We start from the raw sequence: 61,444 nt of genomic DNA on the forward strand, positions 1-61,444 counted from the left end.
CACGAGGAGTTGCTCACAGAACTCTTTTAATCTGCACAAAGGAGCTGCAGCTGCAGCAGCCCCAGACCTGGAGAAGGGCTGAGCAATTAAAGAGATCCCAGTGCAAACACAGCCCTGCATCCCTGGCACCCAGCATCCCATAATGAGCTCCTTCCAACAGCTGCAAAAGGAGCAACCACTGCAGCCTTGGGATCCTCACAGGATCCAGGAAAAATGGGGAATGAACAACCCCTGCAGCCTCATCCCTGGGATTCTCACAGGATCCAGGAAAAATGGATCAGCCTCATCCCTGGGTTCTGCACAGGATCCAGGAGAAATGGGAAATGAACAATCCCTGCAGCCTCATCCCTGGGATCCTCACAGGATCCAGGAAAATCAGGAATTAACCCCTGCAGCCTCATCCCTGGGATTCTCACAGGATCCAGGAAAATCAGGAATTAACCCCTGCAACCTCATCCCTGGGATTCTCACAGGATCCAGCCCTGGAGCTGCTGTGGCTGGGAGAGATTTCATCCCTGGGAGTCAGAGCTGGCACAAAATGAACCAGGGGAGTGTGGCTGATGTGGAGTGCTGGGAAGAGCTGTGGGAAAGATCCACATCCCTGTCCCAGGGTTAGAAATCATTCCTTTTCCCAGGGCTGAGTTCAGGGAATCATGGAATGCTTTGGGTTGGGAGGGACCTTCAAGATCCACCTGGATGGGCAGGGACACCTCCCACTGTCCCAGGTGCTCCAAGCCCAGGGTCCAGCCTGGCCTTGGGCACTGCCAGGGATCCAGGGGCAGCCCCAGCTGCTCTGGGAATCCCATCCCAAAATCCCATCCAGCCCTGCCCCCTGGCAGTGGGAGCCATTCCCTGTGTCCTGCCCCTCCTCAGATTCCCTACAGGAAACATGCTGGGATAACCAGGTGGGATTAGAAGAGCCTGGAGTATTTCCATGGCATCAGGAGAGGGGATCCTGTTCCATCAGGATCCATCACACTGCAGGGATCTGGCCCGGAGGGGAGAAGGGACATGAGGGGAGAGCTGAGCTGAGGCTGCAGCACTTCTGCAGGTCACAGCAACCAGGTGATTCTGCTCTCAGCTGCTGAATTTGCTCAGATCCCAGGGTTTGGGACTCACTGCAGGCTGGAATGGGGAGTTTCTGGAATGGGAATGTTTCTGGGAAGTGACTGGTGGCAGGGAATGCTGCCAGGGAAAGGGTCACGCTGAAGCCTTCAGTTTTAGCTTTTGTGTTTTCCAGACTCTGCACTGCCTCAGTGTGTGACTCTGAACTCCACACAGAGTGCCAGCAGCTCTCCTCACAGCCCAGGCACACACAACAATCCTTTTCCAGCCCCACAACCAAGGACACGGCTGCAGCTCCAGCCCCAAAAGTGCAAACAGCAGGGAATGGAGGAGAGCAACCTGGGAGGGTGGGGCTGCAGCACCTGGAGCTGGGATTGGGCACTGAACCCCAATGTGGAAATGGACCAAAACTTGTAAAAGTGTGAAAACTCATGACTCAGAGTCCATCTGGGGTGTAGCCCTGGCTGGGCTCTTGTGCTGCCCAAGGTGTGACTTTTGAGGCCTTTTCATAAATCCCTGCTTTATTCCTTTATCCTTTCCAGCCTCTGTTCCAGGTGGCCTCTGGGGAGCAGAGAGCAGCAAATAAACCAGCTCAGGGAGGCAGCTCTGCCTCTGCTGGGCTTTTTACGACCAAATCTCGTGCCAGCTGGGATGGGTTCTATTGCTCAGACACAGAATTCAGCTTTGTTTCAAGCCACACACAGAATATTACAAATATTTTAGTAATCTCAACCTCTGCACTGCAGTTGCTCACATATTTTAGAAGTATTTAAAACTGCTTTGAAGGTAAAGTCTATTCACACTAAAAACACCATGAGCAGTGTCGTTAGCATAGTGATTAAATAATTTACAGTGGCCATTTATTAATCACTTGTCAGCATTCTGATTAACGGAGATGCTGTGGTTGGTTTTAGGGCAGCCATTCCAGGCTGGAATGCTCCACTTGTCACAAACCAGCCAGGTGGATTTCCTTTAACACAATCCCTGCATCAAATACAAAATTCTGCAAATTCTCCTGCTGCTGGAACTTCATCTTCTCAAAATCCTCTCTGTGATTAATGCTGGGAAAGATCTCCCAAATCCGTGCTTTCACTGAAACCTCCCTTTGACAATTCCAAAGGTTTGCTGGTTGTTTTTTTTTTTTTTTTTTTTTCCCTTTTATCTGCTTCTTCTGCTAAAACCAAGAGTCCTTTTTAAGCGTGACCCGGCCCAAAGCAGGGCAGGGCAGGGCCAAGGAGCTGCCACGGAGCCTTGGGAAGGGGAAGAGCCCTGGAGCATCCCTGTGCCCGCTGCATCCCTGGAACGGCCGCTCCGGGACGCCTCTCGCTGCCGTCCCTCGCTCCGCCCGTTTCCAGCCGCCGGGAGGAGGCCGCAGCTTTATTTTACTGCCATCTACTGGGAAAAAAAAAAAAAAAAAAGAATTTTCGTTCTCAAAGCGCCGAGGAGCGGGACGCGCCCGCAGCCCCGCGGGGGCCGGGCCTGTCCCCGCCTCGCACTCCCCAGGACCGGGGGCGCAGAGCGGGGCTGCGCGTTGATTCTCCCGCGATTCCCGCGCTGATTTCCCCGCGATTCCCGCGCTGATTCCCCCGCGATTCCCGCGCTGATTCCCCCGCGATTCCCGAATTCCCGGAACCTCCCCGGCTCCCGGGATCCGCCCGCAGCCGCGGCCCCGCGGTCGCCACGGCAACGGCGGCGCGCGCGGGGGAGCCCCGCCCCCTCCCCCGCGGCGGGCCGGCCAATGGGAACGGCCGGGGGAGGTCACGTGCGCGGGCGGGGCGGCGCGCGGCGCGGTGAGGAGGGGCCGCGCGGGGCCCGGGGCGCGCAGAGCGCAGCGGCCGCCGCCATGTTCGGGGGGCTCCGGAGGTGCTTCGAGGACGATCCCTTCTTCAGGTGAGCGGCGGGACGCGGCGGTGAGGCGGAGGGGGACCGGCCGAGAGCGGGGCTGAGGCGGCGGTGGGCTCCGACGGGCCGGTCCGGGGCTGTAGAGGGGAGGGAGGGGCGGGTGTGTGGGACCGACCGTTGGCTGAGGCAGCTCCGGGGGTCGGTGCGGGTGGGAGGACCCGGGGGGCCGGTGCCGATTAAAGGAGTCGGTGCAGGTGTCAGGCTCGAGGGAGCTTAAAGGGGTCGGGGCGGGTTAAAGGTGTTGGTGCAGGTGTCAGAACCAGAGCGGGTTAAAGGGCTCGGGGCAGGTTAAAGGGATCGGGGCGGGTTAAAGGTGTTGGTGCAGGTGTCAGAACCAGGGCTGGTTAAAGGGATCGGGACAGGTGGAAGGACTGGGATCGGGGGGGGGGGATTAAAGGGGTCGGGGCAGGTGTCAGGACCGGAGCGGGTTAAAGGTGTTGGTGCAGGTGTCAGGACCAAGGCGGGTTCCAGGGGTCGGTGCCGATTAAAAGGATCGGTGCGGGTTCCAGGGGTCGGTGCCGGTGGAAGGACCGGGACCGGGGTGGTTTAAGGGGTCGGGGCGGGTGTCAGGACCAGGGCGGGTTCCAGGGGTCGGTGCAGGAGGAAGGAGAGGGGCCAGTGCCGCTGTCGGGGCCGTTTCACCGCCCGTGTCCCCCCCGAGCCCCCCTAAAGCCGTTGTAGCGGTTAAACGTCCTCAGCGAGGCTCAATAGCGGAGTTTGCCTCCCCTCTCGGCAGGGAAGGGTTTAATCCACATTTCACACAGAGGAGCTCTTCGCCTCCTTGGCTGGAGATTCTGGAGTTTGTTTGCTCTTCAGTTTCCTAAGTACAGGTTCTGAGCAGTGCAGCTCATCCGGATCTGTGTGCGTGTTTAATGAATCACTTAGCCGCAGGCTGCCTCTGAACTCCTCTCAATGCCAGCACTACTTAGGGCACCAGGTGTCCTTCAATTAAAGCTTTGCCACGTGTGTGTGAGAGCACTGATGGCAAATTGTCTCCCTGTGCTCATTTCCCGAAGGGACCGTGGTGCTTTTCCCCAGCAGATTGGGTTTTGTTCTTACTCCTGTGAGGCACAGGTTGTCCAGAGAAGCCGTGGCTGCCACATCTCTGGAATTGTTCAAGGTTGGACGGGGCTTGGAGCAGCCTGGGGTGGTGGAAGGTGTCCCTGGAACCTTTTAGGGTCCTTTCCAACCCAAACCATTCTGCGATTCTGTTTCCCTACCATGAGCACAGTGGTGGTTCCTGTCTGTGTATTCAAGTCTGAGCCCAGTTTATTCCCTGTGGGAATCTTCTTTTGTCACTGGAATCTAAATGTAAGGAGTGAGTGATGTGAGTGCTTCTCTCCTCAGCCAGAGCTGCTGAATTACCTGCTCTGGCCCCTTTTCATGTCTTCGGTCAGAAACTGTGATTTGTAGTGGATGAAAATGGGATCAGAGCATGCTGAGGAGCCTCGATAATTATTTTAAATCTTTGAAAAAACTCTCAGGAATTTAATTAGCAGCCAAGATAAGGGGTGGGTGAGGAAGGGAACAGCAGGCCCTGTGATGTGGTTTGTTGTCTGGATCTCCTGGTTACTGGGAGCTCTGGCTGAGGCTGCTTAAAGGAGAATCTCCTGCTGAGCTGCAGCACATTCCAGGAGAATTCCCAAAGCTGTGCCACATAGATTAGCACTCTTGGTTTCTAGGAATATTCCTGCTGTTATAAGAACTTGTGAGTTCTGTGCAGGAAACTTCCCTATGCAGCTCCACTGCATGAAATTAAAGTAATAATAGAAATTAGGTCCTGTTTGAGATAACATTTGCTTATTTATTAATGTATTCCTTGTTATTGTCGCCACTGGTGTAGGGAAAAAGGGATTGCAGGAGGTGGAGGCAGGGAGTGTGTGTGAAAGATGAGCTGGAAATGGAGACTCATTTTCTCAGCACTGTCCTGTCAGGCTGCTTTGCATACAGTGAAGGAAATGAGCTGATTACCTCAGATAAGATTAGCTTCCAAAATAGAGTCATAATGGGCTCCAGCTGCCTCATAAGGAGAGAGTTTGGTGCTGAACTGGAAATAGTGCTGGGTTGGAGCCCCTGTGGGAGCAGCTGTCCCAGGGAAGCAGCAGTCACTCACCCAAAGGTGCTGGCTCCATCCCTGAGGCCCTGCCCAGGTGCAGGAGTTGTGTTTGCCCTGCCAACTGCACGCTCTGCATTTAATTCTCTTGAGTTTGTTGTGCCAGGTGCTCTCTCCAGAGGGAATCTGCAGCCTTACATAACTTCCTGAGTAGGGAAAACAAATCTAATATCCATCTAACAGCTAATAAAAAGAAACACCTCTAATACAAAGTACAGTTTACAAAAGTAATAAATGGGATTTTTTGTTCTAGGACTGATTTTTCATGCACTGAAGTAAGCAGTAACGTTATACTTGCATGTTTAATGTCAGGTTAATACATATTAGACAAAAATCTGTTACTGCAGAGTGCTGGAAGAATAAATGTATAAATTGTTTGTCTCCATGCAGAATTTAATTTAAAAAATAATTTAGTGTTCAACACGTGAAGGGCACAGATTTGGAGTGCAAAGCCCTGTGAACTCCTCACTTTCTCCTCACCACTTCTATGCTATAACAAAAATCACGTCCTTCTCATCAAAAGTATCTTCCCCCCCAAAAAAGGTCATATTTAAGTCAGTAATTGTTAAATTAGAGTATTTTACACCTGCTGCCATCCCATAAAATCTGTGCTTGGAGCAAGGATCTTAAAATCCTGCAGGAGCCCTTGTCCAGTACATCCCTGTTTGTCAGGGTGAGCTCCTCCTCTTGGCATTCTGGCTTGAGTTTCAGTCATTGGAACCATCAAGGTTTAGTTCCTTGGAAACTTTGTTTTCCACATGGATTTCTGTTCCCTTTCCATTGGTTTTACCCTATCTATCTGGTTTTACCCTATTCCAGGTCATACCAAAATTGGGGTGTTTCTTTTGAGGCTTGACAGCATTAATTCTTTTTATTAATGATACCCTAAAACTGGGAATTGGGAGCCTTTCCTTCTGTTCCTAAGGCTGCCATTCCTCAGTTTGTGTCTGATTTCCCTGTCCCTGGTACTAAGGAGCTCTTTGTGTGTGATAACCAAACCTCTTTGGGGTTTGGGATCTGCTGGAATTGTGCCCGTGTGATTTCCCTGCCCTTGGCTCATGGCAGCCCTTTTTCCATCTGTTCTTCATCCTGGGCTGGGTGAGCTCCTTATCACCCCAGGCTGGAGCCAAGGCTGGGAGCAGGGCTGCTCCATGGCATCACTGAAACACTTCAAAAGTCTCTTCTGGGCTGAGTTTAAGTCTGGGCATAACTTAAAGGGATATTTTTATGTTAAAAAAAAATCGTATTTCAAAATGAATCCAACCTCGTGTTTGTCTTTTTCACTTGAAAGAGAAAAAAAAGAAACGTTAAGTGTGACTTTGGCACAAGATCAAAGCAGCCACGTGATGTGGGAACTGTTTTTTTTGTGGGGCTGGAGATAAGAGGTGGGGAGCAGCAAAGCTGGGCAGGAGATAACTGGGCAGGGAAAAGTCAGGAGCAGCCTGGAGCTTTTCCTCCTGAGATGTCCCAGAAAAGGCTGTGCTGTCCTGGAGGGTGTGAGGAGTGCCAGGAATTGAGGGGAAGGAGGATGAGGTGTATTAAACCTAAATAAACATACCTGGGAAGTGAGTGTTCACAGTAGTAAAGTGGTTTTCAGTGGGGTAGCAAAGAGGAAGATGAGATGGAAGGAGGAAATGAAGCAGGGTCGTTTGTGTGGGAGGTGTTCATTTGCAGCCTGGCCCTCAGGCAGCAGCACTGCTCATACCCTGTACTTCTGAAAAATTCCTGCTTTGCTCCTCTTTTGGCCTTAATTAGGAATATCAGGGCTTGTCCAACTTGGAGAGCTAGGGAAGTTTTCCTTGGAAGCCAAGCTTTGGGAATACCAGTGGAGGAGGGGGAAAATAAAGAGGAAAACAAAAAAAACCAGTGAGAATCTCCTTCCTGGGAGCAGGATTTGTGGAGAGGGAAGGCACAGGTGCAGCAGTGGGTGACTATAGGAGATAGAACTGGCCTGAATTTAGAGCATAATGGGTGTTTTTAAACATGTGGGACAGGGAGAAGGAAAAGGAGGATGGGAGCTGCCAGCAGGATAAATTTGAGGGATGAGGAGGCATCCAGTGGGACACGAGTTCGGTGAATAGGACTGTGCTAAGCTTTGGAAGATGAAGGGGGAAAATTTAAAATAAATTACTTTAATGTCAGGTGTTGGAGGTGGAAATAGTGAGATATAAAATATGGGTCAGTTTATGGTTCTGGCAGGTATTAAACACAGGCTGGAGTGAAAGGTGTAACCAAGGATGGATATTTTGGAGAAGATGAGGAAAGAGGAAAAGGAATAGGCACACACAGGAGGGCAGCTGAGAGAAAATAGATCTCAAACACCCAACCTGAGAGATGGGAAGGGAAAAGAAAATCAGAAGTTATTAGGAATGGGAGATTGCCCAGTTGGGTCCTAATAAAGTAAAAAAAAAATGGATAAACCCCCCTATGGAATATTAAAAACCAGAGTTTGAGCTGTCCTGGAGCCATTGTCCCTCAGCTGGAATAACCCAGTGCGTCTCTGGCACGCAGGGATCCCTTTGCTGCCCACCATGAGCACATGAGGCAGATGATGAGGAGCTTCTCCGAGCCTTTTGGGCGGGATCCGTTCCTGAGCCTCCCGGAGGGAGGGGAGAGACCGGCGGAGAGGAGAGCGGGCGGCAGAGCCCAGCAGGACTCGCAGGTGGCCACGAGGGGCACCCGCAGGGTAAGTGGCTCTGAGCTCCAGGGGCTGCTCCTGGGACGGGCATTTCCTGGGAAACAGCCTGGCTCTGCTCTTGGGGCCTCCTTCAGCTCTTCCAGCACTCGGGAAAACGGCAGGGTTCCTCTCTTGGTTCCTCGTTCTGCTTCTGTGAGGATGAACAGCAGCTTTAAGGAAGAGCAGGAGGCTGGCAATGACCCTGAAGGTGTAAGGGGCCTTCACACATAGCTTGAAGGGCTGTAAGGGGAACGTTTTCCTACAGATGTAACACACAGAGATGTTCAGGGATGTCTCGTATAGGTCAAGGGAAGAAAGAGGGCTAAACCCATTTTTGGTTCAATTTAATTTAAGACTTTATGGCACAAGTGAGCCAGAAGCCTCATGTATCCCTTAAGGAGATGTGACCACATTCATTAAGTCCTGATATTAAATAATGGTACTGAACCTGCAATTATATTGAAACCAGTAAATTCAGTTCAGGGGAAGGAGTATACTTCATTTAAATGGCTCACTTGGTGGGTTCTTTGTACACCTAAGTAAGAAACAGACAAAATTCTTGTTGAAAAGCTCTTTGGATTATGCTGTCACAGCACATTCCTTATCTCTGCTAAACATCTGTCAGGTTTTACTGATCACTGAACAGACAACATTTAATGAACCAACTGATCACTTACCCAGTGCTTGCTTTCATAAATATAATACATGAAATGTTTCTGTTAGAGAAAAGTGTCCCACGTTCTCTGCACATGTGTTTCCTTTTTATGTTAACTTGACTTTAAAAGCTGCCTGGATGTGGCTGCCCTATCCCTGGAAGTGTTCAAGGCCAGGTTCTTTCCAGGTCCCTTCCAGCCCAACTCATTCCATAATTCCATGATATATTTGTGCCTTCCCTGTGCACTTCAGTCCCTTGTGTGCAGCTATTTCAGTTTGATTTCCACAAGCCTGGCTTTCACCACCTCAGGAATATCCATCCATGGATTTTAAACCCTTTGCAGCTGAATAAACACTTCATGCTCTGAATTTGGGCTGATTGTTAATATTCTCTCAGATACAAACCTGTAAGAATTAAAGCTCAGGGAAATTGGTGTGAAATTCAGTATTTCTATGTGTTACCAAGTGAAACTGAATGTCTGTGTTTAATTGGAGTGTTTTTTCAGCTCTGGGCATGCAGGGCCATGATATCTAACCCTTATCTAGAGCTGTATTTATAGAGGATAAACGTTGGGAGCTGGTTCCTTTCCCTGCAGATATTCAGCAGCTGCCTCCCTGTTGCTTTCATGCTTCCCACTGGATTTTCAGAGACCGTTGGAGAAAAGGCAGGTGACAGGGGCTGGTGGCCAGGGCTGGAACAGAGCCTGTCACCTGCAGCTCCAGAGGGGAACTGGCACATTCCTTCCCCTGCTCATCCAGTTCCTGGCAAATATAGAAACTGCATCTAATTAGGGCATCAGCTTCCCTCTGCTGATCCTTGGGCCTTGCATCAGTGGTGCCTAAAGCCAGATCAGAGCTTTTCCTTTAGAGAAAGAACCTGTAAAGCTCAGGGGTTGTGTCCCTGTTCCTGCAGAGAGGGACAAATGTGAGGCCCAGACCCTTTATCTGTGCCTGCAGCAAAACTTACAGGTACAGGAGTAAAAGAATTCCACAGCTGCCAAAGCCTTCCCAGGGTCTTCTGATGTTCCTCCTGTTCCACTGAAGAGCTGTCAGATGTCACACCAGACTCAGCACTGATTTTTTTTTTGCCTTCTCATCTCAAACTGCTGCTCCACCAAGGACTGAAACCCTTCAAATTACATCTTTATGTAGGAAAAGGTGGAGCTTTGCTACCATGTCAAAATATACTTCATTCAAATTACTGACACTGATTAGTAGTGTTGCAATTCTGTGTTTAATTAAATTGCAGCAGGCCTAAAACTGCTTTAAAAGGAACCGAAATAGTTGGGACAACTCAAGGAGTGCCACTGCAGGATTCAAATTTAAAACTGCTTTTCCTTTCTTCAGCAGGCTTGTAGTTCAGTTTTTAGGGAAGGAGGAATGAGCTAAAACATATTAAGAGATGCTGTTAATTGGATTTTTTGGGATATCTGATTATCCTGTATATCAGGCAAATGTTTAACAGGTTTTAGTGGCTTTTTAGTGTTACAAAACAGAGCTTATAAGCTTTGTATGCCTAATAACTCTTACTGGTGAGGACTTGATATTGAGAGAAAAAAAATATTATTATTTACAGCTCTGCCTAATCTGTCCTGACAGAAACCTGAAGAGTTCCTAAAGCTACTCCAGAATTGGAAAATTCCTTCTTTTCCCATTGAAGTTCCTGCCAAGGGTTTGGTCCTTCTGGCACCCCGTGTGTCTGCAGGCCTTATCTGACTCTCCAGTCTGGGTTTCCTGGAAACACCCCTGGGTTTCCCAGGATCTCACTGCCCTGCCTTGCAGGAATCCTCATTATCCGTGGGATGATTTGTTGATTTGTTGATTTTAATCAGCTTTCAGTGCTGCCTTGACTGGAATGGAGCATTGCAGGGTGGGGCCTGCAGTGTGAAATCAGCACAAAGCTTCTTGTGGGGCTCAAATGTTTGCCAACCTCCAAGTGCTTTTCACACCCACTTATCAATATTTATTAGATGTGGTGGCAGTTAGCACTTTCTAATATCATCAGTGTAAATATAATATTTCCACATACCCAGGGATTAATTAATTACCAAGGCCCTCCTGAGTGATTTTGATTAGATGGGAAATGTTTCATGTAATCTGCTGCATATAAAAGTAATTTCTGCTGTTCCTGATAATAATTCCAGATGTTGCTCCTTTTCTTCCAGGCCACCAGCTTCTCCCTCATGCCCTTTGCAGGTTTTGGGAGAGGGGTTAGTATCCCTGGAGTAGCTCCTGTGTAAGCTGTGTGTAACCAAAGCATGGCAGAGGCTGAGCTCTGTGCTTGCATCCTGCTTTTGGTGCTGTTTGCAGTTTGGGAATAAGAAAGTCCAGGGGGAAATCCTTCCTGGGGCAGTAACCTCTGGATGTGGATGGGGTAATCCCTGGGGAAACTGCAAACTTTGAGTGCTGCTGGAGAATGCTCTTGTGGGGGTGGCACAAACCCACTGCTGCCAGTAGTGGGAGATGGGATTGGAGTGGTTTCCAGCTGTGGTTTGGGGTCTGGAATATCCTGTAAAATATCCAGCATCTGCCCATAGTTCTTTCCCAGAGGATTCCAATTTTTTATACTCAGAAAATAAGTTGAAGATTTTCTGTCCTTTAATTTTGCTTCATTTTGGGCTTTAATGCAGCTTTAAGTTTGCAATGCTGAAATACATAACTCTGGAAATTATTTTCTTGAAATTTAAACCCTGAAGGGTCACACAGGACTTTCAGAGCAGAAGCTGGTGATGTTTATGAACACATTTGTGAAGGAATTGGATATTTGAATATCCAAGGAACATTTCTGTTAAATAAACTCATTTTGTGGTCAGTTTGACATGCGAGTGACAAATCTTCCACTTTCATCTTCCCAATATTTCCATCTTTATCCAGCTCCCTCAACTGCCTTTTGAAAAGATGCATTTTGGCTTGTCTGTGTGTGAAGTGCAGTCTGAGAAGCTTTTTGAGTTAAAAATGCATGTGAAAACTAGCTCCAGGACTGGGAGAGTTGAGACTGTTTTAACTGGAGTCTTTTTTCCCCCATTTTTTTAGTGGGATGCAGATTTTGGGGATCCATTTTCTGCAATGGACAGGATGATGTCAAACATGAGGAACAGCATGCTGGAAATGCACAGGAAATTTGTGAGTTCTTTTGGAAATCATTCTGAAATTTATCACACTGGAGAGTGCCAGTTATTTCAAATATTCCTCAGAAAATAATGCCAAGAAAAATGGGACTAATCTCAAGGAGATAGTAAGAATTGAGGGATTTTTTTCCAGATTATATTGTGTTTATAATTTTTATTTCTTCTTTGTAGATAAGACTGAAGTTTTATGTGGTGCCAGGAGGGTTAATTTTGTGAAGGGGTATTTTCCATAATAAAATAATAAGGAATAACTCTTCCATTCATGAACTTGCCTTGCTTTGTAGGATGACCTGTCCATCCAGCCTGAGGGACACAGTTTCAGCTCCTCCTCCATGATGACCTATTCCAAAGTGGGGGATGAACCTCCCAAAGTTTTCCAAGCCTCGGCCCAGACCCGCACGGCTCCGGGAGGGGTGAGTGATGCTGGGATCCAGCACACAGGAGCTGGGCACTGCCCAGGATTCAGCTGCAGCCACACCAAAGCAGTGTCTGCAGCTTCTTTTCCTGCAGACAGTTACTCTGGAATTCACAGAATCCTGCCATCACTGAGGTTGGATTGAGTCCAAACTGTGCCCAATCCCCACCTCGTCACTGAGTGCCACCTCCAGGCATTCCTTGGGCACCCCAAACCTCCCTGGGAGCCTCTTCCAATGTTTATTCACCCTTTCCATGGGGAAATTCCTGTTGATGTCCACCCTGAGCTTCCCTGGCCCAGCCTGAGGCTGTTCCCTCTCCTCCTGTCCCTATTCCCTGGGAGCAGAGCCCGACGCCCACTGGACTGCACAAAGAAAATTTAGGGATTGAGGAAAACACAGGGCTCTCAAAGCTGCTCTGTATTAAAGGTCTGATTTCCTCCCTGTAATTCTGTGCTTTAAGTACACCCCAAAATAAATTATAGTCCCATCCAAGGCTGGGAAAACTGAGCACAGAGCAGCAATTTTCCAATGCCCTTCTCTTTGCTGTAACGAATCCCTTTGCTGTCCACTTAAACTCCAGGAGAGGCAGTGATTTATGCAGCCCCTGCCTTCAAAGCACCCCTTTGCCCAGACACTTACATAACCCTGAGCTGCAGCTCCCGTGCAGCTGTTGTGTCTAATCCTGCCGGGAACTGGGAGCGGGAATGTGAACCCATGAAAGCCTAGACAGGATCCCTAAAGGCCGTGGGCAGGATTGGCTGGGAATGTGTCCCAGCTCCAGCACACCCGTTATCACAAGGCTTCTAATAATAGCCCAGGACACTGATAAGGGCCAGCCTGGCTTCCAAGCCAGTCAACACCACAGCCCAGTAACTGGTTGTTCCTCACGCTGGGAATTTTGGCATCGGCTGTTGCTCTTTCTCTTGCCAAGGAGAGCGTTGGAAACTTGGCTCTGTAGTGTTTTTAAACTGAGGGGTTTTTCTCCAGTAATTAATATCCAGTTGAAAATCTTGAGGTGTTGTTTTATCTTCCTCTCAGGTGGCCGAAGGAAAATAGGCTTGATTTGTGTTTTGTTGGTGTGTTTGCAGCCAACACAGGAAATCAGAGAATTGGAAAAGCCTGGAAAACGGGACTTTTTTAAAGGAGAGATGTAAAATTACTGGGGGACAATTAATCCTTTGCATGGGCCTGGAGTAACAGGACAAGGGGGGATGGCTTCCCACTGCAGAGAGCAGGGATGGATGGGATATTGGAAGGGAATTCTTCCAGGGAGCTCTGGCTGCCCCTGGATCCCTGGCAGTGCCCAAGGCCAGGTTGGACACTGGGGCTGGGAGCACCTGGCACAGTGTGGAAGGTGTTCCTGCCATGGCAGGGCTGGCACTGGATGGGCTTTAAGTCCTTCCAGCCCAAACCATGCTGGGATTCTGTGAACTCTTTTACCTCATTTTTAATTGGAAGGACACTCAGTTCCCTTGTTTTTTTTTAACAGGTTAAGGAAACAAGAAAAGCACTGAAGGATTCTGAAAGTGGCCTGGAGAAAATATCTATTGGTCACCACATCCAGGATCGGGCTCATGTCATCAAAAAATCCAAGAACTCCAAGACTGGGGATGAAGAGATGAACCAAGAATTCATCAACCTGGATGAATGTAGGTGTTTTTAGGCAGCTAATGGGCTTTACACTGTTTCACACTCTGGTTTGGAAATTCCAGCTTGAGATATCTTAAAAGACACTTCTAGACTGAAAGTCTCCAAATCCAAATTCTCTTTTACAGATCCCCAAAAACCGTTGCAGACCATGTGGAGAATTGTAGACTACAAAGTTAAAAATCACTACCCAAACGCCCAAATACTCATTAATGTTTTTTCCTCTCTTTATTAACATTTCAAATAAATGTATCTGTTTTCCAGCTGAGGCTGACACCTTTAACGAGGAGTGGCAGAAGGAGATCATGAAGTTCAGGCCTTGCCGAAGCAGAGGAGCTGTGGAAGCTTCAGGATCCAGAAGTGGCCATTACAACGCCAGGGAAAGTGGATCAAGAAGGTAAAAATAGTTCCCTGTTATCCTGCAGGATAAGGAAATTGCAGCAGCAGAAGGAAAACCCAGTTCTGAAGCAGTATTTATTCCAAGGGGAAGTGCAGGTTTTATTCCTCCTTTCTTCATGGAGATTGTGACCACTGTTGCTCTTTTTGCAGAGAGAAGCCACTTGGAGCTCCAGGATCCAGAGTGCCCAGGGATTCCTTGGAGGCTCTCAGCGTGAAAGGAACACACCTCCCCCTGAAGGGCTCCAGGAAATAACTGTCCCCCCTCCCTGGGGATGGAGGTTCCCTGGAGCAGATGATGGTGCTCAGTGCTCGTGTCCATAAAAATACACCCGGATTTGTGACCAATCTCTGCTCTGTGTTGTGCCTTTGCTCCTCCTGCTTCTCAGTGAATCCAAACCCAACAACTTTCTGCCTAAAAGCACTTTATGGAACATCTCTAATCCTGCTGAAACCAGCTTGGATTTGCAGAGCTGTTCTGCTCTAGCTGCATCAGTCTCAGGCTTTACTAAGCCTGGTACTGCAGCTCCTCCTTCCCACTCTAAGTTGCACAGAAAGCAAATTTCCTTTATTTTGGGTCGTTGAAATAATTACTGATTTTCTAGGTTAATTAACAGAACTTGAATACACTGGAAAGCACTATTATCTATACCTTTAAAATCATATTATAAATTGTTACAGAACCCCCACACTCACCTTGGTGTAACATAAAATGAGAGGAAATGCTGAAATATGACAATAATTTACATTAATCAGAGTTTCTATGTTAATAAGCTGTGCTTGCACCTCATTTCCTATTTCATCTGTCAACTTTGTATTCCTGATCCTTTGTTTGTTTTCTGTGGAGTTAGCCCATCGTTTTCCATTTTAAGGATTACTGAATGTAGTATTTAATTACTTTAATTATCCTGTAGTAATAATAGTGTCCTGAGATCAGCTGCAACTAGGAGTTACTCACGGGAAAAATACGTGGGAAAAATGAGTTTGAATGGAATGATTTCACCATTTCTTGTGTTCTAAAGAGCCCTGGATACAGGAACCCCTCTCCTTTCTGTGTTCTTTGTGTTTTACTGAGGGTAGAATGACCTTAAATCTACAGCAGTGTCTGAGAGCAGGAAAATCCTGGGATTCCAGGTGTTCAGTCCCTGTACTTCTCTACCACACAGAATTGTCCCTGTGGTGTAGCAGAAAGAATTACTGTAAATTAAATAACATTAAATAATATAAATTAATAACATTAAAGCATTACATAAATTCAAGGCTCCATTATAATGTAGCCATTAAAAGTACTGTTTGTATGATAAAATAGGGTTTAGTAAGTTAAGAGTAATATTTGTTTGGCCAAGAAGCCTCTAAATCATATTTCATCTTCCTGCAGTTTCCCCAGATTATTTAATTTTAATTAATTAATGTTTATTAATGTGTGAACCTAATCAGCAGCACTTCTGTTGAGCTCTGAAAAGGGAAGGACAATTACTTGGTCTCTTCCTGAATTAGAGAAGTAGCAGTGGCAATAAATTGATGTGATCAATATTCATGGCAATAATTCAACCATTTAATGAGCAGTGGGGGTCGGGGGGGCTTGGACACCCCTTAAAGTCAAAGCTCAAGCCAGGGGCTCGTTTTCTATCCACTGGAGACAACATGGATTCTGCAATTAATTAATTAATGAGATGATCTTCTCAGTAATGAACAGCAGCAGTGTTTTCTGTGTTGGAATTTGAGCAGAAATCTTGGAGAGTTGCTGCTGCTAAATTGAAAATTCACCTGATAACTCGGATTTTTTTGTGAAATAAAACAAGCACATCCTGGGTTTGAAATGACAATAGAAGAGGTGAATATTCCCTCCAGATCCCTTTGCTGTGCCAAGACTGTTCTCCAATGTAAGGCACAAGCTGTGCTCTGTAAAAGCATCTGAAACTGCAATTCTTTAATAAAGTTATTTATTATTTATGGGGTTTGTTGGTTTATGCTACACTGCAGAGGGACTTGTGCATTACTTGGTTTGGGCTGCTTTGAAACAATTCAGTGAAGGAAACCTGGGCTCTGGGAGGTGTCCCTGCCCAGGGAGGGGGGAATGGGACGAGATTTAGCAGCACCCACACCGGGATCCTCGAAATCCCTCCGTTTCCAGAGGTGAGCATGCATTTTCCACAAAAAAAAAAATGAAAGTTTGATGGAAGCAAACAGAGTACAGAGAGGGCCCCTTTCTGTTTCAGAGCAGCTCCTGGAGCCTTTGCAGGTATGAAAGGCAGTTCCCGGGGAGTAATTTTATATCAAGAATATATTTTAACACTTAACGTGTGTTCCCTGTGCCCCATCCCAGCCTCGTCTTGCCCTTCCCCGGCACTTCAGCTCCCCCGGGCCAGGGAGCGCCGCTCTCCAGTTGTTTCCAATTCCTCCCAATTCCCAACTCCCGGGGCCGTGACCCCGCCGCCGATGCCCGGCTCCGTCCCGCTCCGTGGTTTGGCCGAGATCCGCCCTTTTCGGGCCGCAGTCGGAGAATTGTGTGTGTGCACACCGGGAACCCCCGCGGCTGCCTCAGGATCGCTGCCGGGCAGGCACCAGCCCCAGGGCGCTCCGGGATGGGCTCGGTGCGAGCTCCCCTCTCCATGCCGCCCTCGGAGCTCCTGCCGCTCTCTGAGGGGCCGGGGATCAGTGAGAGCCTCCCCTCTCCATGCCGCCCTCAGGGCTCCCGCCCGGTGCCGCTCCCTGAGGGCCCGTGAGGGGTTGGGGGGCAGTGAGAGCCTCCCCTCTCCATGCCGCCCTCAGGGCTCCCGCCGCTCCCTGAGGGACCCCTGAGGGGCCGGGCAGTGAGACCCTGCCCTCTCAATTCCCCTCTGAGGGCTCTCGCCGCTCCCGGGGCCGGGAGGCAGTGCGAGCCTCCCCGCTCCATGCCGCCCTCAAGGCTCCCGCCCGGTGCCGCTCCCTGAGGGCCCGTGAAGGGCCGGGGGGCAGTGCGAGTCTCCCCTTTCCATGCCGTCCTCGGGGCTCCCGCCCGGTGCCGCTCCCTGTGAGGCTCGTGAGGGGCCGGGGCGGCGGTGTGAGCCTCCCCTCTCCATTCGCCCCTCAGGGCTCCCGCCCGGTGCCGCTCCCTGAGGGCCCGTGAGGGGTCGGGGGGCCGGGCAGTGAGAATCCCCCCTCTCCATTCCACTCTCGGGGCTCCCGCCCGGCGCCGCCGCTCCCTGATGGGTCCGTGAGGGGACGGGCCTGCGGCGCCTGCGCGGGGCCCCGGAAGAGGCGGGAGCGACCCGGGGCTGGAGCCGCGATTGGAGCCGGGATTGGAGCCGGGAGCGGGGCCGCAGCCGCAGCCGGGGCCATGCTCAGGGTGTTACGGGCCGGGCTGGCCCCCGGCCGCCCGCGGCACATCCAGGTACCGGCGGCGGGACCGCCCCGCGCCCGCATGAGGGGACGGCGCCCCAGGGAGGGGAGGGAGCCGGGAGCAGAAGGGATGGAGGGCGGAGGGACAGCCCCGGACGGGCCGCAGCAGCTGCAGGGAACGAACAGCAACCGGTCACATGGATGGGGACAGGGAGACCGGGAACGAACAGCCAGCGGTCACATGGATGGGGACAGGGAGACCGGGAACGGGCAGCGGGGCGGGCGTGGAGGGTGCGCGGTGCGGTGACAGCTCCGACGTGACCCTGGAAAGGCCACTCGGCTTGAGGTGACCGGTTCGCCGTAGATTGACAGGAAGCCGTGGGGAAGCGGTTTGGCAGTTTAGCCATGGGCACAGTGAATCCCAGGATAAATTACGTTGGAAAAGCCCTCCAAGACCATCGAGTCCCAGCTGTGTCCCATGCCCACCTTGTCCCCAGCTCAGAGCACTGAGTGCCACCTCCAGGAGTTCCTTGGACACCTTCAGGGATGGGGACTCCAAACCTCCCTTTGCAGCCCCTTCCAAAGCCTGACCACACTTTCCATGGAGAAATCTCACCTAGTGTCCAACCTGAGCCTCCCCTGCACAGCTTGAGGCCGTTTCCCCTTGTCCCATTCCCGGTGTCCTGTGAGCTGTGTTGGATCCACTCCTGGCTGAGCCAGTGCCCTTCTCTTGCCTTGCAGCTCCTGCTGACCTCCTGCAGGCACTGCTCCTCGGGGGTCCTTCCCAACGAGAGGATCAGGAACATCGGGATCTCGGCTCACATCGACTCCGGCAAGACGACGCTGACGGAGCGGATCCTGTTCTACACGGGCAGGATCGCGCAGATGCACGAGGTTGGGCTGAGCTCCCACCGGGATCTTCCCGGGACTTACCTCCACACTGTGTTTTTCTGCATGAGGGAGGACGCTCAGTCCGTGCAGCATCACTCCTGCACGTGGATTCACAGTACCATGGAATGGTGTGGGTGGGAAGAGAACTTAAAGCTCACCCATCCCACCCCCTGCCATGGGCAGGGACACCTTCCATAGATCAGGTTGCTCCAAGCCCCGTCCAGCCTGGCCTTGGACACTTCCAGGGATGGCACAGGAATTCCTTGCAAACTCCTTGAACTAATTTTTTTATTTCTCCTAAGGTGAAAGGTAAGGATGGAGTTGGAGCTGTCATGGACTCCATGGAGCTGGAGCGACAGCGGGGCATCACCATCCAGTCTGCAGCCACTTACACCATGTGGAAGGACACCAACATCAACATCATCGACACGCCAGGTAAGGGCAGCTGGCAGCACCTGGGGATTGCTGATCCTCATGGATACAGGGGATGTGGTGTGTCTTTGTGTCCCTGGTTGTGATAGAACATGGAGTGATGGGTTCAAACTGACACCAGGTTAGATGGGATATTGGGAATTAGGAATTGTCCCCTGGGAGGGTGGGGAGGCCCTGGCACAGGGTGCCCAGAGCAGCTGTGGGTGCCCCTGGATCCCTGCATTCCAAGGCCAGGTTGGAGGGGGCTTGGAGCACCTGGGATAGTGGAAGGTGTCCCTGCACATGGCAGGGAGTGGAATGGAGTTAAGGTCCCTTCCCACCCAAACCCTTCCATGACGCTGTGCACCATCACTTGAGCTGACGTGACTCAGTGTGATTCCCTTGGCTGCTGCTCCTTTCCAGTACATTTGTCATTTTTATTTGTGTTTGTTATCCAGGCCATGTGGACTTCACCATCGAAGTGGAGAGGTCTCTGAGGGTGCTGGATGGAGCCATCCTGGTTCTCTGTGCTGTGGGAGGTGTCCAGTGCCAGACCATCACTGTCAACAGGCAGATGAAGCGTTACAACGTCCCCTTCCTCACCTTCATCAACAAACTGGACAGGATGGGCTCCAACCCGGCCAGAGCAGTGCAGCAGCTCAGGTTTTGGCATTTACAGTGATTCCTGAAATTCTGTCCCCATGGCAGGTCATTAGGAACAATACTGGAAAGGCTCCTCTTGGGAGCTGCAGTTTGGAGAATTCCTGACTCGAGGTTAAATCCTGATCTGACCCGGGACAAATCTCCATTGTCCCAAAACCCCCAAATACTGGTGTCAGCCAAGACGTGCAGTGACCAAGGGCTGGAGTTTGATGTTTATTTTGTTGATGAAACTGTATCAGGACCCACTTTGAGAGCAGCCTCTTAGTTTTCCCTAGATCCTGGTGCTGCTGAAATTCCAGCAGGGAGGTGACACAGGTGCTGTGGATTCCTGGAAGTCCTGCTTACTCCCAACCTTTCCCTGCCTAATTTGATCCATGAGATAAACTCATTAATACTCATTAAGGGAGAAGCAACTCCCTTAATCAAGCAATCAGTCTCAAAGTGGTTTCCCCTGCTGCCTTTCCCATGGGAGTTGCTCCCTGGGCCTGCTGGGATACAAAAGGTGGGATACAAAGCCCTAAACCACAACTGGGTGGTTTTTATCCATATTGGCAGATTTGGGCACTGTCCCAAGGACAAGACACAGGGATTTTGTAGGAGGGGGATGTTGCTCAAAGACCATCAGGAGCGCACACATAGAAATGACTTTTTTCTTCAACAATTCCTGTTTTCCCTTTTTCAGATCCAAGTTGAAACACAATGCAGCTTTTGTTCAGATTCCAATTGGGCTGGAAGGAAACTTTAAAGGAATTATAGATCTCATTGAAGAAAAAGCAATCTATTTTGATGGGGCACTTGGGTAAGTCCTGGAAATGGCTTCTTTTATAGCTGGAGCTGCTCTTTGCAAGAGGAATTCCTGCAGTTTCTCTTCAGAGATGACACCCAGCTCTCTGGAAATTTGGGAAGGGCTTGTGCTGGGGCTGAGGGTCCTCCTGCAGCTCTCCCAAGCTTGGGGCCTGCAGGGAGCTCTGGGTGGGGGTGGCTGCAGCAGGACTTGTTTGCTGTGAAGGGGTGGTGGCCACACTTTGCACCTGGAGAAGCAGGAGACTGCTCCATGATGGATCCTACAGTGTGTGTGGCTCCCTGGGATGAAGATCAGCCGTGGGTGAGCTGTTGGGAAATTCTCCTGATCCCTGCCAGGAGTGGGAAGGACACTCCCACACCAGAGATAACACGCTGATGTTCACAGGGGATTTCTTCCCAAGATCCACACGAAGAGTGGATGGTTCTCAGTCAGTGGTGATGCCAGGGCTGGGCAGGCTGATCCCTGTGGCATTCCTGGGAGTCACTGTGTTCCCTGTGTGTGCAGGCAGACCCTGAGGGTGGAGGAGATCCCGGCTGAGCTGCGGGCGGAGGCTGCGGAGCGGCGCCGGGAGCTCATCGAGTGCGTGGCCAACGCCGACGAGCTCCTGGGGGAGCTGTTCCTGGAGGAGAAGATTCCCACAGCTGCACAGTTAAAGGTGCCTTCCTTGTGCTGGCTGTTCCCTCACCTGTGTCCCTGTCCCCTCATTCCTCAATGAATGTATCAGGAATTCTGCTCGCTGGAGTTGTGTCACCTCGGCTGAACTCCAGCTCCCCCCAGGGAGGGCCTGTTCCCGATCTCATTTTGCTTTGCATTGGGAAGAATTCTGGAGAGCAGGTTTTTTGGGAAGCCCTTGTGTTGGGGGGTGTCCAGGGGACTGTGGGAGTAGCTCTTGGCTCCAGGAGTGGAGGAGCCCAGGAAAGCCAGGGGACTGGGCTGTGCTGCAGGAGGAGTTCACAGGGATATTTTTCAGCTGGCAATCCGAAGGGCAACGCTGCAGAAATCCTTCACCCCTGTCCTCGTGGGAAGTGCTCTGAAGAACAAAGGGGTGCAGCCACTGCTGGATGCTGTCCTGGAATACCTTCCCAATCCTTCTGAGGTGGAGAACTACGCTCTCCTCAACCAGGGGTGAGTGCATCCAGCAGCAGCAGGACTGTCCAGGGGCAGGGCTGTGGGGAGTGTCCCTGCCCATGGCACTGGCTGGGCTGTAAGGACCCTTCCCACCCAAACCAGTCTGGGATTCCATGGAATGGTTTCAAAGCAGGAAACATTCCTAGCAAGATCCACAATCCTTTACCATTGGTATCAAACAGCATTTGGCACAAAGTCCCAAAGCTCCTCTCTCTTTCAAGGGTTACTCTGCGCTGGGATTTTACCACATTCAGTGTTGCATTGGGACAATGATTGTCAGATAATTCTTTAGAACTGATGGCAGCCCTTAAAACCAGGCCTGCCTAGTGTGTAAATAGTGTTTTATTCCTAGGGACATGAATCCCTGAGGTTGGAAAAGAGCTCCAGGATCATTGAGTCCAAACTGTGCCCAATCCTCCCTTTGTCACCCAGTCCAGAGCACTGAGTGCCACGTCCAGGAATTCCTGGGACACCTCCAGGGATGGGGACTCCAAACCTCCCTGGGCAGCCCCTTCCAAGGCCTCACCACCCTTTCCATGGAGAAATTCCTCCTGGTGTCCAACCTGAGCCTCCCCTGGCCCAGCCTGAGGCTGTTCCCTCTCTTACTGTCCCTGTTCCCTGGGAGCAGAGCCCACCCAGACGTGTCAACCCCAACAGCAGAGCCCTTAAATGTTCAGAGGAGACTCCTGTGTTGGTTCCTAACCTCTCCTCCCTCTCCTCCCTGTTTCCCAGGGATTCTCAGGACCAAACCAAGTTCCTGTTGAACTCCGCTCGTGACAATTCCCAGCCTTTTATCGGCCTGGCCTTCAAACTGGAGGTGAGTCTCACTCTGCTCCTTCCCACAACCATGGAGAGAGCCCAGGTGGTGCTACCAAAACTCACCTACAGCAGACTTTTAAATCACTTCATACTGCAAAGCAGTTTATATTTAACTTCAATTGAAATTTAACTTTTTTTTTTTAAAAAAAAAAGGCTTCAACCATAAAATCCACAAGTGCTGCCAATTTGGAACTTCAGGTTGGGTTCTGGACCTCAAGTATTCCTGGTTTTCTTAGTTAAAACTTGAACATCTGGTGGGTGTTGGCTTAACTGAAATACTTTCAGGGAAAAATCCTGCACTTGGAAACAATGGGACATGAGGGAGTCAGAGAAGAAAAAGTGCAGAGATTTAAGCAAATAAGTTGTTTGCTACTTAGAGAGCAGCACTTCAGGATTCCTATGGAATATGGAAAATGGCTGGCCACATTCCATGGTAACGTGTGTCTCTTGGGAAGGTTTGGGAGTGAAAGATTGGTTCAGAAAATTGCCAGATTCCATTGCAGAGCCAAGTGAAAGCTGTTAAAAATCTTTCATTTCCATTAGTAGTGTGGAAGCTCACACCACATTTAGTCAGTGCAGCTGGTGCTTGGAATTGGTGCTGGTGATGCCTGGTGAAGGCTGCCCTAGAGCAGAGTCACAGAATAAAGCAGGGATTCATTCAAAGGATCTCCTCCATGGATCCACCCTGGGCAGCACCAGAGCCCAGCCAGGGCTGCACCCAAGAGGAACCAAAATGGTTCCAAAATGCACGAGCGCTCCCGGGGGCTCTCACTGGGATCAGCTCTGCTCCATTTGCACCTTGCAGTTCATTGTCCCATTCCAGCTTTAGCCCAGGCACTCCCATCCTGCTTGTTTTTCTCTCTCCAGCCCACGCTGTTTGTGCTCCTGGGGCTGAGCTTTGGATCATTTGTCCTTGGTGCTGGAGCAGGAATTGTTTTGTCTCCCTGCTCTGTGCAGAGAGCTCACCATCCCTTAATGTGAAGCTCAGAACTGCACACTAAAGCAGCACAGAATGTGAAAAGTCTATAAACTAAAACCTGAGGCATTGCTGGTTCCCAGAATGGTCAGATTTTGGTGGCTTGTGCTTGCAGGCTGGCAGGTTTGGGCAGTTAACCTACGTCAGGGTGTACCAGGGGATGCTGCAGAAGTCAGATTACATCTACAACACCCGCACGGGGAAGAGGGTCAGGGTGCAGAGACTGGTCCGGATGCACTCGGACAACATGGAGGTGAGTGGATCCCCGGGGATGGGCTGCCAGCCCTGGATCATTCTGGATGGGCCAGCACTGCCTGAGCCCCTGGATCACCCTGGGTGATGATCCTGAAGCACAGGATGGTCTTTGCTTCTTAACAACTTTGCTTCTTGTTTGATCCTGAATTAATCGAAGCTGAGCCCTCCCTTTTGTCCTTTGAATAAAGAGGGAGATTTGCAGGGCTTTTTATCCAAGCTGGAAGTTTTTAAGGAGCTCAGTGTCAAGCTTTAAAACACAGTGTTTGTGGATCTTCTGTAATCCAGGTGGAGTTTGGATCTGAGGGAAAGATAGAATCAATCCTGGAATGGTTTGGGATGGAAGGGACCTTAAGGATCATCCAGCCACAAGGGCAGGGACACCTTCCACTATCCCAGGGTGGCCTTGGACAGGCCTGGCCTTGGACACCTGCAGGGATCCAGGGGTAGCCACAGCTTCTCTTATCCCAGTGCTGTCTGAAGAGGAATTTTCCTTCCCTCAGGATGTAAATGAAGTTTATGCTGGGGACATCTGTGCCCTGTTTGGGATCGACTGTGCCAGCGGCGACACGTTCACGGACAAAACCAGCACTGACATCTCCATGGTGAGCCCCCCTTGCCCTGGCTGCCTCAGGCACCACCAGTCAGCAGGATTTTGCTGGAATTTATAATCCCCTTTTCCTTGGCCACACAGGAATCCATCCATGTCCCTGATCCTGTCATTTCTGTGGCTATGAAGCCTTCCAACAAGGTAGGAGCCTTTGGATCAGCCTCTTCTCCCTGAGTTGCCTCCCTTTGCTGCTTTGTGATTTTATGGAACAGTCTAAGCACTGTTTGAAATGCTTTATCCCAACATCCAAGATTTTATCCCTTGCATAACCCAGGGCTGAGCTGGATGCTGTCACTCAGCCAGAAACATGAACTCGAAATAAATAATTAACGCTTTAATCAAGAGTTTTAAATCTTCCATAAAATAACCCAAAGAGCAGAAATGCTCAGCAGTGGGTGGGAAAACCTGAGGCTTTTTTCTTGGAATGACTCATGGATGCTGAGTAAATCTTGGCTTGTGTTTCAGAATGACCTGGATAAATTTTCCAAAGGCCTGGGCCGCTTCACCAGGGAAGATCCCACCTTCAGGATCCACTTTGATCAGGAGAGCAAGGAGACCATTGTCTCTGGGATGGGGGAGCTGCACCTGGAAATCTATGCCCAGGTAATTTGGGAAGCACATTCCATGGGCTCTGCTTTTGCCTGCTTTTCCCATCTCCTCTTGCTCCTTCCTATTCCTTCCAGCTGCTTAGGGAACAGTTGAACTTTTGAAGGTTCTTTCTCTCTAGTGGTTCCATTCTGAAGGCTTCTGAAAGGATATTTTGCTTGGAATATTTTTAGGATTTGGTTCAAATCCATAAAAAATGTATTAAACGCTATACTTTGCTCTAGCAGCCTTTGCTTATAATAATTAATATCTAATTGTAATTAATTTTGACAGAAAAATCCTCTGCTTCTGTGGCTTTAAATGTATCATTCCCTAATAAAAGCTGGTGCAGGGAGAAAGGAGTGGTTACAGGGATTTGTTTCTTTCCAGCTGATGTCTGTATTTTAATCTTAATACAAAAAGATGTATCTTAAATATTGACAAAATGAAGAAGTGATTTTTGCCTTGAAAACCTAGAATTTTAATAACATAATTAAAATTTTCCTGCATCTGAAGCTGCAGGTTTTAAAGAAGTTGATGGGGAAAAATTTGTTAATTTAAAAAAAATTACAGAAAGTCCCAAAAATCAATCCAACCCCCAACCAAAAAAGTGATTAGTCCTGATGAAGTTACTAAATAATTCCCAATGGGGTAACCCTAATCACTGTGGGTTTTTCCTGCAGAGAATGGAGAGGGAATATGGTTGTCCTTGCACCATGGGGAAGCCCAAAGTTGCCTTCAGGGAGAACATCTCTGCCCCTGTGCCGTGAGTATTCCTGCTGGGAATTGTTGCATTCATCCCCTTGGAGGCAGAGGAAGCCCCTTTGGAATTCTGGGATCAGAAACACCCAGGAAGGTTTCATTTAATGTCTTGTACCAGAGCTCTAAGCTGCTCCCGGGGCAGTGCTCAGGAGTGCTCAGGTGTTCCCAGAGGGGTGCTCAGGAGTTCCCAGGGGTGCTCAGGTATTCTCAGGAGTTCCCAGGGGTGCTTAGGTGTTTCCAGGTGTTCCCAGAGGGGTGCTCAGGTGTTCCCAGGGGTGCTCAGGTATTCTCAGGAGTTCTCAGGTGTTCCCAGGGGTGCTCAGGTATTTCCAAGTATTCCCAGAGGGGTGCTCGGATGTTCCCAGGGGTGCTCAGGAGTTCCCAGGAGTTCTCAGGTGTTCCCAGGGGTGCTCAGGTATTTCCAGGTATTCCCAGAGGGGTGCTCGGATGTTCCCGGGTGTTCCCAGGAGTGCTCAGGTATTCTCAGGAGTTCCCAGGGGTGCTTAGGTGTTTCCAGGTGTTCCCAGAGGGGTGCTCAGGAGTTCCCAGGAGTGCTCAGGTATTCTCAGGTGTTCCCAGGGGTGCTCAGGAGTTCCCAGGGGTGCTCAGGTATTTCCAGGTATTCCCAGAGGGGTGCTCGGATCTTCCCTGGGGTTCCCAGGTGTTCCCAGGAGTTCCCGGGGTGCTCAGGTATTCTCAGGAGTTCCCAGGGGTGCTCAGGTATTCCCAGGTGTTCCCAGGAGTTCCCAGGAGTTCCCGGGGTGCTCAGGTGCCCCCCGCTCCCGCGGCGCGGCTCTGGGACACGCGGGCCCCGCGCTGGGGGTGCCACAGCAGGGTCACCTGCCAGGGCAGCACCTCCTGTGGGGGCACACAGAGCACAGTCAGCAACCCCTGCTGCCCCCTCGAGCCAGCCAGGAGCTTTCCAATGGAAAACCTGGGAATTAAACCCAAGGGTATGGGAGTGCAGGGGGTCAGGAGCGGCAGAGCTGGAGCTGGGAGGGAGATCCCTGGGTTATTACAGTCAGGAGCTTCTCTTCCCAATTTTCTGTGGTTTTCCTATGAAAACACCTGCTCAGATCCCAAAATTTGTGGGAGAGTAGCACAGGAATGCTGTTCTGGCAGCCAGTTTCTGCTGGGAGTTACTGGGATTGCTGAGGTCTCTCTACTGGGCCACCAGTGCTGTCCTGAGCCATGGGGGCATCCACAGCCCAGCTGGAATTCAGCTGAGCATCCAGGATGCTCCAGCTGCCCCTTCCCTTTATCCCTGCCCACTCTGGCACTGGGATCTCCCAAGGGAGAGCTGTGAGGGACCAGTTTTGAACCTCAGCCATTCCCACCAAAGCCCCAGAACGGCTGGAAGTTGCTGCTGTTGTTGCTGGAATGCTGAGACAGGCAGGGCTGGGGACCCTGAGCTCACCCTGCAGGATCAGATCTGTGTCTGAGCTGGAGCTCACACAGCTGCAGTCTTAAAATACCCAAAAAAGGCTATTTAGGAATAAAATCATTTACCTGGGACACCATTTCGTGGAGTAGAACCACAAAGTCAAACTGAAGATCTTCATCACTTCTTTTCTGGAAGGACAGGATGAAAAGGGCTGAATTTGGGGATTCTCCCACCTCAGAAAAAATGATTCAGTTCTCTGTGGTTATCACAAAAATTCCCTGATGGATTTCAGATAAAACTGGCAGCTCCTGATCACAAATGAAGCAGGTGGAGCTCAAGCACTGTAACAAAACTAAAGCTCCTGGTTTGAATTTCTGTGCACTCCAAAACTGCACTGGAGACAGTGAATGTAAAGCCTTAAACTGCTAATTCCTGCCTTACAGAGACCAGATCTGTCAGGAATTCTTTGGGATGGGAACACCTCATTCTAGCAGGTGTCAGTTTAACCCAAATAAAATTGTCAAGAGGATAAGGACACTCCAGAGGCCTCTCTGTGAGTGACAGCCAGGGATTCTGAGTGACAAAATAAACCCTGGCCTTTGGAATAGATTCTCTTCCTGTGTTTTCAGGGAAAAAGGGACAAATCTAAAGAGATGGCAGCTGGGTTAGTTAATAGTAATTTGTCTCCTTTATCCTTAAGTTTGTTAGAGAAAAACCTTTACAGTCTTGCTGGTGCACAGCCCTGCAGCAGCTGTGAATTCTCTAAAATGCCATCAGAGGGAGCAAAACATTCACAAATCCTATTCCCACAAGGAATTCCTGTCTTTCCTTCAGACCCAGAACTTCCTGGGAATTCACTGTCTGTTCAGAGGGACAAAACTTCTGGAGCTTTCAGTTTTCTAAATACCAAATCCTGCTGCTTTTTCCTGGCTCCTGTGGGAAATTGCCTTGAATTTAAAGCTGATGATCACTTTAGGGCTATTTTTAACTCAGAATCTATTTTCTCTAATAGAACACAGCAAAACTGGGAGGATCTATGGAATTCTGTTAATGTAATTTATTGTCCTTGCCACAGCTGCTTTAGCTCATGAATACTTTCCAGGGAAAGCCAAGGCCAGGCTGGATGGGCTTGGAGCAGTCTGGGCTGTGGAAGGTGTCCCTGCCCATGCAGGGGGAAATGGGATGAGCTTTAAGGTCCCTCCAGCCCAAACCAGTCTGGGATTCTGTTCCTGCTGCTAACTCACCACTTGCTTCACGTGTTTAACTTGGGCAAGGTGGAACTTGGTGTTTTCGGTGGAATTCTGCCAGATCACGTAGCCAGAGGCCACCCAGGCCAGCAGGTGGATGGGCTCCAGCTCTGGGGGAACGTTCCCGTGGCTGTCTGGAACCAAAACAGAGAGTGGGTGTTAAAGAGAGCCCTTTCCAGAGCATTTTCACCTCACACATTTGCTGCTCAAATCCCTGTCACACGGCCTTCCACAGCGTTTGGAAGAGCTGCTCCATCTCCGCAGGGTTTTCCTCCCACTTCACACAATCCTGCAATGGTTTGGCTTGGAAGGGAACCTCAAATCCCATCCAGTGTCACCCCTGCCATGGCAGGGACACCTCCCACTGTCCCAGGTGCTCCAAGCTCCATCCAGCCTTGCCTTGGGCACTGCCAGGGTGTTCTCCTCCACATTTTCTCTCAACAGAAATTCCAGGTCTCAAAGGCAGGGGCTGCTCTGAGGTGAGAGCAGCCCCTCGTTGTCCCTTTGTGGTGTTGGATGTGCTGTGCCAGGACCCCCTCAGAGGGAACAGGTGACAGTGCCAGTGCCAGCTGGTTTTCCAGAACACTCAGAATCAGGAATAAATGCAGTGGCTGTGCTTGCAGACCCCCCAAAAAGAGAAAGGTGAATGCCTGAGCCCTCCCCCAGCCCTGGCTTGTACCTGGGATGTTCTCAGCCACAAGCTCCTTTTCCAGGCTCCTGATCCAACTGTAGAACTCCTTGTCTGCTTCCTCTGTGCTCCTGAGCTCTCCTTGCACTGTGACCTGCACATCTGGAGCGGAGTTTTTGCTGCCCAGGTGATAGAGAACCTCAGCAGTGCAGTTCACAGTCCTGTCCTGTGGCAGAGTTAATGATGTGCATTATTACCTGATTATGTGTATTACCAGGGTCACTTGCACTTCTGAAAATGTCATTTCTATGTAGCTGCTGTTTTCTCTGAGACTGGTCCAGAGAGGTTTGTGATTATTTAAGACAAGGTTAAATTCCTGGCATTTCTGTGACTGTTTAAGGATGGGATTTGCTTTCTGCAGTGATGGAAGGGGCAGTGGCTGGGGTGCAGAATGTCCTTGTGCTGTTCAGTTGGAGCTGGGTGACACTGAAATGTCCTTGTCCTCCCTGCAGCACTGCCTGGTGGTGCAGTGCAAGGTACCTTTTGGTTAAAATTCAGCCTTTTTGGGGCCTGATTGGCAGCACAGAAAAATCAGGAGCGTGATTCAAAGTATTAAGTGCTGTGTGCACAGAGTGTGTAATTAAACCAGTCTGACTCACTTTGTCCAGGACATCCTCCAGCTCCAGTTCCAGGTAGTACTTGTGCCCCACATCATCGATGTCCTGAAAAGGGGAAAATATTAATAACATTCAGTTTGGCAAATGTTGAATGGCTGCATCCTGGACAAAATCAGAGAATCCTAAGATGGTTTGGGTTGGAAGGGACCTTAAATCCCATCCAGTGCCACCCCTGCCATGGGCAGGGACACCTTCCATTATCCCAGGTTGCTCCAAGTCCCATCCAGCCTGGCCTTGGACACTTCCAGGGATGGGCACTCTGTGCCAGAGCCTCTGCACCCTCATTTCTATCCTTTAACACCTGTGAAATGCCAATTTTGGGCTCCTCTGTGACGCTATCCAAGGTTTTGCTGCTTGGTTAAATACTCCCCTAAGAGCCTTCAGTGCTTCCTTCTATTGATTCCATTTTGCAGGTTATTATGAACTGGATCGTGCCCTGTATTTTCCTGGCTATAAAGAAGGGAGCAGGTGGGGTTTGCTGTGCCCCCGCAGTGCCAGGTGTCCCTGCAGACCCAGGGCAGGGCTGAGCCGTGTCCTGGCATCCATAGGCACACCCAGCACCCTCCTCCTCCTCCTCCTCCTCCTCGCCGGGAGGTTCCTCCTGGCCCGGTGCCGGTGCCGTGCCCTGGGCAGGGCTCCCTGGGCGCTGCTGTCACCGCAGGTGACACACGGGGTGTGTGTCCCACAGCGCTGACCCGCCCGTGGTGGCACCGAGCTCCCGCCAGGACCCCCAGGGGACACAGGCGGTGTCACCCCCGCGGTGGCGGTGCCACAACCCCAGAGCCGCTGCGGCTGGGGAAGGGCCTTTGCACATCACCCAGCCCAGGCGGGGCCACCTGCAGCGGTGACACCGGGATGTCCCCAGAGCGGGACCCTCCGCACCTCCCGTGCGGCTGTCCCCGTGCCCTGCCCGCTCCATGGGAGAAGCCCTCGCCGGTGCCCGGTGCCGGTCCCCGGTGCCGGTCCCGTCCCGGTCCCTGCCGCTCACCTGGCGCCGGGCGCGGCGCAGCTCCCGCAGCTCCAGCCCCCGCCCGGGGCCGCCCCGCAGGTACCGCAGGTACCCCACGGCCACGGCCGCGGCCCGGGCGGCCGAGAAGTGGCTGGGAGGCAGCTCCATGGCCCGGGAGCCGCTTCCTCCTCCCGCAGGAAGCGCCGGGCGGGGCCGGAGCGGGCGGGGCGGGCTCGGAGCCGCGGGACGGGCCGGGTGCTCGGGTATTCTCAGGAGTTCCCAGGGGTGCTCAGGAGTTCCCAGGGGTGCTCGGGTATTCTCAGGTGTTCCCAGGGGTGCTCAGGTATTCTCAGGAGTTCCCAGGGGTGCTCAGATATTCTCAGGAGTTCCCAGGGGTGCTCAGATATTCTCAGGTGTTCCCAGGGGTGCTCAGGTATTCTCAGGTGTTCCCAGGGGTGCTCAGGTGTTCCCAGGGGTGCTCAGGTATTCTCAGGAGTTCCCAGGGGTGCTCAGGTGTTCCCAGGGGTGGCCGGGTGCTCGGGGGCAGCGCATCCCTGCGCAGCGCGGGGCAGCGGGTCACACTGCGAGGTGGGATATCGGCAGTGAATCCTTCCCCGGCAGGGTGGGGAGGCCGTGGCACGGGTTTTCCAGGGAATTTGTGGCTGCTTTATCCCTGGAAGTGTCCGGGTTGGACGGGGCTTGGAGCAACCTCGGATAGCAGAAAGCGTCCCTGCCCATGGAATTTTGAATTTCAAATCCCTTCCAGCCCAAAGCAGTCTGTGGTTGTCTGAAGTGCAGAATGGGCATGTTTTCCACAGAAAGCCGTGGTTTGTGTCACGAGTGACCTGTTGTTTTGGGGGGTTGTTGGGCTTTAGGTTTGAGTTCACCCACAAGAAGCAGTCGGGAGGAGCAGGCCAGTACGGCAAAGTGATCGGAGTGCTGGAGCCCCTGGAGCCAGAGGACTTCACCAAACTGGAATTCGAGGACAGAACCATTGGCACAAATATTCCCAAGCAGTTTGTGCCCGCTGTGGAAAAGGTACAAACCTTTCTCTGTGATACCAGAAAATCCTGGTTGCTGTTGTGTTCCTGCAGCAGCACCCACGTTTGCTGTGCCTGCCTTGCCCCAGGAAAGGAGGCTTTTCCCGTTGCTCCAGTGGCAGCAGGATCACAGCTCTGTGGTTTGACTTCATGTCTTGCATTCCTGGGGTTTCCAGTTAATTTGGGAGCTGCTGTTGTCTTTGGTGGTGTGTGCTGCCTCTGTTTCCCTTGTGAGAGCCTCCTGCTCTGGCTGCTTTTTCCTGGCCTCATCTGCTTCTGGTTGTGGCCCCACAATTCTCCTCCCAACCCCAAAATGTGTAACTTCTTCTGTGACTTCTCTGAGGCCAGTTATAGAGGAAACTGTAATTAAGCTGCATTTCCTGCCTCAGTTCCCAAATTCTCTTTCTTTATCTCCTCTGTGATTGCCTCACTGTATAATTTATCACACACAGCTTTAATTAACCTACCAACATCTTGGAATTCCTGTAATAACCTACAATTATTCCTTCATTTTTCCATGATGCAACACTTAAAGATTTTTGCCAAATCCTGAACAAACCATAGTCTTAAAGGAATCTTGTTCTCCAGGCAAGAGCTCTTTCCACACTGAGCATTCTTTTGGGGTTTGGCCATGGAACCTGTTAAAAAGGCAAACCCTGAGGCAGCTTCTCCTTGTCCTGTGGTTTTTGTTTGTGAAATCAAACGGAGGTGCAGAGGCTGGCAGTGCAGAGGCTGCAGGTTCCTGCTGCTGACTGGGAGGTGTCGTTGCCAGGGGTTCCGGGACGCCTGTGAGAAGGGTCTGCTGTCGGGGCACCGCATCTCAGGCGTGCGCTTCGTGCTGGAGGACGGGGCCCACCACATGGTGGACTCCAACGAGATCTCCTTCATCAGGGCAGGAGAGGGAGCCCTGAAACAAGGTACAGGCTCCTCCTTGGACGGGTTCTGCTGGCTGGTACCCATCCGTCCATCCCTCCTTCCCTCCTTCCCTCTTTCCATCCATCCCTCCCTCCTTCCCTCCTTCTTTCATTCCATCCCATCCATCCATCTATCCATCCGTCCATCCCATTCCATCCCCTCATCCCTCCCTCCTTCTTTTATTCCATCCATCCCTCCCTTCATCCATCCATCCATCCATCCCATCCCCTCATCCCTCCATCCATCCATCCCATCCCCTCATCTCTCCCTCCTTCTTTTATTCCATCCATCCCTCCCTTCATCCATCCATCCATCCATCCCATCCCCTCATCCCTCCCTCCTTCTTTTATTCCATCCATCCCTCCCTTCATCCATCCATCCATCCATCCATCCATCCATCCATCCATCCATCCATCCATCCATCCATCCATCCATCCCATCCCCTCATCCCTCCCTCCCTCCCTCCCTCCCTCCCTCCCTCCCTCCCTCCTTATTATCTTCCATCCATCCCTGCTTCCTTCCCTCCATCTCTCCATCCATCCCTTCCTTCATTCCCCCAAAGCTTTCCCAGTTTCATGGAGCAGAACACGTGAAAGAGTTTATAGAATTTGTGAGGTAGGCACAATAATTCCTGTGGCTGTACAAAGGAAATCCTCTTTTCCCTGAATTCTGTACAGAAATATCACCAGTTTCATCCTTACAGGGTAGAAGAAGAACATTTGGCCAAACTGGGCCTTTTTTAGGAAGCATCCTTCACTGAAGGAGAGGTTAAACACTGGAAGGGGCTGCCTTGGGAGTGGTGGGGTGACAATCCCTGGGGGTGCTTAGACAACGTGTGGATGTGGCATTTCACAGTAGGGTTTAGTGAGCACAGTGCTATCAGCCAAAGGTTGGTTTTGATGATCCTGGAGGTTTTTTCCAGCCTGAATGATTCTGTGATGGTGGCTCGGGGAACGAAAGGCCAGGAGCTGGGATTCCATCTGTTGGTCATGGCTTTTCCCTGGCAATAACCATAAACCATCTGCTGCTGTGCATGGCAGCAGCTTGCCTTGCACCAGGCTCACCTTTGATGTTGGATTCCTCGTTGCATTCCTCCCGCAGCCATGGAGAACGCTGCCGTGCGCATCCTGGAGCCCATCATGGCCGTGGAGGTGATGGCTCCCGTGGAATTCCAGGGAGCAGTCATAGCTGGGATCAACCGGCGCCACGGCATCATCACGGGCCAGGACGGCTCCGAGGGCTACTTCACTCTCTATGCTGAGGTCTGTGCTCACTGCTCCTCTCCGTGTCCCTCTCCGTGTCCCTCTCCGTGTCCCTCTCCGTGTCCTCTCCGTGTCCCTCTCCCCTCCCTCTCCTCTCCCTCTGTCTCCTCTCCCTCTCCCTCTCCCTCTTTGATTCCATTGTTTTCCTCAGTTTATATGGATGCAGTTGTAGGCTCGCTCAATTTCAATGTTCCTTCTTTTATCTCCCTCCTAAAAATGATTGGAAAGGATCACTGGGTGTTTTCCTGCTGGGCGAGGGGCTCAGGACAGCCACACCCTGTGACCCTTCTGCTTCCCAAATTATTTTTGGAGGAATGTCTGGAGATACCTCAAGCCTTGCTGGTTGACTCATCACCAGTTCCTGGTGCACTCAAACTCTCCCGTTTTTTCTTGCTGAAAACACACTGCAAATATAAATTAATTAAAATAACAGATACTTTACAACAGCAGACCATTAAGTCAGAGCTGTTTACAGACAGCACTGACACTTTATGTCATAATTGGGATTAATTAGCTGATAGGCCACAGTGATGGAAAAAAACTCATTTTGAACAAATGTGTTTGGATTTTAGGTGCCACTGAACGATATGTTTGGATATGCCACGGAGCTGAGGTCTTGCACAGAGGTGAGTCCTCCTGGTCCTTTTTGCTAAAAGGTGTTTGATTCTGTAAATTTGGGCTCATTGGATCATCCTGTCCATGGCAGCTGCAGCAGGGAATGAGATCAGGGCAGAGCTGGGGAATTGCTGGCCAAACAATTCTCCTGTACCTGAGGAGTTTTGTTTGGGTGGGATTGCAGAGGATCCCTGGGTGTCACTTCACAGACAGGAGCTGGGTGCCCAGCAGGTTTGCACATGGCCCATCCTCACTTTCTTTTCCCACCTCTGCAGGGAAAAGGGGAATACACCATGGAATACTCCAAATACCACCCCTGTTCAGCCAGCACTCAGGAGGAAATCATCAACAAATACCTGGAAGCAACGGGGAGACTTCCTGCCAAAAAGGGCAAAGCCAAGAGCTGATGGGATTCCTCTGGAGTCCACTGAACAGTTTGTCCCAGTCTTCTCCAACAGCTCACTTTTCCAAGCCATGGAAGCAGCCCAGGCTGGCTGGGTAAGGTGGGCTCCAGTGGGATTTGGACTTGGAATTTTAAGGTAGAACCTTTCCTCTGGGGTGGTGTCAGCAGCACCAGGGGAGCGCCACGGGATTGCTCTGTGTAAATGCTCTTGTAACAAATAGATGTTAAAACACGGCTGATGATTTGTCTTAATCAAGATCTATTAAAATAATTTTATTTTTTACTTGATACATCTTTATTTGGAATCGTTAAACTGAGATAAGAGCTGCTGGACAGGTACAGGGTGTGAGACATCACTTGGCACGTGGTGCTCCAGCTTCCCTCCTTGGAGCAGATGGAATCATCCCCTTGAAATCCTTTGGGAATGGCACAGGATCCTCCAAAGTCTCAAGCCACTGAGCAAAGCCATCAGTCAGTGCTTGTCACAAAATCCACTTCCACTGGTGCATGAGGATGGAGCTGAGTTGCCAAGGGTGTTGGGAGGAGCTGCCTCTTCCTAAGGCTGGGAACAAGATGGAATTACTGTGTGGCTTGGAGATGTGGATTTATTGGGTTTGGGGTGTGGATTCATGTATGGGCTTGGCTTTTGGCTCTTGGTTAGAAATCCAAACCAAAGATCCCTTTTCCCAGAACCTCACAATCCAGAGGCTGAGTTGCAGCTGATGTTCAGCTCAGGAATCACTTGACTTTGCTGACTCAAAGGGGTTAGGTGAGAAGATATTCCCATAATTCTGTATTTGTAATTATTCCCAGAATGTCCACGTTGAGTTTTCTTTCCTCCTCACAGCCCTGCTCAGCTGAAAAGTGTTTTTGCAGATTCCAGTAAACAGGGAGTGAAGTTCCAGTTCAAGCCCAGCGACATTCCTGGCACAGCACTGGGGTTGCTGCTTCCCAGACAGGAACAAGTGGAGCAGCCAGGCTGCTTCTCCTCTGGAAGGGCTGGAAAATGATTTATGGCAACCTTGGGAAAGGATTTGCCAGGGCCTGGAGCTGCTGAGGGATCCCAGGCGAGATGTGGGGTGTCCGTGTGGTGCTGCCTCGGGACAAATCCCTGACTCCTGCACATCCATGGCTTTGTTTTTGGGAATGCTCAGCTGGAATTCATTCCCAGAAAAGCCCTGCAGGTTCTCAGACATTTGGAAGTTTTCTAGAACAAACAAATGTAGCGCTTTCCCCAGAATTTGGAGAGGTCTGATAAAAGCAGTGTGAACACAGGACAAGAAACAGGATGGGTATGATTTTATTTGTGCTTCTGGGGGTTTATATTTGTGCTTCTGAGGTTTATATTTGTGTTTCTGAGGTTTATATTTGTGTTTCTGAGATTTATATTTGTGTTTCTGAGGTTTATTTCTATTGATGTGATTTCTATTTCTATTTCTGGGGTTTATATTATGTTTAGACCAGTTGTGATGTGAATTCCTGGCTGATGAGTTCTGCCAGATGTGCTGGTTCTCCACCAGCCTAGGAGAGAAACAAACCCCAAGAATTCTGCTGTATGATTTGGGGTTTTAGGCTGAAACTTTGGTCTAAAAGCAGCTGGGGGAGACTTTCCTTAGAATTCCAACAGCTTTGCTACTTATCCAGAAGTTCTATGGAGTTCCTGAAGTGCTGTGAGTTTGTGAGCAGCCAGTTCCACCACGCTGGTGCTTGGGAAGTGCCTGATCCTCTATTCCAGCCCTGCAGAGGCAAAACCAAGGTAAGGAGACAAAAGCAGAACCCCAAAGTGCCAAATCCATCCTGTTTTCTTGGCTTAATTCTAAAAAAATATTTGAATCATGGCTTCTTTAAGAAATGTTGGAATTTTGCTGCCTGGTTTCACATTTTTGATGATGAGAAATGTTTTCTCCCAGCAAGAAAGAAAACACCAGGAGGGTGTGGAATGCTGCTTCCCTGAGTTTATTGGGTGCTGAGGGGAGAAGCTTCAGTCAGGAAATCAGACTTATTTGTGTAAAATACTGGAATTTGGGAAGCTGACATCACCCAGCCTAAAAACATCCAGGGAAAGCTGTTGTGTGAAATCCTTGAATTGTTGTTCCCAATTACAGCTCAAGGACTGTGAAAACAACACCCAAGTTAAACAGGAACAGCCACCCCAGAGCCTCTGTTCTCAGGAAATGAAGGATTTCATTTATCCTGCCACAAACCTGGCTGATGGGGGAAAAAGGTGACTTTGGGACAGTTTTGCACATTGCAGTGAGCAGAGGTGGGACAGTGATGGATCTGCTGGGAACCCAGCTGCAGAATTTGGTGGCACAGGACAAAGCCATGACTTTGTGGTGGGACAGGACATGGCAGGAATGACACAGGAGCTGTTCCCAAACATGGGGATTCATCCACAAGGAGCCTCCCTGGCTCTGCAGGTCTGGTTTGAGTCGAGGTGACAGAAAAGGTGGAAATTTGGGCTCCAACAGCAGCAGAAAGAAAACCAGCCTCGACCCTGAGTGATGGCATTTGGTTTATTGGAGATGTGAGTTAAAAATCAGCATCATTCTAGCCCAAAACATGACAAAAAATAGTAGGCAAATCTCTCTTAGTGACAGATTAACACTTTGCTCACGATTTTTATCCAAATATATTAATTTTGTTTACAAACGCTTAAGTAACAGTTAATTAGTGACATCAAATCAACTGCTGTATGTTCATCTGTGTATATATGGAGTAGCAGAGGGTTCAGGCGGAGCTGCAGAGCTTGAATCTCGCAGTTGAAGAAGTGACAGGAATTGATTTTGGCACAGAACAATCAGTGAAACCACTCCCAGTCGCTGACTTGCATGGAAGGATGATCCCAGCTCCAGGTCTGTCCACACAAGGACTTGCTGACTGGATCCATATCCACAGAACAGAGGATTTCACTTAAAAACTGGCTCCCTTTCCAGCTGAAGGCCCAGCAGCTGACCCAGACTCTGCCCCAGATCCCTCATCTGCACCGTGGCCCTGGGAGGCGCAGAAATGTTTCACTTTCAGAGGCTGCCCGGGGAGCCACGTCAGGCGCATGTGGCAGGAAATGATTTCCTGGAGAAGGGATTTAAACACAGATCTCGTCATCCTGATGCAGCTCCTCCCTGCTGGCAGCAGGGGTTGTTCCCCTGCACTTCCTTACCTGGGTTGGGATTTCATGTAGTAGCACAGTGTAGTCAAACTCAATAAAATCATCTTTCCTGATCTGGGCAGGTGTAAAAAAAAAAAAAAGGAAAGAATTATCAGGAACACAGGTTTATATTGTTGAAATTCAATGTCTGCTGTGATTTACTGGAGCTCAGGGAAGGAGGTGAGCAGGGCCCCGTGGCTGTGGCTGCAGTGAGATGTGTTTTGATCATGGAAAGATGGAATTAGGAGCCCTTCCTGCAGGGAATGTTTGAGGACACCAAGAGCTGTGTGGCTCGGCAGCCTGTCTGCACTGAAACCAGGTGCTAATTAATTGAATTTAACCCTCAATTACATCTGAGGATTACATGAACCTCTCCTTCAGAGAGATGCTGAATAGCTGAGGAGCCAAAGCTGGATGCTGCCCGTGGATCCCAGCTGGCTGAGGGCTCTGGAAGTGCTGCTGGATGTGCTGCAGGCCTTGGAGCTGCTGCCCAGCCCGGGGGCAGAGGCTGCTGGGCTCCGCTCTGGGGCTCAGGAACTGCAGCCCCTGCAGAAGCCACTCCTGCACATCCAGCTCGGGAGAGTTTCCCAGCAAAACCTGGACAAAGTGCTCGTGCAGAGGTGGAGCTGCTGGTGAGGAGCAGGCCCTGGGCTCTGGGGAATCCCCCGAGAGCAGGGCTCTGTGCTGCCCCTGACCCTCCTGCCCCACTCACCCACTGCCTCGCGGACTTCACTTGGGCCAGGAAGTATCCCAAGGTCTCCGTGGACTTTTCCCACATGATGGAGCTGCTGCCAGCCACAGCCAGAGCCCACACTGGCTCCAGGGCAGGCTCAATGTTGCCATAGCTGTCTGCAAGGCAAGGAGAAAGAGAAAATAATATTAATTCTGGCTGGGCAGCAGAAGAATGATGAACCCCAGAGCAGTTTTGCCTGGCACACCATTCCTGCATGGGGCTCCTCCCTATGATGCTGAACCTGTGGTCCCAGGGGAGCAGAAGTGTGGCACAGTTGACACTGCCAAGAGAGGGATCCCCGTGATGAGGTGAGAAACCCAAAAATCCACAATAATGGGAGTCCTTACCTAGCTGGGAGAAAAGATGGGATTTTTCCAAGATGGAAAAATTGTGTTGGTCATCCTCAGTGAATTTCCAACCACAGCTGGGGAGGTGTGTGGCTTTGGGCACTTGTTATTCCTGGAGGACAATCTGCATTTATTTGACTTAAAAGTGGCGTGGAGCTGCTTTTAAACCCAAGCCACCCTCCCAGGATGGTGCTGAGTGCCAGTGGTAAATCCAGAGGGGCTCTGTTCTCCCAAAAGTCCCTGGGGAGGTGGGAGTGCTCTGACAGCGGGATGGGCTCAGGGTGCTACTGCCAGCAATGTGTCTCCTTTTCAAATGCTTTGTCCCTCATGGCCTTTGAGATAAAGTGAAATACAGGTGAATATTTGGAAGAATATACCTGGAATGTTGTTTGCAGTTATTGGTTTGCTTTGGTGCCTGATCATTTGGTAAAATCTGTTGTCCTCTTCCTGGATTTCCTCCTTGTCTTTGGTGTGGGAGCACTTGATGCTGACAACAGGACGAGACTTTTTCTTTGGATACAGCACTGTAGCCAGGCAGTTCCCAGCATCTTCCTGTCCAGGGAGAGTTTAAAACTGTTCTTTTTTATCAAGATTTTATTTACCAGCAACTCACTCTTTGCATGAAGCTGTTCAGGGGTTAGGAAAGTGTCAAGAAGGATTTTATTTTTTTCCAGGAAAGAGGTTAAAGCCACAAGGCTAAAGGGATTTAGCAGAAGGTTTTAATTAATGCTTGTCCTGCTTTCAGGACATGACAACGCTCTAAGTCATCTTGGAAATATGTTTGTGAGAGCTCAAGAAACAACATTAATTGATAACAGGGACTTTCATTGTGCCAGCCTTGAAACAAAAATAATCTAAGGCTGCAGAGTAAGTTCTGAAAATCATTTGAATTCCACAAAGTGTGTGTGGAGGAAGAGGACAGTAAAATGCTGCTGACAGCTGGGGCAGGGTGAATGGAGGGGGGTGGAACTGGAAAGAACATGGAGCTGTCAACTCCTGGTTCCCATTTTGGGGTGTGGACAGCAGGAAAACAGGGACCTGAGAGGGGGAGTGGGGAGCACAGAAGGGGAACAGGGCCCACACTGTCACTGTCACCCAGCTTGGGCCCCTGCACAGTTCCACTCTGGCCTTTGGTTGCCTCAATGACTCGAGCAAGAATTCCCTTTGGGACTGAGGCCTGGTGAGCCTCAGAGCAAAGGCAGGCAGGGAGGAGCAGGAAGGTCTTTCCATGGTGGCAGATCCATTTAGGACACAAATGTCCCTGTTTTGGAGCTGCTGGAGTTGATTTAATGCCCCGGGTGAGGAGGACGAGCAGGAACTCACCCCAGTCCTGTAGTCCTCAGTGCTGAACTGCAGGTAATACTTGTGGCCAGACTCTGGGATGTTCTGGAAGAGAGAAGATGGAGCCAGCAGTGGAATTAAAGCCTTATGTGCTGCAAGGAGCTCTGAGGAGGGAAGGTCCTTCTGAAATTCCCTGGTTTTGAGTGCAGCACCACTGATTTTTAGTCTTTCTTGGTGTGTAAGGACAATTCTGGCTGCTTGCAGGACCCAAAGCAAACCTTTGTGCATTATTTATCAAAGCAAACGTTTGTGTCTTATTTATCTAACCCTGAGCCTTCCTGTTCCCAGCACACTTTTCCCAGGAACAGTTCAATGGTACAAGGTGAGTGGAGTTTCATTCCCACAGCAGATCCTCAGCTCAGCACCTGCCTGTGGCACCTACCCAGAGCTGGAAAATGCAGGTAAACAATTGCTTTAGTCACTCTATTTTTATAAAATCCCCTCCTGGAGCTTTAGGATGAGGCAAGTCCAGTGTGGAGCCAAATCTCACCATGCAGGAGGTGCAGGAAACAGAGAGGATGAGCTCAGACTTTTTGACAATTTCTTTCTTCTCTGCATCCTCCTTCTCCCCTTCTGCCCTTTTTGTGTATTGCCTCAAACATTGTCCTCCAAGTGACAGTGGGACATGGGCAGAGTAGTGAAAGCTGATTTCTGGAATGCAGGATCACCAAAGGAGGAGTGAGTGCAGTGAAATTAGGTTTAGAAGCGTCTCACCTTGTGCAAGAACCACACTGAAGTCTAAGATTGTAACTGTTGTAAAGCCACCCAAGAGGTGTTATTGCTGTGGTTTACAGCACCCCTAATCTGACTAAATTTGGGGATTTTTACAGTGACCCAGGATTACTCCTGTGTATCATCAGTCCTGTGTGGTGTTACATTTTAGTTAAACGGTATGCTCTGTTGCAGGAGAGAGAAGCTGCAATAGTCACAGGACCTTTTTAAAAGAGCACAGAATTCTGTGTGTCTGGGGGTTTTGAAGCAGAGATTCCCTCCTGACTTGCAACAACTCCCCACAGTACTGCTAGTAGCTACTACCACCCTACTACTGCTGCCTAGGCAGCTTTCAAATGATGCTACACAGCTAAAACAAATATTTAGTGAGCACCTGAGGCTTCCTGAGCTCACCAGGGAGAAGGGAGAAGCTCCATTTGGCACGAAATTGTACAAAAAGTCTTTGTAGTCCCAAAGAAAAACTTTTATTTCCACTATTTTTCCCCAGTCTCATCCCAAAATGCTGTTTCCCAATCCCAGAGTGTGGGCTGAGCAGAGCTCAGGGATGTCTGGCAACCCCCAGGGAAGCAGCCAAAGATTAAAGTGTCCAAAAAGAGAAGAAAACAAGTGAGTAATTCATTTTTCCACTCAATATCTGGGTCACAGGATTCTTTTACTTCTGGGCTCCAAATCACCACAACTTCCCTGACAGGTTTTCAGTCCTGGGAAGGCCAAACCAGGAATTTCAGAGCAGCTTCACAGCAGGTCCCCAAGGAATCAGTTTCCAATCAGTTTCCAATCAGTTTGCACTCCCCTCACTCCCCACAGGCACGGAAAGGGAGGATCCCTCTCTCCCCACATCCTGAGGAGGTTCCCATCTCTTCCCCCTCTGTTTTCCCACCAGGATTTCCCCCTGGGATCAGTTTTTGCATGGATCACTGAGCAGGGAGAAGCTGGGAAAAGGAGTCAGAGCTGGATTCTGCCTTTCCCACCCAACGTGGGGCTCTGACTGCTGGACATTAATAGAACATTTCTAAGATTTCTGGTATCAGGGAGCAGAGCTGTGGTGCTGCTGTTGTGTCCAGGTGAGGCTGTGAAATGTCCACCTGGGTATTTGAAAATTGGATTTCCTAGTCCAATTTAAGCCAATGTTGCACGAGATCACCTGGCTTTTCCCTTTCCCTTTCACCTCCCTACTCCTAAATTAGGATTTCCAGGGCAGCTTGGGATGGGAAACTGCTCCCAAAAGCTCCCCTTTCCATTCTGGGATCTTCAGCTGGCACAAACTAATGCTTCATTATCAAAAGTGTATTTTAAAGTGCAGGAGCTGCTGTGTCCTAGAAGATCCTTGGTCAAGAGAAAAGAAGGGACAACAAAAACCATCTGCATCCAGCAGCAAGGTAGGGATTATTCCAGGTTTGCCATGTTGTTGCCAGGAAAGAAAGTCTCATTTTACCTGAACTTGGAAGATCTTTCCCATCTAAGAGAGTTCCCAGTCCTGGTTCCAATTACCAGTTTCAACAGCTCATGGGCTAATAAAGTCAGTATTCAATTACAGAGCTCATTATTAAATTCCACTAAAAATTATCCTGGTTTTATGAGATCCAGTAATAGAGTAACCAATAGGAAATTAGCCCCCTTTCAAAAATAATTAAAAACCAGGCAAACCTAAAAAAATACCCAAATCCCAATATTTCTGCCTCTTGCCTTCACGTAATACAGCAAATTCCTTGCAGGAAATTCTTTTCATTTTTTTTCCAGGGGAGGACAGGAAAGAAGGAAGTGCCCACTTTTAGTGCATTTCTCCTCTTGTTTTCACAGAGTGTGCAAAAAAAAAAAAAAAAAAAAAGGAAATAAACTGCAGAAGAGTGGTTCCAGGGAGCTCCTACAGCACCCAGCACTGCGGAAATAAGGAGCAATTTCACTTCTCTATAATGAGCCAATTATTTTCCTTCCTGTATGAGGAGGCAGGTGGCTGATAGAGGGTGGAAAAACCCCTTTCCCTCCCCACAAATATTCACTTATTCTTCAGCCAGGCACAGGTGTTTATATACGGAAATATTTACATGTAGACATATGCAAAGTGCCCAGGAGATACAGAAGGAGCGTGTGTACTTTTGGAGAGTAAAAAAATAACAGAGAATTCCTGTCATAGGTGTTTGTAGCAATTTCACAGGAAAACTTCAATATCCCAAGAGCACTTCCATGCACAGCACCCAGTGATCTCTATAATACAGGGGCTGCATTAATTAATGCATCTTAGATATTTCTAGTTGGTTTGGGATATCTTTTTTAAAGGGGGAGATTTAACACTACACCCTCTTACTCAGTTTTAGGAGCTGCACAGGACAAGTGGTGGAAGATCTCCAGATCCTGGAAAGGATCCAGTGGAATCCAGTGCTGCCTTTGGCACCTCGCACTGGGAACCCAGAACAAGCAGCCCTTGCTCTCAGGAGCTGCCCAGCAGAATCCAGGATCCAGAATTTGTTCTCCTGGGAACACAGAACAAGCAGCCCTTGCTCTCAGGAGCTGCCCAGCAGAATCCAGGATCCAGAATTTGTTCTCCTGGGGACCCAGAACAAGCAGCCCTTGCTCTCAGGAGCTGCCCAGCAGAATCCAGGATCCAGAATTTGTTCTCCTGGGGACCCAGAACAAGCAGCCCTTGCTCTCAGGAGCTGCCCAGCAGAATCCAGGATCCAGAATTTGTTCTCCTGGGGACCCAGAACAAGCAGCCCTTGCTCTCAGGAGCTGCCCAGCAGAATCCAGGATCCAGAATTTGTTCTCCTGGGAACACAGAACAAGCAGCCCTTGCTCTCAGGAGCTGCCCAGCAGCAGGAGCACAGGGCTGGATTTAAATCCCACCCTTCGGCTCTCCAGGAAGGTGATGCATTCCTTCCAGGATCTACAGCCTGGGACAAACATTCCCCAGAAGTTTTTGCCTGATCCTGTACTTTCAGAAAGTGAACGAGCTGTAAAAAACACCCCCAAACCTGGAGGAGGAGGACTGTACCCCCAGCACCACCTCGAGCATCCCCAGCAAGCTCCCCATGACGGGAAGGCTCTGTCCCCGTAGCTGCTCCTCCCTGGGACTCCTGTTCCGTTCTGCCACCTCAATTCCATGGGATTTTTGGAAGATTAAGCTATATTTTCTGGTGGGAACCGCATCGCCTTTAGATGAAGCTCGTGGTATGAGGAAGGGACTGCGGGACAGCAGCTCCTGAGGAGAGCCAGGGATCCCATGAGGGACGAGGCTGTGGGACAGCGGTCCCTGAGGAAGGGGACAGGGGACAGCAGTCCCTGAGGAGACCCGGGTGTCCCTGAGGAAAGGGAGAAGGGACAGCGGTCCCTGAGGAGACCTGGGTATCCCTGAGGGAGGGGAGAAGGGACAGCGATCTCTGAGGAGACCCAGGTTGTCCCTGAGGAAGGGGAGAAAGGACAGCGATCTCTGAGGAAGGGGAGAAGGGACAGCGGTCCCTGAGGAGACCCGGGTATCCCTGAGGAAGGGGAGAAGGGACAGCGATCTCTGAGGAAGGGGAGAAGGGACAGCGGTCCCTGAGGAGACCCGGGTATCCCTGAGGAAGGGGAGAAGGGACAGCGATCTCTGAGGAGACCCGGGTGCCCCCGAGGAAGGAACAGATGGACAGCAGTCCCTGAGGAGAGCCAGCTGTCCCCGAGGAAGGGGAGATGGGACAGCGGTCCCTGCGGGGTCCCGGCTGTCCCCGAGGATGAGGCAGCGGCTCTTGAGGGACGCGGGAAGGCGCCCGGTGCCCTGCGTGGGAACGCGCTCAGCTCAGTTACACCTAACAATGCTAATGTAATAACTACTCTTAATTACACTTTCCCAGCGCCCCTTTACACCCCGCCGGCTCCCCGCTTACCTTCAGCGTAGCCTTGCGGACCTGCCCGAGCGCCCTGAGCCCGCCGAGGGATCCCGCCTGGAAGTTGTGGTACTGCAGGGCCACCCGCGCCGCCGCCGCGGCCGAGCGGCTGCCGGGCTCCAGCACGGCGAGGCTGCCCCGGGGAACGACGAGCACGAGGAGCAGCAGGAAGGCGGGCGGTGAGGCGCGGAGCCCCGGCAGGGCGCGGAGCCCCGGCATGGTGCGGGCAGCGGCGGGCACTGGGGCGGGCTCGGCGCCGCTCCCGTACAAATAGCGGGGCCCGGGCCGCTGCTCCCGCCCACCCTCCGCCCGCTGCCAGCGCCCGCCGGAGGGCCCGGCCCGGCGGCGACTCCGCTTCCCTCAGCCCTCCCACCCCCAGAGCCCCCGCGGGCTGAGGGGAACTGGGGGCTGAGGGCAGCCGGGACGTTATGGGGACCCGGAGGGTTGAAGATGCTGGGGGGAATTGAGAGGGAGCGGGGTACTGAGGGGAGCAGCGGGGTTGAGACTTCCGAGGGGAGCCGGGGGAATTTGAGGGGGTCGGAGGTTTCTGAGGGGAGCTGGGGGAATTTGAGGGGGTCGGAAGTTTCTGAGGGGAGCCGGGGGAATTTGAGGGGGTCGGAGGCTTCTGAGGGGGGCATGGGGAATTTTGGGGGGTGTCAGGTACTGAGGGGAGTGTGGGGCACTTGATGGCGACATGGGGTTCTGAGAGGAACCAGGAGGATTTGAGGGGCACTGAGGGCTTGGAGGGCAGCCGGGGGACTTGAGAGGGACCAGGGGTTTTAAGGGGAGCCAGGGGGAATTGAGGGGAGCCACAGGAGCTTGACGGGGAGCAGGGCTTCGGGGAGAGTCAGAGGGATTTTAGAGGTCCTAAGGGAAGCCAGGGGGGATCAGGGGTTCTGAGGAGGGCTGGGGGTGCTCGAGGAGGGCTGGGAGCCAGGGGGACTTGAAAGATGCTGGAACTTGAGCAGGACCGGGGGTTCTGAGGAGAGCCAGGGACACTGAGGGTCACAGGATTTGTCTGAAGGGAGCCTGCAGCTCGAGCCAGATGTGCAGTCCTGGCACAGGTCAGAGCACACACAGGTAATGGTTGGAAAAACACAGTTAGCTCCTTCTCAGCGTTACCACAACTCAACACCTCCCAAAAGTCCAGAGCCTCGCTCAGCCCATGGCACGCTTTGCCCGGGACACAGCAGAAATATTCCAAGTATAATGCACAAGGAGCATTCATCTCTGGGATAAATCTCACTTAGCGAAGTTTTTGGAACCAGTATAGTCATGTCTTGGTAACATGAAGAAAATCAACAGAGAGAGCAGCCAGATTCCCTTAAAATTATGTTTGGGATACAAGTGGGCTTGCTGCCTTCTTGCTCCTCCTGGAAGCATCTCCTTTGGAGAGACTAAATGCAGTAAAATGTACAAGGCTCAGCACTTCCTGTGTTAAAAAAGCTGATTTTTAATGACCTGCTCGATTACCATCCCAGCAGACAGGGGTTTGTATGTGCAGCTGGGAATCTATTTTTGTGCTCTGCATGAGTATTGGGGCAGGTTTCTGGGCTGGGACCTCAGAGAAGTAAATCAAAACTAAATCAAAACTCTGGTTAAGGACTCAAACTGTCTCCTGTGGAGCTTTAAGTCTCTTTTTATTACTGGAATGCTTTTTCACAGGACTTGTAATTTAGTATTTCTGAGGTTTTGCTAAGTGAAGGAAAGAATTATTACAGTAAAGGTATAATATCATTCTTTATTACAGTTTTTTGTATCACCCAGCTAATTTTCCTGAATTTGTTGATTGTGATTTTCCTTCCTGAAATAGATTCTGTAATTAACAGTTTGTATCTTTTCATGCCAGGCTGGAGGGGGCTTGGAGCAACCTGGACTAGTGGAAGGTGTCCCTGCCTGGTGCCAAGGCTAGCTGGAAGATGACACGTGCCATCTTTGTCTCCAATATTTTTCTGGAAGAAACCAACATCATCTGGTTCTCCTCGCTGTGGTGGCAGCGCGGATGTCCCTTTCAGACTGAAATCCGCAGGCTGGTTGCCCTGGGCTGGCACCGGGAGGGGTCGGGCGGTGCCAGCTGTGTCCTGTCCTTCCTGCCCTTCCTGCAGCACCCTGGGTGTGGGACGAGCGCCGAGGATCCCGTGGGAGCGCAGGAAGCGCCGCTCCATGGAAAGGCGAGCAGGGACGGCCGGTGAGGAGCCTTTGGAGCAGGATGTCGGGGAGGGTGGGGCGGGAGCGGCTTCTCCTGCTCACGAGTTAAACCCACCCTGCGCAGGGGTTTCACACTCACAGCTTCGGTGCCTTCGATTGTGGGGGAGTTTCTTAAAAAGAGGTAAAAGCCTCTAAATGCGGCTTTGTCACAAAAAGCCTGCCAGGCTCAGAGGCGAGCCTGGGACGCTGCCCCCATCCCTGACTTTGGATGCACTTCCTCTCCTGCTGTCCCAGTGACAGGGCAGTTTCCTTCCTCCCGAGGGCAACCCGGAGGCTGTGAGTAACCGAGAGCCAGTGTGACAAGGGCACTGAACGCCTGTGACAAAGCAGGGACAATCCCAGGGCGGTTTCCTACACTGCTGCCGTCGATCTGAATTTACAAAACAGTTTGACTTGGGAAAAACAGAAGTTCAGATGCTGAACGGGTCCAGGTCAAGGCTGGGGCATGTTTGTAAATATGTACATTTACAAATGTGTAAATGTGCTTCCACAGCATTTAGGAAATGTATTTATTTTAAGCTCTGAGGGTTTTGGACCCTTAAAAGCTGGAAGTGCATCTTCCAAGAGCCAAGGTTGCTTCAGGCTCTTTGGTGAGGGTGAAATGAAGCTCTGCAGTGTGTCAGAGCTGAACCGAAGGAGCTGAGGTGAATTACCTGACCTGGGGGGATGCATCCAGTGCTGGAGTGAGTCCCGAGGATGATCAGAGGGATGGAGCAGCTCTGCTGGGAGGAAAGGCTGGAGAATTGGGATTGCTCAGCCTGGAGAAGCCTTGGGGTGATTTCACTTGTGGCCTCATCTGAAGGGGCTACAAGAAGGATGGAGGGGCACTGTTTCCAAGGGATGGGGGGACAGGACACAGGGAATGGCTTCCCACTGCCAGAGGGCAGGGATGGATGGGATATTGGGAAGGAATTCCTGGCTGGGAGGGTGGGCAGGGGCTGGGATGGAATTCCCAGAGCAGCTGTGGCTGCCCCTGGATCCCTGGCAGTGCCCAAGGCCAGGCTGGACAGGGCTTGGAGCAGCCTGGGACAGTGGGAGGTGTCCCTGCCATGGCAGGGGTGGGGCTGGATGGGCTTTAAGGTCCTTTCCAACCCAAACCATTCCATAATTCCACCATTCTGCATATTCTGGCTAATTCGAATGTGGTGTAGGCAGGTTTTGTCCTTTACAGTATTTTTCCCTCTCATCCCACATCCTTTGCTGCGGCAAAGAGGACGGAGCTGGTGCCAGTTCCATCTCACAGAGCTCTCTCCCTGTCCCCTTCTCTGTCCCCTGTAGGAACCAGGACATTCTGGGGAGCTCCCGAGGTGGTTTGCATCACCCTTCTGTCACAGCTGACTTGGACCCTTTGGAACTGGAAACGAGGCTTGGTTCAGGCAGTGGCTCTAAAAAGCATTCTGAGGTTTGCATTTTCCTTTTTCAGACATCAAGTGCTTGTTTAGAGGCCAATTATTCCTAATTAGTTTCATATTTGGAGGCGATTTCTATATCCCCTGTACACACCAGACCTCACTGGCTCACAATCATTACCAGCTGACTGTAATTTAATACAGTGAATTTGGACAAAATTCACTTTATTTGGTTGTGCAACTTTTCCAGTTTTAACTTCACCATCTTGTTGTAGTTATGAACAAGTTCTGTTACTTGATTTTAACTGATTTGGGATTTATTCTTAATAATTAATCCCAATAATTTATTTTTAATCACTCTCCAAATATTTTGCTGGATTAATCAAGAATTGGTCACCTTTTAATGCATTGCTGGGCTGACCTTACCTATGGGAATAAAATATGGGTATGGATTTTGTGAGGAAAATTTATATTGATTTATCCCAGGAAAATTTGGGTTTGAAGGCTTCTGATTATTTTTAAATGACGGATAGGATTTTTTTTAAAAGAAATATTTGTATTTTGTGTCAGCAGCCATTCTGTCACTCCATGCCCTTGCAAATTGTCTTTCTGCATTTTTCTTGTAGCTCCTTTCAGGTACTGGAAGGCCATAATTAGGTCACTCCACCACTTGATTTTTAAGGGACAATATTTAAATCATCCAGGAAGGTCTGGTAACACCTTCTAGCCAAAACCAAGCTCATTGATGCTGTTTGCATTATCTTGTGTATTTTTATGTTGGGTTTAAAATGTGTGCCAAGGTCCTGTACAATTGAAATGGCACCAGGAAGTTTCTGGGCTCTCTTAGCTGCTGTTCCCACTTATCCATGAATTGTCCATCAGCACTTCTGCTGCTGTTGCTTGGAGGCTCCTCCAGCCTGAAGGTGGATGGTGTAAAGTCACCTTTAATGCCCCATTTCATTCAGTTTGGTGTTTTTGATGTATCAAACCAATACTTTCGCAGTGCTAGACATTCCCACACAGAAAAAAAAAACAAAACCCTTGTGACCCCAGTGAAACAGAGAAACACAGAAACTCCCCAGCACATCAGCATTTACAGGATCCTCTTTTATTGCACTTCCCCAAATGTTGTTTTGTAAGGAAATTGGAATAAATCTGCCATGACCTTATCCCAGGAAAGTGAGAGGACTTGGATTGTAAACAGGGAGTCAATCATTGCAGATGATCACTGTGATCCTGATGTTGGAGAGAGACACAGAACATTTGGCAAACCTCTTTGGGATAATTTCCTTTGAATTCTGGAGCTGCTATGGAACAGAGAAAGCTTTCCAGACAAACAAATCCCTTCCATGCCCAGTGAGGTCCCATCACCCAGAGCCAGGAATAAACACGGGCAGTAAATAATCCCTGTTAATAACCTGAAATCACCGTGTTGCCTCGTGAAACTGTAACAAAAGCATGTGGGATCATGCTCAGGCCTGTTTAAAAACAAACAGGAATTAAAGCAGCCCTTTGGAGCTGAGCTGCTGAGGGGAATATTTGCCTTTTGGAGTGCTTGATGGCTGTCACAGGGGAGCTCAGCTGGGATGTTTGGTTGTTGGACAGCTCTTGCAGCAGTTCTGCCTCTCCAGAGATGTTTGGGCAGATCCCTAAAAGATGGGGATCTGAAATGAAGCCTCTACAGCACACAGTTCAGATGGAATTCCTGGCAGATGATGGATGTGGAGGCACAACCCCTCACCCCACAAAACTTTAATTTGTTTGAGGCTAACATTTACTTACCTGATAGCAAGAGAAATCCCCTTGTAATGCTGACTTTTTGACACTGATTCCGTAAAGATTCAGTCCCTGTGAAATGAGGGCTGCAACAGCACAATAACTTGGGAGGTGTTTGGTTGCACAATGTTTGGAGAAGGCATTAAATATTTGCACAACAAGGGGGTGATGCCTCAGGGATGTTTGATATAAGGTGAGGACAGCAGAGGGATTCTCAGCATAATCTCAGCAGCCACCCCTCTCTGCAAGGTGACAATGGCCCCTCAGAGAGGAAGGAATTTTCCATGTCCTGCTCACTGGATCCCCTCTCTGTCCCCTCTCTGTGCCCTTTTCCAGGAGCTGGGGATGCTGAGCTCTGAGGTTCCTTTCATCAAAACCCAAAAGGGGCAGAAACCCCTGTGGGGACAGCCCTGCACCCTCACTGCTCTGGGCACACCTCAAAGGTGATCCCGGCATTATTTACTTCATAATTGTTAACATCTCTTAGACAAAATAAAACACAAAAACATTCCTCATTGAGACCTTCCTTGAGTAGCTGGAGACGTTATGTAGAGTGGAAAACAGAATTTGTTGTCAATTCTGTTCTAAGAAGAATTTGTGTTGCAGGGAGATTAATTAACTTATATGCAGTGTTTTATCTTCACCTATGAATTTTGTACTTAGGTTTTTTTAAAGGTTTGCTCAAAGTCAAACACTTATAGCCTGTATTTATGTTAGTAGATACATAAATTACTCATGGAATTATTCATTGAACTTCATGATGTTGGAGATCTTTTCCAGCCTTAATGGTTCTGGGATTCTATTACCCAATTTTCAGCTCACCTATAAAATGTGTGATGATAATTCACAGGTTTTTAATTTTACTCTTCTGCAGGATTTCCAGTAACCAAGTGATTGAAGAAGATTGAGCACCCTGACAGCAAGAAAGGCAGGTTATTCTTCAGGAACCCCTACAATATCAAAGAAAAAAATCAAAATCCACATTATGATTTGTTTGTATTGCAAAATTCATATTTGGTTATTGTAGGCACCACTCCTGGGACTTAAAAATCAACTGGGATTACATGTTAGTATGAGTATTAAATGGACATGGCATTAAAACATCAGAGCAGCTACGTCCAGATCTTTAAGTAATTAATGTATATAAAATCTCATTTCCATACCGATGAATGGTTTGGTTTCTCTCATTGGTCAGTGAATTATCTCACAATAATCTCGTTTTCTTGGTTGTGATTAGCAATAACTCCTCCTTTGTTCTTTTCTGCATCACTGTGTGTTCCCAGAACTTCTGAGAAAATGATCTTTTTCCCCTGGATTAGTCACGGTGTTTGGACAAACATGGCCTTGTTTCCTCATGAAATGTATCAGCACCACTGTGTTTATTTCTCCACAGCCTTAACCAGCAGGAGGATGGAGGTCCAACTGAACATTTGGATGAAAAAATCTGGTGAAATAGCAGCTTTTACAAAGTTCAGTGTGGGCAGTGTGGTGCTTTTCATGAGTGTTGGAGTGCCTGACCAGTGTTTATCCTGCACAGACTCCAAGGGACAGGCGAGAGCTGTGAGCTCAGCGTGGCTTTCATCCAGTCAGCAACTGCCCAAAGCACTTCCAAACATGTCAGGCTCAGGGAACAGCTTGTGGAGAGCAGGAGAGGGGCACAGTCATTCCCAGCAGCTTTCATTCCCCCTGGAGGCACTACAAGGAAAAGCTCCTCCACTTTCATCCCTGGGAAAAGGGAGGGAGTTGGTGGGATCTGGCAGAGCTCCCCCACCACATCAACAGCCCCTTCCCAGAGGGGGAGTGACCAGGGCTGTGCTCCACTGGAGGAATGCACCAGAAAAGCTGCAATGGGCACGAATGTTTCGTGGTTTTCCTATAGAGTGAGAGTTTTTAGGAGAGACAGCAAATGAAAATGGGATGAGTTTCATGTCTAAATGTCTATTTATTGTCTATATGGTGGTTCTGGCTTAGAAAATGGACCTTTGGTACCTTCAAATGTTCACAGAATCATGGAATTCCAGACTAGATGGCTTGGAAGGGACCTTAAATCTCTCATTCCCAGCCCCTGCCATGGGCAGGGACACCTCCCACTGTCCCAGGCTGCTCCAGCCGGGCCTGGGACACTTCCAGGGATGCAGGGGCAGCCACAGCTGCTCTGGGAATTCCATCCCATCCCCTCCCCACCCTCCCAGGGAGGGATTTGGGTTTGGCTTAGAATATAAAGCCATGTCCAGGATGGGTTTGTTAAATTTTTTTTTTTCCAAAGAAAAAATGCCTTCAGAGTTGTGGAATTTTATTCTTCCAGGTATTGGTGTTACAGAACGAGCTGAAGCATTTGTTTGGATGAAATGAATGAAATTATCCCAGATTAAGTAATTTGCTGCCAGTTAAGAGCCTGGTGCTATCATTTTTAGATTGGTGATGTGTTCACAAACAACACAGTGCCGCATCTATATTAATTATAAATAAATATATATGTGTATTTAGTGAGAGAGGTGTAACCCATGAGTGAAGTGATATCGTGGTTGAATCCCTGATATCATCCACCTTTCCCTCTGAAAGGATTTTTAATTGAGTATTTAATTGTCCAAACAAATAGAGAAAGTTTAAGGGAAGCTCTTCCATAAAGGAAAAAGGGAGAACTTTCCCTTTTTTTCTGTGTAAGCCATTGCAGAGTTTCCCTGCAGAAAGCTCCAGCCTGTATTGACATTTTGGTTCCCTTTTTTCCCTCATCCTGGCTGCCCTTGATTCCAGAGGAGAACAATGGGAGGAGAGTGAGTGCTGAGGGTATTTAAAGCACAATCCTGGGAAATGCTCCCATCACCACAGAGCCCTTTTCCTTCCCCTGGCGAATCCTCTGGCTGTGCTCCAGCCCCTGGCTCCAGAGCCTCTTCCCCAGGGGAACTGTTCACATGGAAAACTCCTTCACTGCAGGGTTGGAAGGGCACAAGGACACCTCATCCAAGGCCCAGGATCCACTTTCCTGCTGCATTCAGAAGGTGCTGCTGGGGGAATTACCCTGATTCTAACAGCTCCAAAGGTCAGAGATTTATTTTTAATCAATTGTTTTTCCCAGCCTTCTTAAATCTACTGATCAGCTTTCCATATTTGTAGTGATAGCGGGGTTTGAGAGGCAGCAGATACCTAATTTATCCCTAAATTTGATTTAGGTTTGATTTGCCATTTCATAGCAGGACTCCTAAAGGGGAGGGGAGTGCTATTAATGTTTCACATGGTTGGGAGAGGAAATGCCTGGCAGTCCCAGGGGAAGAGTCACAGCACCTGTGCTGAACTCACCCAGATTTTTGGCAGGAATGATCTAATTGCTCATTGTGAGTGGAACAGAAAACAATTCTGACACAAAGCAAGAGAAGCCTGGCTCAGGAGGTGCCATCACTGCAATCAGAGAAGGTTTCAATGAGCTGGAGAAGGCAACAGAAATAGGTTGTGTGTTAAAAGAAATGTCAGGGGGTAGAAGATCAATACCAAAAATCAAACCAAATCAATTCTTCCTTCTTTTATTTTTGCTGTGTTTCCGTCTTTCCATTTGCTGTGTTTCCTTTCCAAAGCAAGGAAGGGGCAGGAGTTTAGGAGAGTCTGGTTCAGGTGAGTCTTGCTGATGAAGCAACTTGGGGTTCCATGATCAATCTGCTTAGTTAACTAAAAATGCAGAATTGGAGAAGCTGTTGGATGTTTTTGCATTTTTCTGCAGTTGGCTGCAGGAGACTCTTCTCAGACTATTGGCTGAAGGTTGGGGCTGTTCAGCCTGGAGAAGAGACAGATCTGGGGAGGTTTAACTGGGGCCTTCCAAGACCTGAAGGGAGCCTGAAAGAGCTGGAGAGGGACCTTGGACAAGGACCTGGAGTGCCAGGACAAGGGGGAATGGCTTTAAACTAAAGGAGGAGAGATTTAGGTGGGATCTTGGGAAGGAATTCCTGCCTCTGAGGGTGGGGATGGGCTGGGCTGGAATTCCCAGAGCAGCTGTGGCTGCCCCTGGATCCCTGGCAGTGCCCAAGGCCAAGCTGGAGCAGCCTGGGACAGTGGGTGGTGTCCCTGCCATGGCAGGGGTGGGGCTGGATGAGCTTTAAGGTCCTTCACATCCCAAACCATTCCATGATTCCAACCCAAAGAGAACCAGCAGTGTCTGGGGGCTGAAGCACCTTCCCAGCTGTTGATCAGAGCAGGAATTTCAGACATTTTATTATCCCTGATTTTTCTTGCTTAGCTGAGAGGTGATGGGAACAACCAGCAGGAGCATCCCCAAGCCCTGGGGGTGGGACACTTTGGGAGGGGGACACTTTTATAACCATTATTGGCTTTGAGGCTTATCCTGAGCCAACAGAACCAAAATTAAATAGTCACTTCAGGGCCAGCATTTAGTGCCAGCTCTGAGAAATGCAGGATGGCTGTGGCAGGTATTAAACACCCCGAATAAACCCTGGGGGAGGAGCCCAGGGTAACAATGCCTGCTTGCCAAATCTGTTTGCAGAGTGCACAAAGCAACGAGGAAAACATTGCAACAGCACCAAGGTTTTCTTACAGATCCACCGCAGGCTGCTGCGTCATCAGAGCTGCTTGTTGGTGCTTTTCTTCCAGCCCCAAAGTGGGATTGAGCCAGGCACTGCGTCCGTGGGGATTGGGATGCTCTGGCTGTAGGATAAACCCCCAGCCAAGGCCCCCAGGGAGCCAATTATGCTGCTTGGAGCCCATTTATTTTTCCTCATTTCCTTGAAGATGTGTGTAGGGAGCAGTGATTCATCCAGGCCCTGTTCTGTGCTGTGGGATGTGTGTTTGTTTCCCATTTCCTGGAAGCACTCGGTGTTTGGGGAAGGTTGCTGGGCCATGAGGAGCTGCTGGACACCATCCACAGCCACTATCAGGCATTTTCTGCTGGGTGGAACTCCCTGAGAATCCCAGCCCTTCAGCTTTGCAGGGAAATCACTTTTCCTTTGGGGCACACAGGGTGTGAGGCTGGCTCTGGGAAATATTCCCAGGGAAGAAAGGCTGGGAATGTGCTGACAGCAGCATTGCTCCTTCAGGTGTCAGTGTAAGAAGCTTATAAAAAGCTCCAGTTTTGCTTGGTGAGCAGAAAGTGCAGGAAAATGGGCTGGGAATGTGTGGAGTAGAAGCTGAAATGATGTTGGGACAGCTTGGGCTGGAGGCAGGAATGCTCAGCAGGGAAGGAACAGGCAGCCTTAAAAGGAAGAGAAAACTTGAACATGTGAATTCTAGACAAAAAAATTGTACAAAGCTGGTGAACTATGACCAACTTGCAGCATGACTTTGGTGAAGTGACTTTGGAAAAGAAGGGTTTGGACTCGTGAGGATGCAGATTTGGAACCCCTGACTGTCAGAGCTGTGATCTGAATTTTGGTGGCGGTGCCATCCCTCCTTCCCAGCAGCACCAGAGCAGGGCTCAGATGTGCTTGTCCCACCCTTTATCTCCAGTGCATCTGCTGGCTCTAATTCCCTGCAATAATCAGATTTTAAGGAGTTCTAAAAGCCCTCATCAGTTGTTTCTCCTCTTTTGGTGGGGATGTAAACTCAGAGGAGCCAAGCAAAACACGGCAGTGGTTAGCAGGCTTGGGCAGAGCCCCAGGGGTGCAATCCCAAAGGAATGAGGGCTCCTTTCCCAGCAGGCTCGATGTCAGTTGGATCCAGGGAATTCAGCTGGGGGTGCTGGAGCCAAGGCCTGCCCCAAAGCTCTTATTGTTGGAGTGGAACATAAGAAGTGTGAGTTCGTGGTTTGCCAGCAAACTCAGACAAGGAAGCAAACACTCCAGCTGCAGGATGGGATGTTCCTACTTGGCATGGCTCTCTAAAGCAAGATTTTTATCTGTTCCCTTTCCTGAGTTCAGTTTCCCCTCCCCATTTTCCATTCCCTATCGCTTTCCTGAGCCATGCCCTTGGCACTTGTCAGATGTCAGATATTTGGAGTTGTATTTTCTATGAATGCTTTGTGGTTGTGGATCTCAAATTTCCAGGAAAAAAAAAAAAAATAAAAGCAGCTGTATTTACCTTCCAGATAAGAGAAAAAAAAAAGAAAACTTCATTTATTTTTCTCTCCAGTTTCTTCTAATCTGGCTTAATCTCCTGGTTACCATGCAGGGAGTGGTGGAGTCCCCATCCCTGGAAGTGTTTAAAAATCCCGAGGATGTGGTTTAGTGCTGGGTTAACAGCTGGACTGATGGTCCTGGAGGTCTTTTCCAACTTTAAGGATTCTGGGATGATTCTAAAAGGAAAAAAGAACTTGTGGTTCAAAAGGGGTTCAGCTCCTCTGAGTGTAACCAAAGCAGATTCCACAGGAGCTGTCCATGGCCAGGCCAGCGTGGTGGGATCTCCTTGCCATCCAAGGAGAATTTGGTTTATATGTGCAATTCAGTCATTTAAATATTAATATCATTGGGAATGTTGTTCCCACTGGAAGCAGGGAGAGGTAAAATCCCATGGGGCCTCTCATGTCTCTGGGATCAGTTCCTTGTGCTGGTGGTAAGGGGTGGATGGAATTCAGGATTTGCCTAAATGGAAGAGGTAAATATAGAAATAAACCAAATTGTGAGGGAAAGGTTCTCCAAGCACAGCACAATTTTCCACTAAAACCATCTGAGAACTCGCTTTACTCGTCTCCTGCTGCTCAAACCAGGTTATTTTCAAAGAGTTCTGTTCTTTTCCTCCTTTTCAAGGACCATGTGGAGCCCAGGACCAGCTCGGACTCAGGTGGTGAAAGCACAGCACCATTTTCCTGCCTTGAGGGAAGAAGGTGAGTCCTGGAGGTACCCCTAAGAAATGACAAAATTTCCAAGCCAGGGAAGCTGGAATGACCTTTCCTTGAAACTCTGGGCTAGGAATAATTCCCTTCACATGTCCTGAGTGGGGATGAGCTGGCTGTGGTGGCAGGAAAGGTGAGGGGAATATTTCAGTTACTCACCTGGAGCACTTGTATTTATTCACTTGTCATTTATGAGGGACAAAGTGAACCCTCTCATTTCCTTCTCCCAGGCCATGAATAACATTGAGGAAATTGTTTGCACTTGGAAACCACAAGGTGGGGAGGTCAGGGATATAAAATTGCAAAGAATTGCAATCTGTGAGTGAAACTGTGAAATCAAGTGTTGAGCAAGATGCTTCTAAAGGAAGCAATATATTTTCAGAATTAGATCACAAGTGATTTTTTTTTTTGCTGTACAGAATAATTTCTCATTCACTCTTTGAAGGAAATGAAAAGGAAAATTGCATTTAATTTCTCTCTCCAGCCCCTTACTTTAACAAATACTTAGGCAGAATTTCTTGTCCTCTAATTTGAATTATCAGTTTGTGAAATGGTTTTTTCCTCCCCTCTCCAGCTTGTTTCCAATTCTTTGCCTATAAGGAAATGATTATGCTTCCCCTTTCCCACCCTTTATCTCTTTTCCTCAAAATTAGAGTTTTCTGTATTTTTTTCCCATGGTATCACTTTTTTGGGTTATGAAGCAAAGCCTCATACTCAGAGATAAAGCTGGATACATGGAGATGACTCAGGATTATTGGAATAATTATGATTTTTCATTTTCTGTTTTATTTTAAATGATCTCAACCCAGTAAGAATATTTAACATAACCATGTCAACTACAGGGATAGAATTTACTTGAATTTCCTCAGCTCCAAGGCCTGGGAGAAGGAATTCCACTGAGGGGAGGAATGAATGAATTAGAAAGTGAGGGATCAGGTGTATCAGCAAAGGAATTAAAGCTCAGGGAACAACAGGACCACTGAATCAAGTTGTTTGCTTGGAAAGTTCTCCAGGCTGCAGCAGAGAGAAGGAAAAAAATCCACCCCACCTCATCCAGGTCTTGGAAAGTCCCCAGCAGAGTTCAGCCTCTCGAGGGCAGAGGAAATGCCTGAGGAGGAGCTGCTGGATGTGCAGAAAATGCTCAGCCTGGGGCAGGAAAAAAAGCAGGAGCTGGCAGGAGATCTGCTTTGGAATGAAGGACCTGAGGGGGAGAGCAGAGCTGAGAGGGGACTGCAGGAGCCTGCAGAGAGGAGGTGCATCCTTGGGGTGTCCCACAGCTGGGTGGAGGGCACGGCCCTGATTTGGGAATGGTTTCTGTGATTGCAGGGATGCCCGGGGGGCACTGCAGCCCTGCCACGGAGGCAGTGGGAGCACTTCCCTCTCCCCTCCACTTCCAGCACTCCCTTCTCCAGGGGATGAGGAGCCCTGGTGACAATGAGCTCTCTCTCCTTGGCCCTCAGCCAGGGGAGGGAAGCAGAGCCCTTGTCCAGGGTGGGAACTTCCTTCATTCCTGGGGCACTGAGGCTGGGTGGCACCACCCTCCAGCATTTGATTCAGGATCAGAGCTGCCCCCTGAAATTCCAGGGCTGAGCTATGAAATCCTTCATGTCCATCCTGCTGGAAGAAACAGGAGAGTTTTAAGAAGTGTAAATGTTGTGAGAAGGCATCTTTTCAAAGATGAACTATCCAGGAAATGCTCGGTGGCTCTCAGGCAGCTGTTGTTCAGTATTTCCACCAAATAACCTGGGGATTTTTAGAACTTAGCACTGTTAAGGTCCAGCAGGAATTTGTGTATCCTGAGGAAAACAGGCACAAAGGGAAAGCTGTGCACGGAGCCAAGTTCAAGTGTTACCCAGAAATTCAGTTATAGTCCCCACAGCCCAAAGCTCTGAATTCTCAGAATCCCAGACTGGTTTGGGTGGGGAGACACCTTAAAATCCATCTCATCCCACACCTTCCACTGGACCAGGCTGCTCCAAGCCCTGTCCAGCCTGGCCTGGAAGACCAGAAAATCCTCCTGGAAGTCCTGCCTTGGCTGAGAAGCTGCACACCATTCATGGTGCTCCTGCACTCTCCAGGGGGTGTTCTCACTCCATTACCTGAGTGGCTCTTGGAGAAGGAGCCTGGCAGCAGCTGTCCTCGGGAAGAGCTGTGAATTTCAGGCAGGATCAGAACAATACTGAGCAATATTTAGCACAAGGAGCCACAAACCCACCCTGCTCAGTGCTCGTGGGACTGAGGCAGGAGCTGTTTGCTGTGGCACAGGATCCCTCCCAGCCACAGGAGCTTCCTCAGGCCGGGATCTTTGCTCTCAGAGAGATTTATGGGGCAGAAAATCTTCCTCGGCCTCTTCCCAGCACTTAGAAGGAATCAGACTTGTCTTGGGATGGTGCATAAATGCCCAATAATGTTTGAGTGAGACACAGAGGTTTGTAATAACCCATTCCTCAGCACCTGGAGGGGTTAAAAGCTGTTTGCATGCCTGTGTGTGACAGATCCTTCATCCTTTTGGGGGGGAAAGCCTGAGATTTTTCCTTCAGAAAATGGATAATGGGGTAATGATGGTGGAGTCAATTTAACCATGTGAAACACCTCCCCAAAGACAGCAATAACTGAGCAGCTGAACCCTGAAACTCCTCCTTGTTTCCTGGGAGTGTTTACTGTCCTGAGTGCTCCCTGCACCTGACTGATCTGTGCAAGGAGGGGAGGCCACAGGCACAAGGGTTTTATGGCCCCCATAAAGTGCTGTACACAGCATTTCCTGCTGTTACCCACAGCATTTGGGATCATATGGCACTTTAAGTGCTCTGATTTATGGGGAGGCAGCAACTGCATCTCTAATAAACACCCTAAAGCCTGAGTTTAAGAGCAATCCACTGTATTTATTTGGGACATAAACACTGAGCTCACAGGAGCATCACAGCCACGAGCCTCAGGCACAGCAGGGTCACAGCCAAGGTGAAGGTGACTGGGGAAAGGCAAATATTGGGAATTAGCAAATGGAAAAGTGTCTTTTCCTCCTCTTAAATATTCTGGATGCATGGCTGTAATTTCCTACTCTCTGATGAAGAGCCTGATGTTAGACAGAACAAGATAAACACAACCCCGGGCTCGATTTAGCTTTGCTTCCCAAAGTTACCCGTTTGATCCGTGGATAGAAATTGTCTCCCTGGAATTTGGAAACTCCAGGTGGCTCTGCAAGGACAATTTATCTTTGAGCTCCCCCAAGTGGCAATGAAATCCTCGAGTTTGTCCCCGAAATCCTCGAGTTTGTCCCCAAAATCCTCGAGTTTTTTACAAAAACCCTTGAGTTTGTCACTGAAGCTCTTGAATTTTATTACAGAAACCCTTGAGTTTTTCACTGAAATCCCCGAGCTTTTTTACAAAAACCCTTGAGCTTGTCACTGAAACGCTCGAATTTTTTACAAAATCACTGGAGTTCGTCACTGAAAGCCTCAAGTTTGTCACTGAAACTCTCCAATTTGTTGCACAACCGCTTTTCCAACGAAGCCTTGTAATTTAAGACCCTGCTTTTCACAGCCACTGTTGTAAACTGAGATGCTCGGGTTTCAAGGAGTCCAAGCCAGTTTAGAGCAGATGAACACGATCCATTTAATAACACATTTCTCTTTCGGCAGGTCTCTGAACAGACATGCACCAAGTGAAATGATTTATGTCCAAGAGGAGTCTGCAGCTGATTCACAACATGACACCTGCATGTTTTGAGAGGTTGTTTTGACTTTCCTCCATGGTTCCTTATCAAATTCATGACAGAGTGGCTGGGAACAACACAGAGAATGTGTTGTTCAGCATCTCAGGTAAAACTTAGCTTTCCACACCTTGAAAAGGTAAAGAAATCCTTTGGGCCTAAATCACAAGTGCTCGTGCCTCAATAGGAACATATTTTATTCAAAAAGAGCATCTTTTAATCAGAAAGCAATTGATCATCTCCTGCACACAGGATTCAGGTCATTTTTTTGGTGCAAGAAGGTGAAATTTGATGGCAGACTGGAGCTTTTTACAGTAGAAAAGCAGCTTTTTCAAGGGTTTGTCTAATATGGCAAGAACCTTTTGGAGCAAAGAGCTCAAGAAAAATGACTTTGGAGAGGAGAAACCTTCCTGTGTTTGAAGCTGGAGAGGAAGTGTTCATCAGGAATGGGAGTGCCAGGAACTCCCACTGCCAGAGGGCAGGGCTGGATGGGATATTGGGAGTTAGGGATTGTTCCCTGGGAGGGTGGGGAGGGCTGGGATGGGTTCCCAGAGCAGCTGTGGCTGCCCCTGGATGCCCTTTGATGTCCCTTCCATCCCACACCGTGCTGTGATTCCATGATCCCAGGACTTTAACACCAAAATAAGGACAATGGAACGATTTCACAAGTTGTTGCATTTCCTTGGATGCTTCTCGTGGGCTGCTTGCAGCCTGGCCCTCAAAATCCACTTCCATTTCTGTTACAGGTACACATTGTAATGTTGGCTTTTCACGGATATTAAAATGGATTTTGTATGTGTGGTGTCAAAGTAACTTTGTTCTAAGGATGCAGCTTTTATTTCTGTTGTTAGTTAAGCTCAGTGCAGTAGCTGATACCGGTGTGCTCGTGTTAAAATGCCTGCTGGGATGGGATAACCCCTGTGAAAAACGCCAATCACTTGGTTTTTAAAATTTTTAAAGTTTAATAATAATAAAATGGTTATAAAAATAGCAATGCAATTAGAGGAATAAAAATTTAGAGTTAGGACAATTACAAGACAATAAAAAGCAGAGATGTTTTTGGGCACTGAGCTGCCTTGTGAACAAAGGAACAACCTTAAAAACCTGTTGCATATTCCTACATCTCACACATGG

General features: G+C 49.6%; 5 protein-coding genes and 2 long non-coding RNA genes across 13 annotated transcripts; 4 read left to right on the plus strand and 3 right to left on the minus strand.

Annotated features, from left to right (window-relative positions):
• Positions 1-1,886: 1,886 nt before the first annotated feature.
• Positions 1,887-3,160, minus strand: LOC128812321 (uncharacterized). Its single transcript, XR_008438686.1, has 2 exons — positions 3,083-3,160; positions 1,887-2,457 (listed from the first exon to the last, which is right to left on the minus strand). It is a non-coding gene; the product is annotated as an uncharacterized LOC128812321 (long non-coding RNA).
• On the plus strand, positions 2,848-14,346 carry MLF1 (myeloid leukemia factor 1). Of its 3 annotated transcripts, none has more exons than XM_053986614.1 (8): positions 2,848-2,955; positions 7,592-7,766; positions 10,577-10,621; positions 11,445-11,534; positions 11,824-11,952; positions 13,445-13,604; positions 13,867-13,999; positions 14,152-14,346. In XM_053986614.1, the coding sequence occupies exons 1-8, from the start codon at positions 2,909-2,911 to the stop codon at positions 14,252-14,254; spliced, it is 882 nt and encodes a 293-aa protein (XP_053842589.1). In that variant the 5' UTR covers positions 2,848-2,908; the 3' UTR covers positions 14,255-14,346. The 3 variants fall into 3 exon arrangements, with proteins under 3 accessions (XP_053842589.1, XP_053842590.1, XP_053842591.1); XM_053986616.1 differs by lacking the exon at positions 2,848-2,955 and adding an exon at positions 6,503-6,645; XM_053986615.1 differs by lacking the exon at positions 10,577-10,621.
• A 2,952-nt stretch (positions 14,347-17,298) lies between these two features.
• Positions 17,299-34,624, plus strand: GFM1 (G elongation factor mitochondrial 1). The gene is made up of 18 exons (XM_053986621.1): positions 17,299-17,371; positions 18,061-18,213; positions 18,513-18,645; positions 19,080-19,284; positions 19,967-20,083; positions 20,594-20,744; positions 21,060-21,214; positions 21,950-22,034; positions 23,128-23,265; positions 23,768-23,869; positions 23,959-24,015; positions 24,340-24,477; positions 25,143-25,225; positions 30,982-31,144; positions 31,919-32,063; positions 33,163-33,323; positions 33,896-33,949; positions 34,214-34,624. Exons 1-18 carry the CDS (start codon positions 17,318-17,320, stop codon positions 34,343-34,345), a joined length of 2,226 nt encoding a protein of 741 aa, XP_053842596.1. The 5' UTR covers positions 17,299-17,317; the 3' UTR covers positions 34,346-34,624.
• Positions 22,124-30,280, minus strand: LXN (latexin). 2 transcript variants are annotated; one of them, XM_053986618.1, is made up of 6 exons: positions 30,146-30,280; positions 29,140-29,202; positions 28,532-28,706; positions 27,850-27,986; positions 26,731-26,793; positions 22,124-22,482 (listed from the first exon to the last, which is right to left on the minus strand). In XM_053986618.1, exons 1-6 carry the CDS (start codon positions 30,272-30,274, stop codon positions 22,318-22,320), a joined length of 732 nt encoding a protein of 243 aa, XP_053842593.1. In that variant the 5' UTR covers positions 30,275-30,280; the 3' UTR covers positions 22,124-22,317. The 2 variants fall into 2 exon arrangements, with proteins under 2 accessions (XP_053842593.1, XP_053842592.1); XM_053986617.1 differs by lacking the exon at positions 22,124-22,482 and adding an exon at positions 25,774-26,079.
• On the plus strand, positions 25,363-26,069 carry LOC128812320 (uncharacterized). The gene is made up of 4 exons (XR_008438685.1): positions 25,363-25,422; positions 25,453-25,526; positions 25,607-25,636; positions 25,991-26,069. It is a non-coding gene; the product is annotated as an uncharacterized LOC128812320 (long non-coding RNA).
• A 2,219-nt stretch (positions 34,625-36,843) lies between the features above and the next one.
• Positions 36,844-44,852, minus strand: LOC128812318 (ovocalyxin-32-like). Its single transcript, XM_053986620.1, has 6 exons — positions 44,500-44,852; positions 39,893-39,955; positions 38,947-39,121; positions 38,202-38,338; positions 37,502-37,564; positions 36,844-37,413 (listed from the first exon to the last, which is right to left on the minus strand). Exons 1-6 carry the CDS (start codon positions 44,716-44,718, stop codon positions 37,255-37,257), a joined length of 816 nt encoding a protein of 271 aa, XP_053842595.1. The 5' UTR covers positions 44,719-44,852; the 3' UTR covers positions 36,844-37,254.
• LOC128812315 (uncharacterized) lies at positions 41,023-43,753 on the plus strand. Of its 4 annotated transcripts, none has more exons than XM_053986612.1 (3): positions 41,023-41,248; positions 41,929-42,021; positions 42,952-43,753. In XM_053986612.1, coding segments are annotated over exons 1-3 (837 nt in total). In that variant the 5' UTR covers positions 41,023-41,247; the 3' UTR covers positions 43,695-43,753. The 4 variants fall into 4 exon arrangements, with proteins under 4 accessions (XP_053842587.1, XP_053842588.1, XP_053842585.1 ...); XM_053986613.1 differs by having other exon boundaries at positions 41,941-42,021; XM_053986610.1 differs by lacking the exon at positions 41,023-41,248 and having other exon boundaries at positions 41,728-42,021.
• Positions 44,853-61,444: the final 16,592 nt, after the last annotated feature.

This window comes from Vidua macroura, chromosome 10 (assembly GCF_024509145.1).
Source record: "Vidua macroura isolate BioBank_ID:100142 chromosome 10, ASM2450914v1, whole genome shotgun sequence".
Lineage (NCBI taxonomy): Eukaryota > Metazoa > Chordata > Aves > Passeriformes > Viduidae > Vidua > Vidua macroura.

Excerpts from the sequence above, each read along its gene's own strand:
- MLF1 (XM_053986614.1), top strand. The coding sequence starts at position 2,909 with ATGTTCGGGGGGCTCCGGAGGTGCTTCGAGGACGATCCCTTCTTCAG. Across the intron at positions 11,535-11,823 it reads TGGAAATGCACAGGAAATTT|GATGACCTGTCCATCCAGCC; the intron begins GTGAGTTCTTTT and ends CTTGCTTTGTAG. Across the intron at positions 14,000-14,151 it reads AGGGAAAGTGGATCAAGAAG|AGAGAAGCCACTTGGAGCTC; the intron begins GTAAAAATAGTT and ends CTCTTTTTGCAG.
- GFM1 (XM_053986621.1), top strand. The coding sequence starts at position 17,318 with ATGCTCAGGGTGTTACGGGCCGGGCTGGCCCCCGGCCGCCCGCGGCAC. Across the intron at positions 20,084-20,593 it reads TATTTTGATGGGGCACTTGG|GCAGACCCTGAGGGTGGAGG; the intron begins GTAAGTCCTGGA and ends CTGTGTGTGCAG. Across the intron at positions 33,950-34,213 it reads AGCTGAGGTCTTGCACAGAG|GGAAAAGGGGAATACACCAT; the intron begins GTGAGTCCTCCT and ends CCACCTCTGCAG.
- LXN (XM_053986618.1), bottom strand. The coding sequence starts at position 30,274 with ATGGAGCTGCCTCCCAGCCACTTCTCGGCCGCCCGGGCCGCGGCCGTG. Across the intron at positions 28,707-29,139 it reads TGGAGGATGTCCTGGACAAA|GACAGGACTGTGAACTGCAC; the intron begins GTGAGTCAGACT and ends ACTCTGCCACAG. Across the intron at positions 22,483-26,730 it reads TCCACGAAATGGTGTCCCAG|AGACACACGTTACCATGGAA; the intron begins GTAAATGATTTT and ends AACCTTCCCAAG.
- LOC128812315 (XM_053986610.1), top strand. The coding sequence starts at position 41,850 with ATGGGAAACTGCTCCCAAAAGCTCCCCTTTCCATTCTGGGATCTTCAG. Across the intron at positions 42,022-42,951 it reads CATCTGCATCCAGCAGCAAG|TTTTAGGAGCTGCACAGGAC; the intron begins GTAGGGATTATT and ends CCTCTTACTCAG.
- LOC128812318 (XM_053986620.1), bottom strand. The coding sequence starts at position 44,718 with ATGCCGGGGCTCCGCGCCCTGCCGGGGCTCCGCGCCTCACCGCCCGCC. Across the intron at positions 39,956-44,499 it reads TCCGCAAGGCTACGCTGAAG|AACATCCCAGAGTCTGGCCA; the intron begins GTAAGCGGGGAG and ends TCTCTCTTCCAG. Across the intron at positions 37,414-37,501 it reads TACATGAAATCCCAACCCAG|GAAATCATTTCCTGCCACAT; the intron begins GTAAGGAAGTGC and ends TCCCTTCTCCAG.